The sequence below is a fragment of the Oryctolagus cuniculus genome, chromosome 16, assembly GCF_051225735.1.
Source record: "Oryctolagus cuniculus isolate XC-2025 breed Fujian yellow rabbit chromosome 16, ASM5122573v1, whole genome shotgun sequence".
NCBI classification, from domain to species: Eukaryota; Metazoa; Chordata; class Mammalia; order Lagomorpha; family Leporidae; genus Oryctolagus; species Oryctolagus cuniculus.
In genome coordinates, this window is record NC_142882.1 from 27,732,263 (window position 1) to 27,804,351 (window position 72,089).

A 72,089-nucleotide genomic window follows, 5' to 3' on the forward strand; every position below is an offset into this window, starting at 1 on the left:
GCCAGTTGGGGAATGAACCTATGGATGGGAGATTTCTGTCTCACCCTCATTCTCTGTAACTAAGCCTTACACATAAAATAAACCTTTTAAAGCAACAAATAAAAAGGGCCTGAGTTTGTGGGTGCCACCTGTTGCTTTCTCTCACTATGAAATGCCATATGCCATGTTATGAAGCAAAAATATCACCCCTGAAAGATACAGCCCCTTAGACTATCCAGCCTCCAGACTGTAAAAAATATTTTCCAATTGGAACTGTTGTATGCCACATCAGGCTATGCCACTGCACTTATGCCCAAATTCCATTTATCAGAGTAGATCTAAGTCCTTTATGCTCTGATTTCAGTCCACCTTTCTTGCTAATGCAAATGGGAAGGTAGTGAAAGATGGCCCAAGATCTGGTTTTCTGGGTTCCTAACACATGTGGGAGACCCAGATGTGGTTCCTGGCTCCTGGCATTGGTCTTGTCCAGCCCTGGCCTGGCTGTTGCAGCAATTTGGTGAGTCAAACAAGGTATGGAAGTTCTCTTTTCTCAATCCTCTCTCTCCACCCCTTTCTCTCTCTCTGCCTCTCCATCACATTGCCTTCAAGTAAATGAATACATAAATCTTGAAAATATTTACTTAACATTTTTTAACCCTAAAGCAAACATAACTCTATGTGTAGCCCTAACCTTAAGCCTAGCCCTAACCATAACCCTAACCATGGCTTTTAATCTAACCCTAGACCTAAGCCAAACTTCACAGAACCCTAATCCTAAAACTAGCCCCAACTCCTGCCATAAGCCTAATACTAACACCGACACTAAACATAAACCTAGCTCTAAATCTTACCCTAATCCCAATCCTAATAATAGCCTTAATAATAATGCTCATTCTAAACATTAACACCAATACTAGCTCTCATCCTAGTCCTAATACTAACCCTAACACTCATCCTATACCTAGCCCTAAACTTACTTCTAACCCTAAATGACAGAATTTGCATTCACATGAGCTGTCAGGGTTTATGTACACTTGAGTAACTGAAGTGGTTAGAGAAACAGAAAGAGAGCCCAAGCCCATTTGTGTTCGAATGGCGCCATCATTAGTCATCAATTCTGAAAACGCCCCATTTTCAAGCAAATTGTTGTTAAACTTCTAGGTGTCACTGTGGTGATACATATGGGAAGACTTGTGGGTTAGGATGAAAAAAACTGCAACTTAGCAAAAAAAATTCAGAAAACATCACTCAGTTATTGAAGTCTAATAGAGGCTTTGTGAGTAACTGCCACGGATTGGCCCTCCAGTCCTAGTGTAAAGTTTGTAACAGGAGGAAAACAGACAAAATACCGAAAATGTATCATTTGAAACATATTAAGTGGAAAAATCAAATATAGAAGGCAGATCAAATGAATTGTATTGTCTACAAATGAAGAAATGAGCTGAATGCCAACAGTGGCTGTGTTTTATGATGAAAGATAATATCTGAGTAGTACTTGTGAAAATAAACTGCACCCTCTCAGGAAGGCCTGGAAAAGTGATGCTCACAGTTAAGCATGTAGATGTAATGGCTAAAACACTCCACAGAAAAAGAAAACCTTGGATTTGATCCCAAGTCCAGCTCTAGATAACTCTTCAAAACAAAAAAGAGAAAATGGCATTTTACATTTTCCCCCATCAGAATAGCAGCAAAATATGCAATCATCGGAGCAGAGAGGAAGTGGAGGACTGAGAAACAGTGAGCGAACCTAAATCTGTTTGTGATTTAATGGTGCTGTGGCTTTGCACCTGACCTCAAAACTGTTCATTTTGCAGGTACCATGGCTCACTAGGCTAATCCTCTGCCTGTGGCGCTGATACTCCACGTTCTAGACTTGGTTGGGGTGCCAGTTCTGTGCTGGTTGCTCCTCTTCCAGTCCAGCTTTCTGCTGTGGCCTGGAAAGACAGTGCAGGATGGCTCAAATGCTTGGGACCTGCATCCACATGGGAGACCAGAAGGAAGCACCTGGCTCCTGGCTTCGGATTGGCCTTTTGGGGGTGAACCAATGGAAGGAAGACCTTTCTCTGTCTCTCTGACTCTGCCTGTCAAAAATAAAAATTTGAAAAAACTGTCCATTTTAAAATAACTTTGTCTTTTTATCTTCTTGTGGTGCATTGGCTTTGGGAAGTAGGTTGGCATGGGGACACAGGAAGTCACCTGGATCATCGGCCACCTTGTGGGCTGCCTTAGATGTGGGAACTGAAGGCACCAAGATCAGCAATGGGGTCCAGTTCTGAAGTTAGACGTGAGGACTCTGGGGGCTGGCTGAGGTATCTCAGCTTCCTAGCAGGTCCTGGAGGCTGGGGTGTCTCATCTTGCCAGGCTCTGCCAGATTTCCCCAGGTGCCAAAGTCTGTGCTACAGGACAGGATGCTGATGCCTTCCTGCCCCCCACTCCTGGCCTATTCCCACCGCTTGCCTCATTACAAGCAGTGCTGGTTTCTTTAATGGATTCACTATTATGTACATGGCAGTTTAATTTTCTGACTTTGTGTTGATTCTGAAACCAGATGCTATGGAATTACAGAGATTTATTATATTTACCCAGAATAACTGAAGTGCTGTTTGTAAAAATTCACCTGAGTATTTATTTTAAATACATAATTCAAGGTTTAGATGGTTTCATTTTTAGATGCTTACTTTTGGTAGCAACCACAATATTTTGACAAAAATATTTGTAGAAATTTCTTCCAACCATAAATTCATATAATATAAAATGGGTGTTGTGACTGATGTTATCATTTGCTGCTGACACTGTAAGTTCATGAAACCTGAGGAACTCAATAGCAAAATCTGCCAATTCAGTAAGAGATGGAGCTCACTTTTGCTTTTCATTCCTTTCCAGTAGATGTCTCCCAGACTTGTTTCCATTACAGAGAAGATTCCTTTTTTGCTATGTTTTATGTTTTTAGGTGGGAATGCTGCTTTCATTTTACCACCACAATGCTCTTGGCAAGGGCCTGTAATGGAAAGATTGAAGAAATGCTGAGATCCCTTTCCATGCCAGCTCAGTAAAGTAGAATAAACAGGAAATCAGATGTCATTTAAGGAATTTTTTCCCAAATGTACAAGGTTTTATATATATATATATATATATTTTATATTTATATATTACATATTATATAATATTCATTATATTATTATATTAATGCATTATATAATATATATGTTATTTATTTTATTATATATAATAAAAGAACAAGCACTTTCCAAAAACAAATACAGTGGTAACATTAAGTGGTTTGGAGTGCTAGTTTGTTGTGTTTTTTATCTCAGCATAACAATTATATTATTTTGTATGCATCAAATATTACATAAGAATGTAAAATGATCTTTAAAAAAGAGAAGTAAATACAAGAAAAGTAAGCATTACTAATATGCAGCAGTACATATTTATTCTTTTCAAATGGTTCAAAGCTTACAAAGCCCATTATTAATAGGATAACCACACATGTGAATTATGACTTAGCAATATAGAGCAAAAAGGAAATTACATATTTATATTAAAAATATACATGCAAATGCATAACAGTCTCTCAAGTGCTCAGCATACACTGCTTCAAAAGCAGGAGGCATGAAGCTGTAGAAGTTTGAATATGCACAACATACTGAAATCTCTCAACCATAAAAACTGTACCTAATTTGCCATAATAGTTTCTTTCTTCAAATATTTGGATCTGAACTCAAGCAAAGAAAATAATTGAACACCAATGATTTTAATACTATGAAAATATAAACAGGTTAACAGTTGCAAAAACCTTGAAAACTATGGAGTTTATGAGAATGAAAATAAAAAAGGCCATATCGGATCTATTTCATTGTGGCTCTATGGTTTTTTTTTTTTTTAATTTAAGATCTCTCTTCTTCCCCCTCCCTCTTTGTAACTCTGCCTTTCAATTAAATAAGTAAACCAATCTTTAGAAAAAGGATGGACAGAGATGACTGCACATACCCGAAGGAATAGATACACAAAGGGAGAACGTCAGATACATGTAGTCTCCAAGTGCAGGATTAGACTGATACTGAACAATCAGTGGTAGGATGACAGCTCCACTGCAGTTATTTTCAGATCAGTGGCAACCCTCATTTCCACAATCCAACTTGCAGAAGTCAGAATTTAGAATTCTTTTTTTCCCACTCAAGGATTACCTGAGCCACACGTACTGAAAAGGAACTAACAGGGAGGATCTTCAAGCACAAATAGTCATCATTCAATCTCAAACAAAGCCAGAGCTTTAAATGCTAAGGTTAGTCTGAAAGATATCAGCACTTTTAGCTTCTTAGGGAACACACCCTATATCTTTTTTAAGAAAGCTTTTATTTAATAAATATACATTTCATAGTTACAACTTTTGGAATATAGTAATTCATCCCCCATACCCACCCTCCCACCCCCAAGTCATCACATCTCTTACTGCCTCTCCCATCCCATTCATCATTAAGATTAATTTTTAATTATCTTTATATACTGAAGATCAACTCTATACTAAGTAAAGATTTTAACAGTTTGCACCTACACAGACACACAAAGTATAAAGTACTGTTTGAAGACAAGTTTTACCATTAACTCTCATAGAACAATTTATGAAAGACAGAGGTTCTACATGTGGAGCAAGGGCACAGTGACTCCTGTTGTTGATTGAACAACTGACACTCTTATTTATGATGTCAATGATCACCCGAGGCTCTTGTCATGAGCTGGCAAGGCTATGGAAGCCTTTTGAGCCCAAAAACTCTGTCAGTATTTAGATAGGGCCATAGTCAAAGTGGAAGTTCTCTCCTCCCTTCAGAGAAAAGTACATCCTTCTTTGGTGGCCCCTTCTTTACACTTCAATCTCACTCACAGAGATCCTTCATGTAGTTTATTTTTTTTGCCACAGTGTCTTGGCATTCAATGCCCAAAATGCTCTCATTGGATTTTCAGTAGCTCTATTTTTTTTAAATTTTATTTAATAAATATAATTTTCCAAATAGAGTTTATGGATTACAATGGCTTCCCCCCATAACTTCCCTCCCACTCGCACCCCTCCCATCTCCCACTCCCTCTCCCATTCCATTCACATCAAGAATCATTTTCAATTCTCTTTATATAAAGAAGATCAGCTTAGCATATATTAAGTAAAGATTTCAATAGTTTGCACCCACATAGAAACACAAAGTGAAAAATACCGTTTGAGTACTAGTTATAGCATTACTTCACATTGGACAACACATTAAGGACAGAGATACCACATGAGGAGTAAGTACACAGTGACTCCTGTTGTTGACTTAACAATTTGACATTCTTGTTTATGGCATCAGTAATCACCCTAGGCTCTAGTCATGAGTTGCCGAGGCTATGGAAGCCTTTTGAGTTCGCTGACTTAGATCTTATTAAGAAAAGGTCATAGTCAAAGTGGAAGTTCCCTCCTCCCTTCAGAGAAAGGTACCTCCTTCTTTGATGGCCGGTTCTTTCTACTGGGATCTCACTCACAGAGATCTTTCATTTGGGTCATTTTTTTTCCAGAGTCTCTTGGCTTTCCATGCCTAAAATACTCTCATGGGCTCTTCAGCCATATCCGAATACCTTAAGGGCTGATTCTGAGGCCAGAGTGCTGTTTAGGACATCTGCCATTCTATGAGTGTGCTGTGTATCCCGCTTCCCATGTTAGATCGTTCTCTCCCTTTTTTATTCTATTAGTATTCACAGATGCTAGTCTTGTTTGTGTGATCCCTTTGACTCTTACACCTATCAGTGTGATCAATTGTGAACTAAAATTGATCCCTTGGACTAGTGAGATGGCATTGGTACATGTCACCTTGACGGGATTGAGTTGAAATCCCCTGGCACATTTCTAACTCCACCATTTGGGGCAAGTTCGTTTGAGCATGTTCCAAACTGTACATCTGCTCCCTCTCTTGTTCCCACTCTTATATTTAACAGGAAATATTTTGCAGTTAAATTTCAACACCGAAGAATAAATGTGTGTTGATTACAGAGTTCAACCAATAGTATAACTAGAACAAAAATACTAAAAGGGATAAAATATTAAATTGTACATCAACAGTCACGAAAAGGACTGATCAAGTCACTGTTTGTCAAAGTGTCCATTTCACTTCAACAGGTTTCCTTTTTGGTGCTCGGTTAGTTGTCACTGATCAGGGAGAACATATGATATTTCCCCCTTTGGGACTGGCTTACTTCACTCAGCATAATGTTTTCCAGATTACTCCATCTTGTTGCAAATGACCAGGTTTCATTGTTTTTGACTGCTGTATAGTATTCTATAGAGTACATGTCCCATAATTTCTTTATCCAGTTTACAGTTGATGGGCATTTCAGTTGGTTTCAGGACTTAGCTGTTGTGAATTGAGTTGCAATAAACATTAAGGTTCAGGCTGCTTTTTTCTTTGCCAATTTCATTTCCTTTGGTAAATTCCAAGGAGTGGGATGGCTGGGTTGTATGGTAGGGTTATATTCAGGTTTCTGAGGAATCTCCAGACTGACTTCCATAGTGGCTTCACCAGTTTGCATTCGCACCAACAGTGGGTTACTGTCCCTTTTCCCCACATCCTCGGCAGCATCTGTTGTTGGTAGATTTCTGAATGTGAGCCATTCACTGGGGTGCGGTGAAACCTCATTGTGGTTTTGATTTGCATTTCCCTGATTGCTAGTGATCTTGAACATTTTTTCATGTGTCTGTAGGCCCTTTGGATTTCATCTTTTGAAAAATGTTGAGATTCTCGGCCCATCTCCTGAGTTGATTGTTTTCTTGTTGTGGAGTTCCTTGATCTCTTTGTAGATTCTGGTTATTAACCATTTATCTGTTGCATAGTTTGCAAATATTTTTTATCATTCTGTAGGTTGCATCTTCATTTTCCTGTTTCTTTTGAAGTACAGAAACTTCTCAATTTGATGCAACCCCAAATATTAAATTTGCCTTTGACTGCCTGTGCCTCCCAGGTCTTTTCCAAGAAGTTTTTGCCGGTGCCAATATCTTGAAGGGTTTCTCCAATGCTCTCTAATAATTTGATGGTGTCGGGTGTAGATTTAAGTCTTTAACCCATGTTGAGTGCATTTTTGTGTAAGGTGTAAGGTAGGGGTCTTGCTTCATGCTTCTGCACGTGGAAATCCAGTTTTCCCAGCACCATTTATTGAATAGACTGTCTTTGCTCCAGGAATTGGTTTTAGATCCTTGATTAAATATAAGTTGGCTGTAGATGTTTGGATTGATTTCTGGTGTTTCTATTCTGTTATATTGGTCTATCCATCTGTTTTTGTACCAGTCCCATGCTGTTTTGATGACAACTGCCCTGTAGCATGTCCTGAAATCTAGTATTGTGATGCCTCCGGCTTTGTTTTTGTTGTACAAGCTTGCTTTAGCTATTCAAGGTCTCTTGTGCCTCCACATGAATTTCAGCATCATTTCTCTAGATCTGAGAAGAATGTCTTTGGTATCCTGATTGGAATTGCATTGAATCTATAAATTGCTTTTGGGAGAATGCACATTTTGATGATGTTGATTCTTCCAATCCATGAGCATGGAAGATTTTTTCATTTTTTGGTATCCTCTTTTATTTCTTTCTTTAAGATTCGGTAATTCTCATAGTAGAGATCTTTAACATCCTTGGTTAAGTTTATTCCAAGGTATTTGATTGTTTTTGTAGCTATTGTGAATGGGATTGATCTTAGCAGTTCTTTCCCAGCCATGGCATTGCTTGTGTATACAAAGGCTGTTGATTTTTGTGCATTGATTTTATATCCTGCCACTTTGCCAAACTGCTCTATGAGTTCCAATAGTCTCTTAGTAGAGTTCTTTGGGTCCCCTAAATAAAGAACCATATCATCTGCAAAGAGGGATCATTTGACTTCTTCCTTCCCATTTTGTATCCCTTTAATTTCTTTTTCTTGCCAATTTCTTTCTCATACCTGCCCCTTAGGTAGTCTTCTCTACTTGAGTTAATGGCAGCTTCTGCAGTTGCTCTGCTGAGATCCACAGTGCAATTCTTGATTAATATCTCTTTCACAATTCCTCTCTTGTCTGTAAAGAAATCTTATCAACTTTACTTCAAAAATGGGTCCAGAGGCTAGAAATATCTACCTTTAATTCACCAACAGCTGCAGTCTATATTAGTAGGCTAATTGCTTTTCTTCATTTTTAATAAAATACTCAGTTAATTGATTTTAATGCAGGAGTCTGCTACAAGTGAATGATGAAAACTGTTTATGTGATCAGGATAAAAAAAATAAACTATGAATTCTTCATTTTCTTTTGCAAAAATGTTAGCAGTGATAACATTTGCTGGAAATAAAACAGGATTGTATCTTCCCTGGGGCATAGCAAGAAAATATTTCATTATATCAATGACCTTGAATGGTTTACAAGTAGATAATAATTAAGTTTGTTAAGGAACCATTTCAATACATGGTTGCTATGGAATTTTGACTGGTATGGATAAGTTCAGAGAATTTAAAGAATTTTTACTAAGAAAGGCAATAGAAAAACTGGTGATAATTGAGGAATGTGGAATTCTAAGAAGTTTTCTTTTAAAAATAAATCAACTACAATATGTTTTTACAGTGCTTTAAGTGATCTGGTAGAGAAGGCTGTGTTTATTCTATATACTTTTGTTTGTATGTGTAGGTAGTACAAATCTTGAAACATATTTTATAAATTTACTGTGACAAAATATAATGTATGCTAGCAAAATTGAGACTTTAAAATGTCAATATTGTTTACTGCCCTCGTCTATACTCTTGAAGAACAGTGGTTTTCTTACTTGATATCTAATGAATTCTTTACTTGGTGGTGTTTTAAAAGTATGTCATTGTAAAAATTAAAAGAAAAATCAAGAAAAGAAGGAAGAGGGAAGATGGGAGCAAGGGCGAGAGAGAGGGTTGGTGGGAAGTATTACTATGCTCCTAAATCAGTACATATGAAATGCATGGAATTTGTTCACCTTATGTAAATAAAAAATTAAAAAAATAATTCTGTTTAGAACTTCAGTTGCTTTATAGTTCATGGTTAGATGTGGTACATTATTAAATGGCTCAGAAATAGAATTAGTTTCATTTTTTAAATTTGGAAGGCATAGAGACAAAGATATAGGGATGTAATGAAAGAGCTAAATTCTTCATGTCCACTTGGGGTTGAGTCAACAGAAATGGCACTCAGTCAAGGTCTCCTAGGTTGGCAGCAAGAGCAGTTTTCTGTCTCCCAGGATCTGGATTATCAGGAAGCTTGAGTCAGGTTCTAGAGCCAGAAATGAAACTCAGGGACTCCTACATGGTATGCAAGCATTTTAACTGCTAGGTTACATACCTACTCCACAAATAAAATATTCTAGCATAACTGAACATTGAAATGCTGAACTGAAAGTTGACCTATCATAAATTTATGTGATAATAAACAGAAACACTCAGGATGCTGAATATAATTTATCCATTTCTTTCCCTCCCTAGGACTCCGAGAAAAGGATGACATGAGGCAGCTGTGGGAATCTCTTAGGTGTAGACACTTGAGAATTAACATTTTTATTGGAAAGACAATACTGGGTTATGCTGCAAATTTGGGCTTTAGGTTTCATAATTTATTTTCATGAAATTAATTTTATTTTCCATTTAGAGTTCTGATTGTTTCTTGTAGTAATAATTATTACTCTTTATGCAGAAGTGTAAGTTTACCTACTTAGAGCATTGAATGTAGTAAATTATCCAAAGGAGATAGCTGCTGTTGAGAGCACTGCATTTCTAGTAATAATTTCTATTACTGTATGAGTGTCTCTAGAACAGTTGCCACAGAATTGGTGTTCTTTTCCTTTTGAGAATTACCCTAACAGTTGCCTTGGAAACCCCAGGTCAATGAAGTGATCCTAACCATCCCCAAACTTAGAGAAAGGAAACTAGGACATTGACTTCATCCTGGAAGGTTTTTATTTGTGGTGAAGAAATGAGCAGAAGTCATCAGACACTTTGGTTATTAACATCTGTTTTGTTTAGATAATTCTGATTTCACAAGCTGGGAATTTGTAGAACTGTTGCATGTGCATGTATATATTTTGCTGCATCAAAATAGCTGCTATATGTTATTCAGATTTGATTTTTTATATTCTTAGAGTTATGCTGTAGGATTTATGTCTAGTAAAATCTGATTCTTTCCTCACTTCCATTTGGGATTGTCCTTTAATAAAGAAATAAGAATTTTAATTACTGTTTTTTGAAGGCCACTTCATATATATTTAAGTTTCATATCAGCTCTGCAAAGTAGGCATTTTATCTTTGCAGATGAGGAGACAGATGCTGAGGAGCAAGATAATTGGCTCAGTCTTGTGACAGACTAACATGTTGCAGGACCTGGGTTGGAACCAAGACTGGTTAGTTAAGCACATGTTGTCTCTACTACTCAAACCTGAATCACACATTTCCCCATATTTCTTCTTATTGTGCCTTGTCTTCATTTGAGTTTGGTTTACCAGTCTCTGGTCCTACAGAAGCTGGGGATGTTGAAGTAGGGCTTGGGATAGGGTACAGGCTTCAGTGCTGCTGACCAGGGAAGGGGCCAGCCAATGAATGATGATGGGTACAGTTCAGCTAGCTGGGAATTATGATGTCTGTTTGATGTCTGACATTACCAAGAGAACACCAGACCCTGGACAGATGCTTCATGAGGTACAGAGTATCCTTCAAGAATCATGTTGAAAAATGGATTTCTCTTCTTGTCTCATTGGAGTCAACCTAGCTGAATCCTTTAGCTGCCTTTTCTTCCTGGGGCATCTCAGTTACTTGTTAGTTACTTGGGAAGCTTGTTTCTGAATTTTGGAAAGCAAGAACTTTTTAGTGTGGATCATCACTCCTTCAGCTAAAATTGCCTTTTGCTGCTCCAGAGCCTGAACTCTTGCCCAATCTCTTTCCTTTCTCAAACTGCCAGCTACCTCCATGAAAAAAGGAAAAAATAGCTGCACCCTAGGTTTATTTTCTTGTGCGTTCCATGATGCTGTTATCTCTTTGTCCTAACATAGTAACCAGGTTATATAATAATCTAATAAATATTAATGGGCTAACACAAATATGTTAGAGGAAGATTTTTTTTTTTAACAGGGAACTCCATTCTGTCTGTCTTGATCTAACTCCTTGGTGACCTTAGCGATGAGAATTGTAATCTACAGGCTCTGTGAAGACACAAACTCCATGAAGTACGAGATTTCTCTTGTCTTTTTTTAGTGCCTGTTTGTTGAAGGAGGTAACAGTGACCGTTGAATGACAGAGTGGCTGCTTTTGGAGGTAGAAGCAAACAAGTATCCACAAAGCAGCATCTAAACAGGAGATGAAGTGATTTGCTCTTCACATTAGTTGGCAGGTGCATTCTCTTTTAGAGAGTGAAGATGGGCTGGAGCTGCAGCTCACTAGGCAAATCCTCCGTCTTGTGGCACCACCACACTGGGTTCTACTCCCGGTCGGGGTGCCAGATTCTGTCCTGGTTGCCCCTCTTCCAGGCCAGCTCTCTGCTGTGAGCCAGGAGTGCAGTGGAGGATGGCCTAAGTGCTTGGGCACTGCACCGCATGGGACACCAGGATAAGTACCTGGCTCCTGCCATCGGATCAGCTCGGTGCGCCAGCCACGGCACGCCAGCCATGGCACACTGGCCACGGCGGCCATTGGAGGGTGAACCAATGGCAAAGGAAGACCTTTCTCTCTGTCTCTCTCTCTCTCTCACTGTCCACTCTGACTGTCAATAAAAAAGAGAGAGAGAGTGAAGATGATACAGAATCCATGTTAGAGAGGGTAGTTTGTAGGGAGGGAGGTGAGGTTGGGAAAATGCTATTAGGGTGAAGCCTTTCTAATAATGTTCTCACAATTATGCATCCAATAAAAGCAATTTGAAAGATGAAATTTAGCCATTCCTTAGCATTATATGACAGTGTCATTGACACTATCATCATAAATGGCTATGATTTTTCTTTTTTTTTTTTTTTGACAGGCAGAGTGGACAGTGAGAGAGACAGAGAGAGAAAGGTCTTCCTTTTGCTGTTGGTTCACCCTCCAATGGCTGCCACAGCCAGCGCACTGCAGCTGGCACACCGTGCTGATCTGATGGCAGGAGCCAGGTACTTATCCTGGTCTCCCATGGGGTGCAGGGCCCAAGCACTCAGGCCATGCTCCACTGTACTCCCTGGCTACAGCAGAGAGGTGGCCTGGAAGAGAGGCAACCCAGACAGAATCCGGCGCCCTGATGGGGACTAGAACCCGGTGTGGTGGTGCTGCAACACAAAGGATTAGCCTAGTGAGCCATGGCACTGGCCAAATGGCTACGATTTTTCAACATGCTATATAATAGTGGTTTAAACTGTAGGGAAAATAAGAGGACTTGGTATACATACTCTAGAAAATAAACTATTGGTAATCTATCACAGATTATTATTTTTATTATAAAATTTAAAAATTTAAAAGCCATGCTTCTTTCCACTGTGGCTATCATGGACATGCCTTGGTTGTTCAATAAGTATTTGTTGAACACAATAATAAACAATTGAACAGATGAGTATAAAAAAGCCTATTGATGAATTTCTTGAGAAAAATAAATCAGGAATTGGATTAAAATAGAGGAGTAGAGAGGGAGCTTACTGTTGTAATCTAGGAGAAGATAGTATGAAAAAATGGAGAGTACAGTCTCAAGGAAGAGTTAGGGAAAAATGGCAGAGGAAACTCCACACAAATTAGAGGGACACTGTGGACCATATGCAGGGTGTGGACATGTACAACTCAGAAACCCAGCAGCCAAGAACCTCAACAGTAGCTCAGGAGGTGAGACCAGACTGGAGCAGCCCAAGCCACTGGTAATAAAGTTGCAGAAAGATCCTGGTGGGAATCCAGCTAGGAGCCCTAGGTGGGACAGTGTACATGCCAAACTAGGCTTGTTTCTTTCTCCATGACCACCCTGAAACTGGCATCCTGTAACAAGCTGATAGAGGGCAGGCACCATTTTGGACATATGTAACAGATGCACCAGTTTGTATCTGCACACCCAGCAACCAGCAGAGCAGAGAAACCTGAATTTGGTGGGAAGGACTAATAGGGGACTTGGTGCTCATGACTGTGGGAAGCTTGTGTGCTGGGACTGTGAAAACACTGAGGCTGCATGGGAGGGCTCAGGGTATGGCTGGTACTTTGGGCAGTCACTGTGGGAAGTTACACATACTCAGGGCTCACTGATTACCTGGTGAGGATCACTGAATATAGGTCCCCCACATATGTGCCAGGGGTCAGAATATATATAGAATCTACTGCTGCTTTCCCAGGAGCATTAACAACATGACTGGTTTGGAAGTATAGCAGACAGAATTCAAATCAGCACTCTTATAGAATGCTAGTATTGTATAGCTGACAGAATAAAAAACGGAGAGAACGATCCATCATGGGAAGCGAGATACACAGCAGACTCATAGAATGGCAGATGTCCTAAACAGCACTCTGGCCTCAGAATCAGCCCTTAAGGCATATGGATCTGGCTGAAATGCCCATGAGATTATTTCAGGCATGGAAAGCCAAGACACTCTGGGGGAAAAAAAAACCTAAATGAAAGATCTCCGCGAGTGTGATCCCAGTGGAAAGAACGGGTCATCAAAGAAGGAGGTACCTTTCTCTGAAGGGAGGAGAGAACTTCCACTTTGACCATGGCCTTGTCTAAATATGATCAGAGTCAGTGAACTCAGGGGGCTTCCATAGCCTAGGCAGCTCATGACAAGAGCCTAGGGTGATTACTGAGGCCATAAACAAGAGTGTCAATTTGTTAAGTCAACAACAGGAGTCACTGTGCACTTACTCCTCATGTAGGATCTTTGTCCTTAGTGTGCTGTACATTGAGATTTAATGCTATAACTAGTACTTAAACAGTATTTTTCACTTTATGTTTCTGTGTGGTAGCAAACTGTTGAAATCTATACTTAATGTATGCTAAACTGATCTTCTGTCTATAAAGAGAATCGAAAATGAATCTTGATGTGAATGGAAGCGGAGAGGGAGTGGGAAAGGGGAGGGTTGTGGGTGGGAGGGACGTTATGGGGGGGAGCTATTGTAATCCATATGCTGTACTTTGGAAATTTATATTCATTAAATAAAAGTTTAAAAAAAGAAATGTGCCAGGGGATTCCAATTCAATCCCATCAAGGTGGCATGCACCAATACTATCTCACTAGTCCAAGTGATCAATTTCAGTTCACAATTGATCACACTGATAGGTCTAAGAGTCAAAGGGATCACACAAAAAAGACTAGTGTCTGCTAATACTAAATGATAGAATCAAAAAGGTAAAGAATGATCCATCATGGGAAGTGGGATACACAGCAGACTCATAGAATGGCAGATGTCCTAAATAGCATTCTGGCCTCATAATCAGCCCTTAAGGCATTCGGATCTGGCTGGCCTCAGAATCAGCCCTTAAGGCATTCGAATCTGGCTGAAGAGCCCATGAGAGTGTTTCAGGAATGGAAACCCGAGACACTCTGGGGAAAAAAAAATGACCTAAATGAAAGATCTCTGTGAGTGAGATCCCAGTGGAAAGAATGGGGCCATCAAAGAAGGAGGTACCTTTCTCTGAAGGGAGGAGAGAACTTCCACTTTGACTATGACCCTGTCTGAATAAGATCGAAATTGGTGAACTCAAAAGGCTTCCATAGCCTTGGAAACTCATGACTAGAGCCTAGGGAGATTACTGATGCCATAAACAAGAGTGTCAATTTGTTAAGTGAACAACAGGAGTCACTGTGTACTTACTTCTTAGGTGGGATCTATCCTTAATGTGTTGTCCAATGTGAAGTAATGCTATAACTAGTACTCAAACAGTATTTTACACTTTGTGTTTCTGTGTGGGTGCAAACTGATGAAATTTTTACTTAACATATACTAAATTGATCTTCTGTATATAAAGATAATTGAAAATGAATCTTGATGTGAATGGAATGGGAGAGGGAGTGGGAGATGGGATCGGTGCGAGTGGGAGGGAAGTTATGGGGGGGAAGCCATTGTAATCCATAAACTGTATTTTGGAAATTTATATTTACTAAATAAAAAAGTGAAAAAAAGAAAAAAAAGAATGCTAGTATTGTAGGGGGTGGTTCAACCCATTATTAAACAACAACACCCTCTCACATCTTCTGTGGTGAACTATATCTAACATACTTACTATTTTAGAATTAAGGGTTGTTTTGTTGGCATCTTATGTGTTTCACTATAAAATTTCTTCATATATTATGGATACCATTAACTTATCAGGTATATTTTTCCTTTTCCTTTTTTTTGAAAGATTTGCTTATTTACTTGAAAGTCAGAGTTACACAGAGTGAGAAGGAGAGTCAGCGAGAGATAGGTCATCCATATGTTGGTTCACTCCCCAGTTGGCCGTAATGCCCGGAACTGTGCCGATCCAAAGCCAGGAGCCAGGCACTTCCTCCAGGTCTCCCATGAGGACTTAGGGGCCCAAGGACTCAAGCCATCTACTACTGTTTTCCCAGGCCATAGCAGAGAGCTGGATCAGAAGTGGAGCAGCTGGGACTCAAACTGGAGCACATATGAGATACTGCCACTCTAGGCAGAAGCTTTTTGATTTGATTTCTGTATTGATTTTGTTTCTTCTCATTTTACTAAACTCACTTATTGCTTCATTATGTTTTTGGTTTATGCCATCAGAATTTTTGTCTAGACCAATTCTTGTCAGTTGTTTTCTTTCTCAAACTACTCTCTTACTAATGATAGTAAATATTTTTATTTGTACCAATACGTTTTCTGTGATAACTTTTTGTCATTGTAGTGTGACAGTAGTCATAGATAAATAAATCCATGAGCATAGCTGTGTTCCAATAAAACTATCACTAAAACCTGAAGATGCCTACAAGTGAGAGTTTGAAGGTGGAGAATTCTCACCCCTATGTTGTGATCATATTTGTGAATAGACATCTTTCCTTCTTCCTTTCAATTTCACTACTTTTATTTATTTTTATTGCTAGAATCTTCACTACAAAGTTGAATAAAAGAGTGAAAACAAATTACTATCTTGTTCCTGATATTAACAGTAAAGTATTTTATTTTTTGTCATTAAATATGTTTTGGAGTTTTATTGTACATACTCTTTTTCATATTGATGGAGTATTATTGTATTTTCAATTTCCTGAGATTTTTTAAGTCAGGAGACCATGTTAAATTTGTCAAACACCCCTATCCACTGAAAAAGTATAGGGAATGAACCCCCCTATGCAGGCAGAAATAAACTAGAAAAGCTGCCTTAGGCCTCAGGAACAACAGGAAAGAGTGATACAAAATCAGGCCGACTTTATCTTTTCTTTTCAAAGATTTTATTTATTTATTGTACAGATTTATAGACAAAGAAAGAGACAGACAAGATCTTCCATCTGCTGGTCACTCCCCACATGGCTGGAGCTGGACCAATCCAAAGCCATGAGCTTCATTCCAAGTCTCTCACATGGGTGCAAGAGCCTAACACCTTGGGGCATCTTCCACTGCTTTCCCAGGCCAAAGCAGAGAGCTGGATCAGAAGTGTAGCAGCTGGGACTTGAACTGGAGCCCATATGGGATGATGGCACTGCAGGCAGAGGCTTAGGCCACTACACCACAGTGCCGACTCCCAGACTTTATCTTGAAACTTAACTTTACTTTGAAGTTATCCCATCTTACAGATGTTCATCTGCATGTTCAGGCTGTTGAAACAGGATGTGGTATTCAATGCTAGTGGCCCAAATGATTTGTGAGCTCATTTCCTTTTAGAAATTAAAATTTTTTGTATGATATATTATGCCCAGTTCAATTGTCCACAAAGACCACCAAGGAGCCTATACCGCTGTAAAACACATGAGAATTTTATTGCAGGTCTGGACCTGGGCTCTCAAATATCATTGATACCACGGGTCTGGTTGAAAGCCCCAACTCTTCAGTTAACAAGGTTTTTATAGGGTTTTCAGAGACAATCTATACATTATAGCACCATTCAGCAAATCATCTCATTCCACAGGAAATTCAAAGAACATCTCTTAAAATTGGTTAGTGCAGGGATTAAACATGACAATAGGTCTGATCTGATTTCAGCATCATTTAAACAATCATTTATTATTTTTCACTTTATGTTTCTGTGTGGGAGCAAACTGTTGAAATCTATACTTAATGTATGCTAAACTGATCTTCTGTCTATAAAGAGAATTGAAAATGAATCTTGATGTGAATGGAAGGGGAGAGGGAGTGGGAAAGGGGAGGGTTGTGGGTGGGAGGGATGTTATGGGGGGGAGCCATTGTAATCCATAAGCTGTACTTTGGAAATTTATATTCATTTAAAAAAGTTAAAATAAATAAATAAATGTACATGCACATAATTATAGCCCACCTGCCTATTTAAAAGAAATGTTAAAGGATTTAAAGGGAGACTTAGATTCCAATATAATAGTATTAGGGGACTTCATTATACCACTTTCAGCAATGAATAGATCAACCAGAAAGAAAATCAACAAGAAAACAGCAGACTTATTCAACACTATAGACCTAAGATATCTATATTTCTATACCTATAGATACCTACGGAACTTTTCATCCTATAGTTCCAGAATAGACTTTTCTCAGTAGTGCATGGAAATTTCTCTGCTTTTACTGTATCCCTTAAGTTTTGATATGTTGTGTTGTTATCTTCATTTGCTTCCCGAAAATTTTTTGAATTCTCTTTTGACTTCTTCTGTGACCCACTGTTCATTCTGGAACATGTTGTACAGTCTCCATGTGTTTTCATATGATCTAGAGATTCCTGAGTTGCTGATTTCCAGCTTCATTCTATTGTGTTCCAAGAAGATGCATGGTATGATTTTGATTTTTCTGAATTTGCTGAGGCTTGCTTTATGGCCTAGTATGTAGTAAATCCTAGAGAAAGTTCCATGCACTGCTGAGAAAAATGTGTGTGTATTCTGGAACTGTAGGATGAAAAGTTCTGTAGATATCTGTTAGGTTTATTTGGTCTATAATGTCGATTAAATCTACTGGTTCCTTGTTGATTTTCTTTCTGGTTGATCTGTCCATTGCTGAAAGCAGGGTATTAAAGTCCCCGAACACTATTGCAGTTTGATTACAATGTGTCATGGCAAGGATGTTTTCTGGTAATGTCTATTGAAAGTTCTGTGTGCTTCCTGTACTTGGATGTAAGTTTTCTGCTAGCATTTCACTAAAAATGCCTTCTAATCCTTTCTCTCTCCCCATGCCTGCAGGAACTCCTAGAATCAGAATGTTGCCTTTTTTATAGTATCCTGTAGATTCCCAATAATCTTTTTTAGATTTCTAATCTCCTCTAATTGTGTTTGGTTTGACTGTATACTTTCCTGTGCTCTGTCTACTAAGTCTGATATTCTCTCTTCTGCCTCACTGATTCTATTTTTAAGGCTCTCCACTGCTGCATTTTTTATTTGTTCTATTGAATTCTTCATTTCATTTTGATTTCTCCTTAATATCTCAGTTTCATGTCCTGTTGAATTCTTCCTTTCATCTTGATTCCTCCTTATCATTTCAATTTCATGGGAGAGATTTTCTTTCATGATCTTCATGGATTTCAGTAGTTTGTGCATTTGCTTTTGATTACTTCTATGTAATCATATGATCAAATTTTTGAGTTCTATTTCTTGCATTTCTTGTATCTCATCACCTTCATGATCCAGTATGGAAGTGTCATGTTCTTTTGGGAGTGTCATGATGTCTTCCTTATTTTTGTTTCTCATATTGTTGCATTTATTGTTTAGTGTTTTTGAGATACTCATCTTTTTTTTCTGCTGTGATGGTTTTTATCATTGTATTATCACTGTAGATAAATGGACGTTCTGCTTTCAGTGAATCTCTAGAGGCTTATAGTGGGTGTGGCCAGAGAGCTCTGTTCAGTTCTCAAGGGTAAAGGGTATGCCTAAGGTGACACATCCAGGTTTGGCACGGTAAATCTTTTTTTAATCAGAAGGGAGTTATATTCTGTTCAGCTGAGCTCTTCTCCTTGATGGAGCCCAGTGCCTGAGTACTAAATCAAGTGTGTATAATATTTACTCTGTGCCAAGGACCACATAAGGATCTGTGCTCCCCATTGGGACCTCTGTCCTTAATGAGTTGTACTATGAGAATTAATAGCAAATCTAGTCTTCAAACACCTGTTTAGCTGGGAGCCTAGAAATAGTGCTCAGGCAAGCAATATTGTGAAAAATTAGTTCTAAGTAATATGAAAGATAACCCAGACAAAACAGCAGTCCAGCAAATCATTCAACCTCACTGAAACTACCAGCAGACACACCCTTCATTTTCTATTAAATCTGTTTATAAGAAGACTTAATTTGATGAACACTTGTAAGAAGCCATGGGGACTTAAACAGGGATGAAGAGCTGTTTCTAATGGGTAGTAATGGAGGTGGAATGGATTACTTGCACAGCTATTATCTAGATAGGAAATAAAAGAGCTACTGCAACTAGATGCATCATAGCATTTGTAGCCCTCTTATTATGGGATAGTCATGCAACCTAGGAAAAGTGTTCCTCCTGAGGGTATCATGAGGAATTAACTGTAAATCAGGTTTATATAAATCAAGAAATGACATTGTCAATTGGAAGGGATAAAAACACACATTTTCAGTAAAAATGAGAGCCACCTGTAGGAGCAGGGAATAATACAACAATAAAAGGTTATAAAAAATTATAGTAAAGTTAAATTAATGCAAAAGTGCACTACAGGGGCCAGTGCTATGTCACAGCAGGTTATCGCCCTGACCTGAAGTACCGGCATCCCATATGGGTGCCAACTCAAGACCCGGCTGCTCCGCTTCCAATCTAGCTCTCTGCTATGGCCTGGGAAATAGTAGAAGGCCCAAGTGCTTGGGCCCCTGCACCTACATGGGAGATCCGGAGGAAGCTCCTGGCTTTGTATCAGCACAGTTCTGGCCGTTGTGGCCAATTGGAGAGTGAACCATTGGATGGAAGATCTCCCTCTCTCTCTGCCTCTGTTCTTTCTGTGACTTTCAAATAAATAATCTTTTTTTTTTAAAAAAAAAAAGTGTACTACATTTATGCTCCTGCTTCTCTGTTGCAATGGGTATCCCCTGGACAGACTTCATTCCATGTTCTTGTCTCAAGGCAATTAGGAATAGAATGAAGACATGTAGAAAAGGGGGATCATGAATGAAAAAGGCATTATGCACTCAGTAATACAGGAAAATTCAGATGAGTGTTGCAACTTATAGTGTTTGAGGTTGTCCCTTTAAAGAATGAGGGTGATGTGTGGGACAACATCTACTTGCATATTCAAATAGACCTTGGGTAGTGGAGTCTAATCCAGATGTGCACACAGATAAGTTGAAATTTCTCATGGGTATATAGGTCACCACAAACTCATTCCCTTGTGCTGCACACAACACATTATCCAGAGCTGGGGTACACTATTATGGCTGGAATATGTGTCACTTCATATGCCTATGATTTCCACTACAATAATGTGGGGAAAGAATCCTGGGTGGCCAACAAAGCAGCTATAAAAAAATAAATTTGTAATTGATGAAGATGGTATTCCAAATAACTGTTGCAATAACTGTTATTCAACTTTGAAATATTTATTAACAAAATTTACACAGGAGAGCACAGTTCAATTCATATACTTGATCCCACTCTCAATGAGAAACCAAAACTGCAGGATGTATAAGAGAAAAATATCTGAAATACGGTTAACCACTCTCTGTCACAATTCATCATGACAACTGCCCAATACCTACTAAGGTGTGATTCCACCAAAGAATTCTTCCAGACAAATTATATTTCAGGGACTTCTCTCTGTAATCTTGCTATATTTTGTGGAAGTTCACCTAATAATAAAGGTATTTCCCATTACAATACAGTCATAGGCTTTTTTCTTTCTGTGAGTTGTCAGGTAACCATTGAGAGATGATGTATGGTACATGACGTTCCTATGTGTGTATGTTTTCTCATTTCTGAGTCTCTTCTTGTGAATTGATTAATGGCAGAAGAATTTTTTCACATTCATTAAATTGACATTTTACTGTTTGAATTCTCTTGTTTGTTGATGTTTAATTTCTTGTTTTTTAAGATTTTTATTTATTTATTTGACAGGTAGAGTTACAGACAGTGAGAGAGACAGAAAGGTCTTCCTTCTGTTGGTTCACTCCTCAAATGGCTGCAATGGCCAGAGCTGCACTAATCCAAAGCCAGGAGCCAGGTGCTTCTTCCTGGTCTGCCATGTGGGTGCAGAGGCCCAAGCACTTGGGCCATCTTCTACTGCTTTCTCAGGCCACAGCATAGAGCTGGATTGGAAGAGGGGCAGCTGGGATAAGAACTGGTACCCATATGGGATGTCAGCATTGCAGGGGGAGGATTAACCTACTGCTCTACGGTGCCAGCCTGATGTCTAATTTCTGGCTATGGTTTGTTCCAATCTACTGCACTTGAAGGATATCACCTTTTTTGAGTTGCATATTTATTCAAGCCTGAATTCCATGAAAATATACTTCCACACTCATTACACTCCTAAGAAACCCCTTATGTGAATTCTCTGATGTATAATAATTGATTTCTGACAAATGGCTTTTTGTCACACTAATAATATTTCTGAACTTCTTCATTTTTTAATGAGTTACTTTATTTATTTGAAAGACAGTTACGGAGAGACAGAGAAGCACAAAGAGGTCTTCCATCCACTGGTTCACTCCCCAGATGGATGCAATGGCTGGAGCTACAGAGATCCAAAGCCAGGAGTTAGGAGCTTCTTCTGGGTTTCCCACCTGGGTGCAGGGCCATCTTCTACCGCTTTCCCAGGCCATAGCAGAGAGCTGGATCAGAAGAGGAGCAGTTGGGACTAGAACCAGTGCCCACATGGCATGCTGGCACTTCAGGCCAGGGCTTTAACCTACTGTGCCACAGCGCTGGTCCCAACCTTTCTTCCTTATGGGATTTCCAGAAAAAGGCTCTGTCACATGGTTATGCTGATTTTGGAAAAAGTCCTTCACATTCATTATATTTAAGTTTTCTCCTTCATTTGAACTGCATGTGTTATGAGGTATTCCTTCTGGAAAAAGTCTTTCTCACATTTATTACAAGATTTCCACCATGTACTAAATTCTCTGCTGTTATATTGTGTGATTTTGGCAGTTTCCAACACTCATTCCATTCATAAGGTTTCTCCCCGATGTGAATTCTGATGTTTTATGAGGTGTTACTTGAGGATAAAAGCTTTTCCATATGCATTATATCCAAAGTGTTTTCCCCCATATGAATTAGATGATGTGCAATGAGGGCTGAATTATGGGAAAAAGCTTTCCAAGTCATTATGTTCAAAAGGTTTCTCTTCATGTGAATTTTCTGATGCATTCTGAGATGTGACTTATTCCCAAGGAATTTTCTACAGTCATTGCATTCATGAAGTTTCTCCCTGGTGTGAAGTCTCTGGTGTGATATGAGCTATGATTTATAACATGATTTCTAAAGGCTTTTCCACACTCATTAGATTCATAAGGTTTCTGCCCTGTGTGAATTCTGTTTGATATGAGGTATAATTTATAGAAAAATGCTTTTCTGCAGTCATTACATTTATAAGATTATTTCCCTGGGTGAATCCTCTGATGCATTTGGAGTTGGAACCAAAAGTTTTTCCACAGTCATTATACTCATGAAGTTTCAACACTGTGTGCATTCTCTGGTGCATTATGAGGTTTGACATTTGTCCAAAGGGTTTTCCAGTCATTAAATTCCTAAGGTTTCTGCCCTGTGTGAATTCTCTGATGCACGATGAGGGTTGACTTATGGCTAAATGCTTTTCCACAGTTATTCCATTCATGAGTTTTCTACCCTGTGTTAATTCTCTGCTATGATATGAGGTTTGTCTTTTGTCCAAAGGCTTTTCCACAGTAATTACACTCATGAGGTTTCTCCCCTGTGTGAATTCTCTGATGTTTCCAAAGGACTGATTTTTATCAAGAGGCTTTCCCCTGGTCATTACATTCATGGGTCTCCCTTGTGTGAATTCTTTATTGTGATATGAGGTGTGACTTTCATAAAAGGTGTTGCCACAGTCATTACATTTATGAGGTTTCTGCCCTGTGTGAATTCACTGATGCATGATGAGGTCTGACTTTCGTCCAAAGGCTTTCCCATAGTCATTATATTCATATGGTTTCTCACCTGTGTGAATATGCTGGTGTATGATGAGGTGTGACTTTTGTCCAAAGGCTTTTCCACAGTCATTACATTCATGAGGTTTCTGCCCCATGTGAATTTGCTGGTGTTTGATGAGGGTTGACTTTCGTCCAAAGGCTTTTCCACAATCATTACATTTATGAGGTTTCTCCCCTGTGTGAATTCGCTGGTGCATGATGAGGGTTGACTTTTGCCCAAATGCTTTTCCACAGTCATTACATTTATGAGGTTTCTCCCCTGTGTGAATTCGCTGGTGTTTGATGAGGGTTGACTTTTGCCCAAAGGCTTTTCCACAGTCATTGCATTTATGAGGTTTCTGCCCTGTGTGAATTCGCTGGTGTATGATGAGGTGTGACTTTCGTCCAAAGGCTTTTCCACAGTAATTACATTTATGAGGTTTCTCCCCTGTGTGAATTCGCTGGTGTATGATGAGGTGTGACTTTCGTCCAAAGGCTTTTCCACAGTCATTACATTTATGAGGTTTCTCCCCTGTGTGAATTCGCTGGTGTATGATGAGGTGTGACTTTCGTCCAAAGGCTTTTCCACAGTCATTACATTTATGAGGTTTCTCCCCTGTGTGAATTCGCTGGTGTATGATGAGCTCTGACTTTTTCCCAAAGGCTTTTCCACAATCATTACATTTATGAGGTTTCTGCCCTGTGTGAATTCGCTGGTGTATGATGAGGGCTGACTTTCGTCCAAAGGCTTTTCCACAGTCATTACATTTATGAGGTTTCTGCCCTGTGTGAATTCGCTGGTGTATGATGAGCTCTGACTTTTTCCCAAAGGGTTTTCCACAGTCATTACATTTATGAGGTTTCTCTCCTGTGTGAGTTCTCTGGTGCACTATGAGGTTTGACTTTCGTCCAAAGGCTTTTCCACAGTCATTACATTTATGAGGTTTCTCCCCTGTGTGAATTCTCTGGTGCATTATGAGGTTTGACTTTCGTCCAAAGGCTTTTCCACAGTCATTACATTCATAGGGTCTCTCCCCTGTGTGAATTCTCTGGTGTACTATGAGGACTGACTTCCACAGGAAGCCTTTTCCACAATGAAGGCATTTGTAAAGTTTCTGCCCTCTGTGAATTCGCTGATGGTTTATGACTTGTGACTTTTGTGTAAAGGCTTTTCCACAGTCATTACATTCAAGAATTTTCTCTCCTGTGTGAATCTGCTGATGTTTCCTGAGGACTGACTTTTGTCCAAAAGCTTTTCCGCAATCATTACATTCATAAGGTGAATTAAAACTGAGTGATTTTCCACAAGGTTTACATGTGTAGAGGTTTTCCCTTGTATTTAATCTCTGATTTATTGCAGGATGTGACTGGTGAATGACAGGTTCAACATACCTAAGGTACTTATAAAGTTTCTCTCTTGTGTGGGTTTGTTGGTGCATATTGAGGCCAAAATTTTCATGTTTAGCTTTTTCTATTTGAGTTGCTTTTCCAAAAGTGACAGTTGATTTATTATAGTTTTCTGCCATATGAATCCTCTCAGATTTATAAAACATCTTTCTTGTGCAGACGTTTGCTTGTCCAGTGGGTCCAAATGGCTGCTTCATGATGTGAATATTGTCATGCTGACCAAGAGGCTCACAGAACTGGAGAGAATTTCCAGGTATCTTAGTGTTATCAAATTTCTCTCCAGCCTGTAGTTGATCAGGCCCACTGGGCGGATACACAGTGTGACATTTACTGCATTCCTCAGGCTTCAATCCTGTATAGGTTCCCTTTTTAATAATCAGTGTTGGAATATGGCTTGAATTTAAACTAAGTGTTTTTCTTAATTCAACTCTCTTGAGAGCTGATGTCTTATTATTTTTCATAAAATCCTGATTCAGATTTTTGTCATGACTTTCCTGGTTGATCCTAATCAGGTAATCCCTTTTCATGACCACTGAAATGAGAAAAAAGCAATCATGTTACTGAATCACATGTAACTATTTCTCCTGGCATACTCATGTAAAGGGAATGAAGTCACTTGTTATCCAAGTGGCATAATATTTTCACAAAATCAGTATGAGGTACTTATTTATGACCATTATATGGCTTTTCTCCTTAATACATTCATATATTAAATTGTACCGTGAGGTTTCCCAAAGTTGAAACATGATTCTTTTTACTATGAGAATTTTTCAAGGATGGTAGAATTTCATTTGTGCTATGATGTGTGTGATTCCTACATCTCAAAACAGTGTCAGTTTCAGCCCTGGCTACTCTGCTTTCAGTACAGCTCTCTACCCATGTAAACAGGGAGGAAGTAGATAATGGTTCATGTGCCTGGGAACCTGTGAGACACCAGGGAAGACTAGATGAATTCTAGAGTTTTGGCTTCAGACTAGTTAGACCTAAGTGTTGCAGGCATCTGGGAAGTGAGCTAAGAGAGGACCTCTTTCTCTCTCTTTCTCCTCTCACTATCACTCTGCCTTTCACAAAGATGAAATAACTATAAAGTATTCTAAAAAAATGGACAAATGTTTAATAAAAACATTCACCCACTACCTAGCAACCATTTTCCCTGTCCTTTTTCTCCAGTTTATTTTTATAAAAACTGTGTGTTTTGTGCTTCTCTGATATTTCAAATATAAACATGAAAAAGTTTTACTGATCACTTACTTGTAGGTGGAGAAGAGTGAAATGTTCCTGTACTTTCAGCAAGACAACATTTAAGGAGTATGATTGGAATCTATGATTGTCTTACATTCAGTCTTCCTAGGTAAACATCATTTGTGGGATTTTTCAAATGAAAAAATACTTTGTCTCTACTCTAGGACAGCTTCCCCAAATTCCCAAGGACACCCAACACCTTCAGCTTCTCAGAAGTACAACAGGTAGAGAAAGTCACAATATACCACTGTAGTTAAACACTTCCAATCAGTTTGAAGAAAGTGTTTCTGCAAACTGGAATGTGCTCATCTTCTTTAAAAGTGTTTTCTAGCTCATTCTGAAATCATCAGTGCTGGTGACCTCCTCTAAATTCTTTCTATAAACGTTCCTGTGTGATAATTTGAATTTCTGGAGGCTTTTGATCAATTGCCTCCTATTTTCACAGAAAGATTCATTTCCTATGTTTTTTTTTTTGATAGGCAGAGTGGACAGTGAGAGAGAGAGAGAGAGAGAGAGAGAGAGGTCTTCCTTTGCTGTTGGTTCACCCTCCAATGGCCGGCGTGGCCAGCGCATTGTGGCCAGTGCACCACACTGATCTGATGGCAGGAGCGAGGTGCTTCTCCTGGTCTCCCATGGGGTGCAGGGCCCAAGGACTTGGGCCATCCTCCACTGCACTCCCGGGCTACAGCAGAGAGCTGGCCTGGAAGAGGGACAACTGGGACAGAACCAGTGCCCCAAACAGGACTAGAACCTGGTGTGCCAGCACCGCAAGGTGGAGGATTAGCCTAGTGAGCCGCAGCGCCGGCCCCTATGCATTTCTTATTTTTTTGTTTGCTTATTTTTCAATGATACTAAAATAGGAGAGAAATCACACTTCAAACTCCACCCTTAAAGAAATCTGAGCCACTCAACATAAACCCACGAGGCTACTTGACCTTGGTCTCAAAATCTCATTACTTTCTTGGTTAGTCTAGGATCACTTATTTTCATGTTTTATATAAATTCATGCTTAGTTTATGATTTCTTTTTTCAAAGATTTACTTTATTTATTTGAAAGCTAGAATTATAGAGAGAGGTAGAGACAGAGAGAAGTGGTTCACTCCCTATATGGACACAACAACCAATACTGGGCCAAGATGAAGTTAGGAGCCAGGAGTGTCTTTCTTGTCTCCCACATGGGTACAGGGAACCAAGGACTTGGGCCAACCTCTACTCCTTTCTCATGTGCATTAGCAGAGAGCTGGATTAGAAGAGGACCAGCTGGGACTTGAACTGGCACCCATATGCAATGCTAGTGCTGCAGGCTGGAGCTTTAACACACTGCACCACAGTGTCATTCCTAGCTTCATAATTTCTGATGTCACAGCACAGAGGCTTACTCATGACCATCTTTTTTGAAAGATTTATTTATTTATTTGAAAGTCAGAGTTACACAGAGAGAGGAGAGGCAAAGAGAGAGTACGGTCTTCCATCCAATGGTTCACTCCCCAATTGGCCTCAATAGCCAGAATTGTGCTGATCTGAAGCCAGGAGCCAGTAGCTTCTTCTGGGTCTCCCTTGGGTGCAGGGGTCCAAGGACTTGGACCATCTTCTACTGCTTTCCCAGGTTATAGCAGAGAGCTGGATTGCAAGTGGAGCAACTGGGTCTTGAACTGGTGCCCATATGGGATGGCAGCACTTCAGTCCAGGGTGTTAACTCGTTGCACCACAGCACCAGCCCTGTGACCATATTTTAGCATTTACTTATTTACTTACTTGAGAGTCAGAGACACAGAATGAGAGATAAAGACTGAACAGAGGTTTGCCAGCTATAGGCTCACTCCTCAAATGTTTCCAACAAACTATAATTTTCTTATTTATTTGAGAGGCAAAGAGGAAAAAAAGGAAAGAAACTAAGAGAGAGAGAGTTCACATTTATTGATTCCGTCCTGAGAAAGTTCTATTCCTGGGCAAAATCATGAGTGGGTACTCAATTTGAGAAATGAGTTAGAAATATGTTTCTGGGGGCCAGCGTTGTAGCATAGCAGGTAAAGCCACCACCTGCAGTGCCAACATCACTTATGGGCACCAGTTCAAGTCCTAGCTGATGCACTTCCGATCCAGCACTCTGCTATGACCTGGGAAAGCAGTAGAAAATGGCCCACGTCCTTGGACCCCTGTACCCATGTGGGAGACCTGGAAGAAGCTCCTGGCTCCTGGCTTTGGATCAGTGCAGCTCCAGCCATGACAGCCAATTGGGAAGTGAACCAGTGGATGGAAAACCTCTCTCTCTCCCTCTCCTTCTTCTCTCTCTGACTTTCAAATAAATAAATAAATCTTTAAAAAAAACAGAAACATTAATCTTAAAAAAAAGTTTCTGAACATTGCCTAATTAACAACACCGAAGGAACTAATAAGTGCATGAAAGAAAAGGTATGAAAGTTTAGAGAAGGACAAGTTAGAATTTGGGGAATTCTCAAACCTAGATAACAGCCTTAGTAACATCAGAAAATGATTGGATTTTTTTTTTATTCAAAGAACATCTTCACTAAGAACAAAAGTTAGAAAGACACTGGTATCACTAAATACTCTAGAATGCCTGTGTCTGATGCACAACACCAGCTGTCATCAGGAGTAAGGCTTGAGAAAAATTCATGGAAAAAGCACCAGTCACCATCTGCACAATTTCTGCCTTGGTCTCCCTATCTCTTATGTGCAGACTGACCTGGAAGGCTCTGATTCAGGCATTCTTCCACTATCCATGGCTCTGCTCCTTGCTCCAACTTGAAGATCAAGTCAGGTTTGGTAATGCAGTGCCCTATTAATGGAAACATGTAAGACTTTGTGAAATCACTATCTTGGGTTATTTAAAGGACTACAGCTTGGTCCAGGAGCTATGCAACAAATGTTCCAATTTGAATCTTTTATTAGAGGGTAGATATTCAGATCATTCCTGGACTCAAATTCTACACCAGCCCAATATTAAACATTATAAAGTGTTCCCTTATTTGTCAAATAGCAAGAAAATGTTATCACTGGGTATGTGATGGGTGTTACTCACCCGAGGAGAACAGGCTGCTGTAGGTCTCCAGCATCACATCTCTGTACAGGATTTTCTGAGCATTGTTCATTTTCTGCCATTCCTCCCAAGTAAAGTACACAGCCAGGTCTTCAAATGCTATCATCACCTGTAATATTACACTTCCAGTCAACATATTAATTCTGTCACACAATAAACACCGACAGTTGTGTGTGGATACAAAGGAAAAAAGAAAGGATATGGTTTCTCATTAGACTTGTTGAGTGTTTAGAAATCCACACAGAAGTATTCAACAGATTCAAACCCATGATCTACAGGCTGTGAGAAATGCCTAAGCTGGAGGGAAACAGGAGGTTCAAATCACAAAGGCCACATCTGTCAAGGGGAATTGCACAGCAGGCTAACAGAGGGGCAATATTGACTCTTGAATGGGCAGGGTTAAGGAGAAGTATGTAGAAGCATTGAGAAAAAAAGGCAAGAAAACATCAGTGAAACTATGATGGGAATGAACAGAAGATAATTTCCAGAAAAATACCATGCCTATCATTTCCAATATGTCAGAGAAGAAATACATTAAAAGACAGGGCAGACATTAAGCTTAGTGTTTTTGGTGCCACCTCAGAGTGTCTATGTTTCATTTCCAATGCCAGCTGCAGTTTTTAGCTCACAGATAATGCAGACCTGGGGAAGCAGTTGTGATGTCACCAATGAAGGAGGCCTAGATTCCATTTCTTAATTCTGGCTTCAGTCCTGCCCCAACTATGTTTGGTATGGTTATCTAGGGAGTGAATTAATGTGTCAAAGCTCTCTATCTCTCAGTCCATCAACTTCTTTCTCTCTCAAGCTAATAAATATTTTTAAGTAAGAGAGAAAATACAGGTAAGACAAAGAATACAAATTAGCTTTTGCCCTAGTCTATGATTATTCTACTGATAAACAATTGAAATAACATTATACCTAATTAAAGTGAAAGCAATGGTGGCCAGCGCCATGGCTCACTAGGCTAATCCTCTGCCTTGCGGCACCAGCACACCGGGTTCTAGTCCCGGTCAAGGTGCCGGATTCTTTCCCGGTTACCCCTCTTCCAGGACAGCTCTCTGCTGTGGCCCGGGAGTGCAGTGGAGGATGGCCCAAGTCCTTGGGCCCTGCACCCCATGGGAGACCAGGAGAAGCACCTGGCTCCTGCCTTCGGATCAGCGTGGTGCACCGGCGGCAGTGCGCCAGCCATTGCGGCCATTAGAGGGTTAACCAATGGCAAAAGGAAGACCTTTCTCTCTGTCTCTCTCTCTCACTGTCCACTCTGCCTGTCAAAAAAAAAAAAAAGAGAGAGAAGGAAGCAATGGAATTACTTGCCCAAAACATTCAAATGATAAACATTTGAAATAACATTATACATAATTAAGGTGAAAGCAATGGAATTATTTTCCCAAAAAGAGAACCTGGGAATGTCTGCAGTACAATCTGCACTTGTGACTCACTGAGAAAAATGCTTAGAGATTTGTTTAAGAACCTGCAATAGTCACCAGAATTGTGATGCAGCAGCCTAAGCCTCCACCATCACTGCTGGCATCCCATGTAAACAGAGGATTTGAGTCCTGGCTGCTCCACTTCCAATCCAGTTCCCTGCTAATCTGACTGAAAGAGAAGTGAAAATGGCCTGAGTATGTGAACCCTTCCACCAATATGGGAGACCTAGATGGAGTTCCAGGCTTCTGGCTGTGGCCTGGTCCAGTCCCAGCCATTGCAGGCATTAGGGGAAGGAAACAGTAGATTGAAGATATCTCCTTTTGTCTCCCTGTCTCTCCTAATCTCTGTAAGTCTGCCTTTCAACTAAATAATCTTAAAAAATAAATGAGCCTCTAGTAGATTCTCTTCTCCACACATTCCTTATCCTATTCCCGAATCCAACTAAGCTTCTCAAAGGTATTAAGGACTCCATTACTCTAAAAATTCAAAAACAAACTTAACTGATTTGTGCTTTAGCACTCGGTAACTCTTCCTCTTGCAGAATGCTAAGTGTTAACTTCATAGATAGCACTAAAGCACTACCCAGTACATCATCTATATGTGACAATAAAGACTGATTCAGACAACATGACCCCAAAAATGTAGCATATTGTGCTTAGTTTCAACTCAATTCGTGTAACAAATATATATTTAGCTATAGCAACAGAAAAACAAGAGACCAAACTGCATTATTAAAGATGACGATAATGTTTCACAATCATGCCAAATTCATCATTCATTTCTGCATATTTCATGAGAAAAATTTTATGTCTATTTTTCTATTTTAAAAATTTTTAACGATTTATTTATTTCTTTGAAAGCCAGAGTTACACAGAGAGAGGAGAGGTGGGGGGGTCTTCCATCTGCTGGTTCAGTCCCCAATTGGCTGCAATGGCTGGAGCTGCACCAATCTGAAGCCAGGAACCAGGAGCTTCTTCTGGGTCTCCCACATGGGTGAAGGGGCACAAGGACCTGGGCCATCTTCCACTGCTTTCCCAGGCCATAGTAGAGAGCTGGAGCAGAAGTGGGGCAGCCGATCACAAACTTGTGCCCATATGGGATGCTGATACTTCAGACCAGGGCGTTAACCCACTGAGCCACAGAGCCAGCCCTGTATTTTTCCATTTTAATTAACTAGTATACTGGGACCAGCACTGTGGCATAGCAGGTAAAGCCACTACCTGCAGTGCTGGCATCCCATATTGGTGCCAGTTCAAGTCCCAGTGGCTTTGCTTCCAATCCAGCTCTCTGCTATGGTCTGGGAAATCAGTAGAAGATGAACTAAATCCTTGGGCCCCTGTACCCATGTGGGACACCCAGAAGAAGCTCTTCACTTCTAGCTTTGGATCAGTGCAACTCCAGCCATTGTGGCAAACTGGGGGGTGAACCAGTGGATGGAAGACTCTCTCTCTCCCTCTGCTTCTCTGTAACTCTGACTTTCAAATAAATAAAAAAATCTAAAAAAAAAAATAAACTAGCATTAAACACCTAAAATGAGTACTGACAAGCTGGGGAATAATTTGAAAAAAAAAAAACCACTTATAAGTGATATATTAATTTTCCTTCCTCCTAGAATCATGTGGAGGGCCTAGAATCATACCTGGGAGAGAAGGTGAATGGCAGGAGTTCAAAGAAAACTCGGGAGGCCAACGCTGTGGCATAACAGGTAAAGTTGCTGCCTGCAGTGCCAGCATTCCATATGGGGGCTGGTTCAAGTCCTTCCTGCTCAATGTACAATCTAGCTCCCTGCTATGTCCTGAGAAAGCAGTGGAACATGGTCCAAGTCCTTGGGCCACTACACCTGCATGGGAGACCCAGAAGCTCTTGGGTCTTGGCTTTGGATCAGCTCAGCTATGGCCTTTGCAGTAATTTGGAGGGTGAGACAGCAGATAGAAGGCTTTCTTTCTCTCTCTCTCTGCAACTCTTTCAATAAATAAATGAAACTTAAAAAAAACCCTCTGGGTTCCTTCTGCACTGAACAGTGGGAAAAAAAGAATATGATAGAATGAATAAAGAATAATAAATACATTAACCAAGAAAACATCAGCTTCACTGTGGAGGAATAAACATGCATATAGGAAAATGCACCCACCTATATTAAGTGGCAGAGATTAAACAGAAGGTATCATTGGTTTAATGAAAGCATTATCTACAAATTTTGTAAAATAATAATGTAAAAGTAAAGAGAAATATTCAGAGTGTTGAAATAAATGAGGTTATCATAGATAAACATTATGTTGTTATCAACGTTTATACTAAAGAAAGTTAACAAATGCACATACTGTATATTTAATGCAGTGCACTTTACCAGTAATGATTTTAAATAGAACCTTTCCCTGTATTCATCCCTTCACAAAACCCTGGATTGGGGCTGGAAATGTGACCTAGTGGGTAAAGCTGCCACCTGTAGCGCTGGCATCCCATATGGGCACTGGTTCAATTCCCAGCTGCTCCACTTCTGATCCAGCTTTCTGCTATGGCCTGGGAAAACAGTAGAAGATGGCCCAAGTCCTTGGGCCCCTGCACCCATGTGGGAGACCCAGAAGAAGTTCCTGGATCCTGGCTTTGGACTGGCACAACTCTGTCCATTGCAGCGAACTGGGAGTGAACCAGCAGATGGAAGACCTTTCTCTCTCTGCCTCTCCCTCTCTGTGTGTGAAACTCTTTCAAATAAATAAATAAATCTTTTTTTTTAAAAGACCCTGAATTTCACCATTTCACTTGATTTGCCCCATGAGATACCAGTAAATGTGAAAATGTGATAGAAATAGACAATTTGATAAAAAATTTATTTATTTGAAAGAGCTATACAGAGAGAAGGAGAGACAGAGAAAGAGATGGAGGGAGGGAGGGAGAAAGAGAGGTCTTTGAACCACAGGTTCACTCCTGAGATGGCAGCGAATGGCTGGAGCTGTGTAGATACAAAGATAGGAGCCAGGAGCTTCTTCAAGGACTCCCACATGGGAACAGGGGCCCAAGGACTTGGACCATCTTCTACTGTTTTCCCAGGCCATAGCAAAGAGCTGGATCGGAAGTGGAGCAGCCGAGTCTCGAACTGACACCCATATGGGATGCTGGCACTGCAGGTGGTGGCCTTACCTGCTATACCACAGAACCAGCACCAGAAATAGACAATTTGTAAAGTATTTGCCTTTTCAGATTTTCTTTTTCTGACAGTTGTTATCTTCTGAAAAACCCTGGGGCCTGCCTGTTGAAGAGATAGTATGTAGGCTGGCGTTGCAGCTCACTAGGCTAATCCTCCACTTGTGGCACCAGTACTCCAGGTTCTAGTCCCAGTTGGGGTGCTGGTTCTGTCCTGGTTGCTTCTCTTCCAGTCAAGCTCTCTGCTGTGGCCTGGGAAGGCAGTGGAGGATGACCCAAGTGCTTGGGCCCCTGCACACACATGGGAGATCAGGAGGAAGCATGTGGCCCTGGCTTTGTTTTGGCACAGCATGCTAGCCATAGCGGCCATTTAGGGGTGAACCAACAGAAGGAAGACCTTTCTCTCTCACTAACTCTGCCTGTCAAAAAAAAGATATGTAGCCAAGATTCACCACAAACCCAAGACACTTAAGTGAAGCCTCAATAAGTTCTCCAAGTGACTAAACCCTCATTTATGCTCCTGGAGTGATCACAGGAACTGCCCAGCTGAGTGCAGCCCATAACATGGAGTCAGAACTGCAAATCAGGGCCAGCACCATGGCTCAATATGCTAATCCTCTGCCTGAGGTGCTGGCACCCCAGGTTCTAGTCCCAGTTGGGGTCCCAGATTCTGTCCCAGTTGCTCCTCTTCCAGTCCAGCTCTCTGCTGTGGCCCAGGAGTGCAGTGTAGAATGGCCCAAGTCCTTGAGCCCTGAACCCGCATGGGAGACCAGGAGAAGCACTTGGTTCCTGGCTTCAGATCAGCGTGGTGCGCTGGCCACAGCACGCCTGCCACAGCGGCCAATGGGGAGTGAACCAACGGAAAAGGAAGACCTTTCTCTCTCTCTCTCTCTCTCTCTCTCTCTCTCTCTCTCCCACTGTCCACTCTGCCTGTCAAAAAATAAATAAAAGAACTGCAAATCAAATGGCTATTTGTTAAGCCATTGTGTTTTCTGATTTGTCTTACTTCAAATGCTGATACATATCAGTAAGTATGGCAGAAAGTTGAATTACATGCAAACTACAATGCATACAACTTCAAAATTTCATTTAGAAGTTGCATTAAAACAAGGCCAGCATTGTCACATAGCAAGTAAACCTGCTGTCTGCAATGCAAGCCCCTCATATGAGCACTGGTTCATGTTCTGGCTGTTCTGCTTTTGATCTAGCTTCCTGCTGATGGCCTGAGCAAAGCAATGAAAGATGATCCAAATACTTGGGCAAATGCTACCAATGTGGGAAATCCAGATGAAGATCTTGGTTCCTGGCCTCATTCTGTCCCAGCCCTGCTCAATGAGGCCATCTGTGACATGAAAAAGCAGAAGGAAGATCTCTCTGGGTCTCTCCTCTATATACAATATTTTCAAATAAATTTTTTAAAAGCTTAGAAAAAAGCTCCTATAAACACAATCTTTGCCTATCAGTTAGAACTTAGGAAAGCTGCTGACACTAAAAAAGAAAAAAAAAATTCCTGGGATTCATACAAATAAATTATCTGGAGATCATATGGTTGTGCTTCACATTTTGGCTTATATATGGTCATTGTGTTCTTTTAGTTTATATTTTAATAAGCTTAATAGTGCATGAAATCTAGCTTAATATAATTTTACTATTTCAGAAAGCAGGATAAATGTTCAGAGTAGTTTTCTGTAGCTGCATGTATACTGCATATTGTTCAAGAAGAAATTACTGAAAGGGGAAAAATTTTTATGATATGCTTTTTGTTTTTTTTAAAGATTTATTCATTTATTTATTTGAAAGTCAAAGTTACACAGAGAGAGGAGAGGCACAGAGAGAGAGAGAGAGAGAGGTCTCCCATCCAATGGCTCACTCCGCAAATGGCTGCAATGGCCAGAGCTGCACCAATCCAAAGCCAGGAGCTTCTTCCAGGTCTCCCACATGGGTGCAAGGACCCAAGTACTTCAGCCATCTTCTACTGCTTTCCCAGGCCATAGCAGAGAGCTGAATCAGAAGTGGAACAGCCAAGTCTTGAGTCCATGCCCATATGGGATGTGGGTGCTTCAGGACAGGGCATTATCCCACTGTGCCACAGCACCGGCCTCATGATATGCTTTTTGAAGTCACACACTCCAAACATAGCATTAGTAGCAAAAGGGAAGACATGCTCAGGAAAATTTTCTAAGGCAATACTATTTGAACTGGTGACAATTTCTGAAATGGATCTGAAAAATAAATGTTTTTTAATTAAGTGTCGCAAAGTGGAGAACATTAGACAGAAGTTAGGGTGCCAGGTATTTACAAATCATGTGACACTACACAAAGCACTTTTCTCCTGAAATACAATATGTTTCATCTTTTTTACAAAGATCCTGGCAAAACTTCCTTGAGCTACCAGGGAGGACTATTAGAATACAGGGGGAAGGAGTCCTCCAAGATGGTGGAATAGGGAGGGAGCACACTGATAATCCAGGAAAAGATAGTTTAATAAAAGTGGAGATACTGTAGTTTCAGGGAAGAGTTACAGGAAAAACTCAGAGGAAACTCTTCCAGAAGTAGTGGGACATGGTGAACCTATGTGGAGGACACAGGTGCCCACGGCTCAGGACCCCAGCTGCCAAGTCTATGCACCAGCTCTGGAAAGGAAGGTGAGGTGAAACCTCAGTAGCCTGAGACACTGGTGGGGAAGCAGCAGGAAGAGCCTAGAGGGAATGAGGCTTGAATCCCCATGGGGGAAAGTCCACCAGTCTAACTAGAGGAGAGAAAAAAATAAATAAAATAAAATAAAAGGGACCAGTATGGACACGATTCTTTTTATCACTCACCTTACAAAGGTGAGCAAGACAAAGAGCAGGCACCATTCTGGATATACATAAAAGCTATGCCACCTCAGGGCTGTGCCTGCCCTAAGCCAAACAGAAAAACCTGACTCTGGTGGGGAGAAATAACAGGAGGTTAGGACCTAGTGAATGTGTGGAGCTTATGAACTGAGACTGTGAAAAAAAAAAAAAAAACAAAGCTGAGGGTGTGTGAGAGAACTCATGGAGTGCCTGAGACGTGAGTACTCTCAGGAGACGCCACAAACTTGGTAAACTTGGCAACCTTATGAGAGATTGCAGGGAAATGTGAGCTTACACTGAGGACTGCAGAGATCCTTTGGGTTGTCCTTGTGACAGATCAGACGAATATTATACCCACAGGGGCCAGAGCTCAGACAATGACTGCCTTCAATTACACTCAGCTGTGTGGAATTACTTCCCTTCTGAATTAAAAAAAAGGAGAGAAAGGGAATATTTAGCATGCCTAACCTGGGTGTGTCACCATTAACCCTGAAGAACCGAACAGAGCTCTGTGGCCACACCCATCACAAGCCTCTAAGAATCCATCAAAAGCAGACAGTCCACTTAATCTAGAGTCAATGTATAAGAAAAAAACAACCACAGCAAAAAAAAAAAAAAAAAAAAAAGAGAGAGAGAGAGGGAAACCAAAGAATATCTTCACAATGCCAAGCAATGAATGTAGAAACTCAGGAATCAAGAAAAAAAGACATCATAACACCCCCAAATGAACAAGACACCCCAATTCAAGATTAGGAAGATGATGAGATAGAAGAAACACAAGATACGGATTCAAAAAATTTATGAAAACAACATTGAGAAGTTCTCAAAAACAAATTCTTGAACTACAGAAATCCTTAATGGACATTTTCTCTCTCATGAAAATGAAATCTTAAGGAGGAATCAAAGTGAAATGAAAAACTAGTAGAACATGAAACTGTGATAGTGATGAGAAATCATAATGAAATGAAGAATTCAATAGATCAAATGACAAACACATTAGAGAGCCTTAAAAGCAGAATGAGTGAAGCAGAAGAGAGAACATCGGACTTTGAAGACAGAGCACAAGAAAGTATACAGTCAATCCAAAGGAAAGAAGAGGAAATTAGAAATCTAAAAAATATTGTTGGGAATCTACAGGATACTATTAAAAAAAAAACATTTAGGTTCTAGGAGTTCCTGAAGGCATGGAGAGAGAGAAAGGATTAGAAGGCCTTTTCAGAGAGATACAAGCAGAAAACTTCCAGGGTTTGGAGAAGAACAGAGACATCCTAGCACAGGAAGCTCATAGAACTCCTAGTAAACATGACCAGAAGCGATCCGCATCACAACACGTTGTAATCAAACTCACCACAGTGAAATACAAAGAAAAGATTCTAAAATGTGCAAGAGAGAAATGTCAGATTACTCTCAGAGGATCTCCAATTAGACTCACAACAGACTTCTCATCAGAAACCCTACAGGATGGCAGGGAATGGCAAGATATAGCCCAGATACTAAGAGAGAAAAACTGCCAGCCCAGAATATTATATCCTTCAAAGCTCAAATTTGTGAATGAGGATGAAATAAAGTCCTTTCATAGCAAACAGAAATTGAAAGAAATTGTCACCACTCGTCCAGCCCTGCAAAAGATGTTTAAGATGTGTTACACACAGAAACACGGCCATCAGTATGAAAGAAGGTAAAGGAAGAAAACCTCACAGTAAAAGATCATAGGAAGTTCAAAGCACATATTAGAAAATATCTTTGGCAAATGGCAGGGCAAAGTTACTACTTATCAGTAGTCACATTGAACGTTAATGGCCTCAACTGTCCAGTTAAAAGACAGACTGGTTGAGTGGATTAAGGAACAAAAGCCATCTATTTGCTGCTTAAAGAAACACATCTTTCCAACAAAGATGGATGCAGATTAAAAGTGGAAGGTTTGAAAAAGATATTCCATGATAACAGAAATGAAAAAAGAGCTGGTGTAGCCATTGTAATATCAGATAAAATAAATGTTAACACAAAAACTGTTAAGAGAGACAAAGAGGGGCTTTATATAATGATAAGGGATCAATTCAACAGGAAGATGTAACTATTATAAATATGTATGCACCGTATTACAGGGCACTGGTTTATTTAAAAATTTGTTATGGGACTTAAAGGGAGACTTAGACCCCAATACAATAGTATGGGGGACTTCAATACTCCACTCTCAGAAATAGACAGATAAACTGTACAGAAGATCAAAAAGGAAACAGCAGACTTAATTGGCACTATAACCCAAATGGATCTAACAGATATCTACAGAACTTTTCATCTTACAGTTCCAGAATACACATTTTTCTCAGCACTGCATGGAACCTACTCTAGGACTGACCACATACTAGGCCATAAAGCAAGCCTCAGCAAATTCAAAAGAATTAGAATCATACCATGCAGCTTCTCAGACCATAGAGGAATGAAGTTGGAAATTAGCAACTCAGGAATCCCTAGAGCATATGCAAACACATGGAGATTGAACAACATGCTGCTGAATGAACAATGGGTCATAGAAGAAATCAAAAGAGAAATCAAAAACTTTCTGTAAGTAAATGAGGATAACAACACAACATACCAAAACTTATGGGATACAGCAAAAGCAGTGATAAGAGGAAAGTTTATAGCAATAGGTGCCTACATCAAGAAATTGGAAAGGCACTAAATAAATGAGCTTTCAATGCATCTCAAGGATCTAGAAAAACTGAAGCAAACCAGACCCAAAACTAGTAGAAGAGAAATCATTAAAATCAGAGAAGAAATCAACAGGATTGAATCAAGAAAAACATTCCAAAAAATCAGCCAAACGAGGAGGAGCTGGTTTTTTGAAAAAATAAACCAAAGTGACACCCCGTTGGCCCAACTACTAAAAATGAAGGGAAAAGACCCAAATCAATAAAATCAGAAATGAGAAAGGAAACGTAACAACAGACACCACAGAAATAAAAAGAATCATCAGAAATTACTACAAGGACCTGTATGCCAGCAAACAGGAAAATCTATCAGAAATGGATAGGTTCCTGGACACATCCAACCTACCTAAATTGAACCAGGAAGACATCAAAAACCTAAACAGACCCATAACTGAGACAGAAATTGAAACAGTAATAAAGGCCCTCCCAACAAAGAAAAGCCCAGGACCAGATGGATTCACTGCTGAATTCTACCAGACATTTAAAGAAGAACTAACTCCAATTCTTCTCAAACTACTCAGAACAATAGAAAAAGAGGGAATCCTCCCAAATTCTTTCTATGAAGCCAGCATCACCTTAATTCCTAAGCCGGAAAAAAAATGCAGCACTGAAAGACAATTACAGACCAATATCCCTGATCAACATAGACACAAAAATCCTCAATAAAATTTTGGCCAATAGAATGCAACAACACATCTGAAAGATCATCCACCCACACCAGGTGGGATTCAGCCCTGGTATGCAGGGATGATTCAGTGTTCGCAAATCAATCAGTGTGATACACCACATTAACAGATTGCAGAAGAAAAACCATATGATTATCTCAATAGATGCAGAGTAAGCACTCGATAAATACAATACCCTTTCATGATGAAAACTCCAAGCAAACTGGTTATATGAGGAAAATTCCTCAATACAATTAAAGCAATTTATGAAAAACCCATGGCCAACATCCTATTGAATGGGGAAAAGTTGAAAGCATTTCCACTGAGATCTGGCACCAGACAGGGATGCCCACGCTCACCACTGCTATTCAATATAGTTTGAAAGTTTTATCCGGAGCCATTAGGAAAGAAAAAGAAATTAAAGGGATACAAATTGGGAAGGAAGAACTCAAACTATCCCTCTTTGCAGATGATATGGTTCTTTAATAAGGGGATCCAAGGAACTCTACTGAGAGACTATTGGAACTCATAGAAGAGTTTGGCAAAGTAGCATGATATAAAATCAATGCACAAAATCAACAGCCTTTGTATATACAGGCAATGCCATGGCTGAGAATGAACTGGTAAGATCAATCCCATTCAAAATAGCTACAAAAACAATTAAATACCTTGGAATAAACTTAACGAAGGACGTTAAGGATCTCTACGATGAGAATTACAAAATCTTAAAGAAAGGAATAGAAGAGGATACCAAAAAATGGAAAAATCTTCCATGCTTATAGATTGGAAGAATCAATATCATCAAAATATCCATACTTCCAAAAGCAATTTATAGATTCAATGCAATACCAATCAAAATACTGAAGACAATCTTCTCAGATTTGGAAAAAATCATGCTGAAATTCATATGGAGACACAGGAGACCTCAAATAGCTAAAGCAAGCTTGTACAACAAAAACAAAGCCGGAGGCATCACAATACCAGATTTCAGGACCTGTCTTAATTATTACAAAAGTGGAAAATGTGTTTTGCTCAAAGCTTTTCCAACAGCTCCTCAGTCTAGTTTGCCTTCACTTTGAAAAGATACTTTTTCTAGGGTATACATGAGCATTTCATTGACTTTGCCATCAAACATAATTTTTGCAAAGAATTTAACTGTACCCAGCTTTTATCAGGAAAGCTGAATGAGACTATTTGACATGCCTTTGAAGAACATACAATAGTAATGCCTTTTAGTCCTTCCTGGGTTTTGGTGCAATGCATGCTTCCTTTAAAAAATTATTTGTCATGGATGCTACAAATCAGCCCAGCTTACATGGCCCCCCTTCCAGTGAAAAGTGCTAAAATCAGTCAAATTGAATTCTGTAGGCACTCTCATTAGTGCTCTCAGTGACTTCTTCACTTGTGGAGCTCATATGCCTTCTAAATTCTTTGGATCAGTTATGATATCCATTACTTCTCAAGGGCTGTGATGCAAGGAATAGCCTCTCTTGGAACCTTGCTATGTGCCAGTAAAATTAAATTAGATGGCTATTAACTGTGCTATACTGGAAAAACAGTCACCTACACACCTTGAGCCTGTGATTCTCCAAACCTTGTTGTCTAGTAGAATTTTGGCCATGGATATAGAAGAGTAAAACAAGAGAATGGCTACTATGGCCTCCTTAATATATGATGGACCCAAACTTGACATACTCCATTTGGCAAAGGGGATGGCTTCCAATGTCTACTGTCTACATCCAGATGCCAGGGTACTGCAGGAGGTCACTATTCTAACAATAAAATAGAAAAACCATTTAAGCTCAGCTGGACACCATTTTCCTGACTGTTGATCTCATTACTGTTAATCAGAATGCCTTCACTGGTGACAATCCAGAGACCCAAAGTAGTCACAGCCATTATCTGCTAACAAAAGCTTAAACCAAGAGTTATGGATTAATATCTATTATAACACAATTTCTCAGAACCCATCTAGTCCACGTGTTGAGAGTTGGAAGCTGTTATACTTGGCCCATCCATAAATAGGATGTTAATTGTGCCAGATGGGTTCTATATCCTTGTACTTCAAGGAAGATGTCATAGATATTGATGATCCAAACTTATCAAGCTCCCTGCTAATGTGTCTGGGAAAGCAGCAAAGGCTTGCCCAGATGCCTGGCCTCTGAACCCATGTGATATCTGGAAGAAGCTCCTATGTTACGAGATCAGCCTGGTCAAGCCCCAGTTATTGTAGCCATTCTCGAGGAGAACAAACCAGAGAGATCAGTCTCTCCCTTTCTCACTCTAACACTACCTTTCAAATATATAAATAAATCTTTTAAAATGTAATCATTTCAATAGATTCCTCAGTGCTCAGTCATGACGACTTTTACTGTCTTAAGGACATTTTCATTTCTTTTTTTATTTTATTTTTTAACTTTTGTATAATGAATATAAATTTCCAAAGGATTACAATGGCTTCCCCCCATATCTTCCCTCCCACCCGCAACCCTCCCATCCCCCGCTCCCTCTCCCCTTCCATTCACATCAAGATTCATTTTCAATTCTCTTTATATACAGAAGATCAGTTTAGCATATATTAAGTAAATACTTCAACAGTTTGCACCCAAATAGAAACACAAAGTGAAAAATACTGTTTGAGTACTAGTTATAGCATTAAATCTCAATGTACAGCACACTAAGGACAGAGATCCTACATGAGGAGTAAGTGCACGGTGACTCCTGTTGTTGACTTAACAATTTGACACTCTTGTTTATGGCATCAGTAATCACCCTAGGCTCTTGTCATGAGTTGCCAAGGCTATGGAAGCCTTTTGAGTTCACTGACTCTGATCATATTTAGACAAGATCATAGTCAAAGTGGAAGTTCTCTCCTCCCTTCAGAGAAAGGTACCTCCTTCTTTCATGACCTGTTCTTTCAACTGGGATCTCACTTGTGGAGATCTTTCATTTTTTTTTTGACAGACTGTTTTGGCTTTCCATGCCTGAAATACTCTCACAGGCTTTTCAGCCATATCTGAATGCCTTAAGGGCTGATTCTGAGGCCAGAGTGCTCTTTAGGACATCTGCCATTCTATGAGTCTGCTCTGTATCCCACTTCCCATGTTGGAATATTCTCGACTTTTTAATTCTATCAGCTAGTACAGACCTTTGACTCTTAATCCTATCATTAGTCATAAAAATTCTGCTCTAAGCAAGACACACATAAAGCCAAGCTCATCCCTTTCTCAACAAAAATTTAATGCTAACTGCATATTTAGGAGTGTACTATTGCATTTAATTACAGTACTTTTCTATATCTTATTTTTTCAGATTTTATTTATTTGAGAGGTCAAATTATAGACAGTGAGAGGAAGAGACAGAGATAAAAGTCTTCCATCTGCTGGTTCACTCCCCAAATGGCTCTCACATATGGAGCTGCACTGGTCTGAAACCAGGAGCCAGCAGCTTCTTCTCTGTTCCCCCTTGGGTAAAGGGGCCTAAGTACTTGAGCCATCTTCTACTATTTTCCCAGTCCATAGCTGAGAGCTGGATCAGAAGAGGAGCAGCTGGGGCTAGAACTGGTGCCCATATGGGGTGCCAGTGCCACAGTACCATCCCCTCTACATCTTATAAACACATCTTATCTGTAAGAATAAAACTGAAAAGTGAGTCAAGTATATCACAAATTATGTTAGAAATTGTCTCTAATTTAAAAAAAGGAAAACCCTAAAATAGAAATGGCTCATTTTGGCAATCTGCACAAATGACCTGTGTCCTATTACTTTATTCGTTGGAGTACTTTTCAAGATTTCTTCTGGCCTTCCTGCCTTCCCTTGTTCCTCATACCTTTTCTTTTTTTTTTAAATAGTTGTTTTTTTTTTTTAATTTTTTGACGTGCAGAGTGGACAGTGAGAGAGAGAGACAGAGAAAAAGGCCTTCCTTTTGCTGTTGGTTTACCCTCCAATGGCCTCCGCAGCCAGCATGCCACGCTGATCCGATGGCAGGAGCCAGGTGCTTCTCCTGGTCTCCCATGGGGTGCAGGGCCCAAGGACATGGGCCATCCTCCACTGCACTCCCAGGCCACAGCAGAAAGCTGTCCTGGAAGAGGGGCAACCAGAACAGAATCCGGCACCCCGTCTGGGACTAGAACCCAGTGTGCCAGCACCACAAGTTGGAGGATTAGCCTAGTGAGCCGCTGCGCCGGCCCCTCATACCCTTTCAATATCACTGCCTCTCTGTCCCTGCAGTTCTCTCCCTTTCAAACCAGTCTTGTAGACTGTCAATCATTATTGCAAAATGTTTTGTAGGAAGGGCCTGAATGGCCTTCTAATATCCCTTAAATATATATTTCCATAAAACAGGCAATAGAGGGGCTGGTACTGTGTCCTAGCAGGAAAAGCTGCTGCCTGCATTGCTGGCATCCCTTGTGGGTGCTGCTTTGAGTCTCGGCTGCTCCATTTCTGATCCAGCTCTCTTCTAAGGTCTGGGGAAGCAGTAGAAGATGACCCAAGTCCGTGGGCCCCTGAACCCATGTGGGATAACTGGAAGAGGCTCCCAGCTCTTGGCTTCAGTTTGGGGTAGCTCCAGCCATTGCAGCCATCTGGGGAGTAAACCAGAAGATGGAAGACCTTTCTCCCTCTCTCTCTGCCTTTGCATCTCTCTAACTCCAAGAAAATAAAACAAAATAAATAATAATAATAAATAAAAATAATTTTAAAAACAGACAGTAGAGCATAGTGGGAAAGCCATTGCCTGTGATGCTGGTATTCCATATTGTGCATGAGTTCTTGTCCCAGTTGCTCTATTTCTGATCCAGCTCCTTCATGTGCCTAGGAAAACCACAAAGGATGGTGCTTGTGCTCCTACTCCCACATGGGAAATGTGGAAGAAGATACTGGCTCCTGACTTTAATCCAGCTCCAACCCCAGCTGTTGTGGCCATTAGGGGTGTGAAATAGTGGATAAATTATTTACATCTCTCTCTCTAAATCTGCCTTTCAAATAAATAAATATTTTTATTTTTTTTAAAAATTTAACAAATGGCCCTAAATATTCTGACTCATCTTGACATGTAACAGGAGCCAAGAAATTTGCTGCTGACTTTATGCAGTGTCTCCTCAACCCATTCTATAAGAAAAAAATATTTATTTCTTTTGCTATCCAAACATTCAAATCCAAAAGAAATAATACTACCCAGTACAGCTCTGTTTAAGGCTGCTCCTACACTGAGGAAAAGTAAAGGAGCAAGGGGCCCAAACACTGTGTGGCAGGGTGACAGTCCCCTCTCCACTTTGCATCTGAGTTTCTGATTAGAGAGGGAGACAAAGGCAACTCCAGATACTGCAGTGGTACACAAACAGCCTCAATCACAGACATGCCTTGTGTGTGTGCAACAGAAGGAGAACACAGAGCACTATATAAGGGAGGAATACATTGAACACAAAAGGAAAAGATGTGAATGGGCATAGCTAAGAATTTCCCCACTCTGCTGATCATGATCTCAAAGATGTCCAGGCCAGAATTCCATTTCACTTTGGAAAACCCACTCCATAAATTTTTCTCCACCTAGGTGTATTCTTCTGTGAGGAATCTGTCTTCCTGTGAGAGATGGCACCACCACAAACTGAAAACCAGTCAAAAAGCAGAGTTATGGCTTTAATTCTCAGAGGTGAATGGACAACCACATCTATGAATTCTGCCTTAAAAAATAAGCTTCCTTCTGCTCTAGAAATCGGATATAGATTTGGGCTAAAATGAGAAACACAGAGACCAGTTGAGTCTGTTAGGTGAGAAGGAAGGAAGCTTGATTTCCAGTTGTTACTTTGTAGCATGTTAGTTTTGAGACGATTTCATATTCCACTTCTATTTGAAGAGATGGAAAGGTAGAATCAGTGCCAGCCTAACACATGGCAGCTTTAGCCACTGATGACATCACAGCTTGCTACCCAAAAGGGACAGCCAAAATAAACTCAACAAATGAGAACCAAAATAAAACAGAACAGTCTAACATAATACCAACATTTGTTCAGCAGGTATTACCAAGATCTTGACACACAAGTCATCAGAAGGATAAAGGGTGGGGCTGGCTTTGTGGCACAGTGGATTAAGCCACCACCAAATCAAATGCTGGGATCCAATATGTGTGTCCACCCTTTAAAAAAGATTGATTTATTTGAAAGTCAAAGTTTTGGGGGCTGGTGCTGTGGCACAGCTGGTTGAGGCCCTGGCCAGCATCCCATATGGTCACCGGTTTGGGTCTTGGCTGCTCCACTTCCAATCCAGCTGCCTGCTAATGTGCTTGGGAAAGTGGCACAGCATGGCCCAAGTCCTTGGCCCCCTATATCCACATGGGAGATCCAGAAGTAGCTACTGGCTCCTGGCTTCAGATTAGCTCAGATCTGGCCACTGCGGCCATTTGGGGAGTGAACCAGCAGACTGAAGACCTCTCTATTTGTCTCTATCTCTATCGGTAACTCTGTCAAATAAATAAAATCAATCTTAAAAAAATGTCAGAGTTATGGAGAGGAGGGAGAGTCAAATGGGATGGCATTGTGGATTAGCAGGTAAAGCTGCTGCCTGCAATGCTGGCATCCCATATAGGCACCAGTTCATGTCCTGGTTGCTCCACTTCTGATCCACTTCTCTGCTCGTGGCCCTGGAAAAGTAGAAGATGGTCCAATACCTGCGTTCTTGACACCCAAGTGGGAGACCTGAATGAAGCTCTTGGCACCTGGCTTGGGCCTGGCCCAGTTCTGGCCATTGCAGCCATCTAGGAAGTGGACCAGCAGATGGAAAATCTCTTTCTCATTCTCTCCCTTTCTCTATCTTTGCCTTGCAAATAAATGCTAAAGGAGAGAGAGATCTTCCATCTTAGATGGCTGCCATGGCCAGGGCTGAACCACACAGAAATCAGGAGCCAGGCACTTCATCTGGGTCTCTCACATGGCTTATAATGGCCCAAACACTTAAGTCATCCTTTGCTGCTTTTCTCAGGCCATCAGAAGGGAGCTAGGTTAGAAGTGGAGCAACTGGGACATGAACTGCTGCTCATCTGGGAAGCTGGCATTGCAGATGGTGGCTTTCCCCATTGTGCCACAATGTCAGCCTCATGAGTGCCAGCTTGAGTCACAGCTGTTCCACTTCTGGTCCAGCTCCCTGCTAATGCAACTGGGGAAGCAGAAACAGATGGCACAAGTACTTGGGTCCTTGCACCAACATGCAACACTTGGTTGGACTTCCAGGCGGGGCCAGCATTATTCATTTCAGTCTCTTGAATGAACCAGCAGATGCAAGATCCCCATCCTTCTGTCTCTGCCTCTTTCTCTGTAACTCTGCCTTTAAACTAAAAATTTTAAATCTTAATAAAATAAAGGTAAAGGGTGAAAGAGAAGCCATAGTAATGTAATAGAGCAAAGCTACAGTTGTGCTGTCCCTCAGCAGCCTTCTGCCTTAAGTGGGAAGTCTCCAGCTTACAGACACTGACATAAAAGACACATTCACAAGACATTTCTAAACAACAGATGAGAGGTTTACAAAGCATATTTGTTTTATGATAACTTTCATTCAATAGGTACACTGGGTTTAGATATAAGCCTTTTGTGCAGCCAAGTTAACCCAGGGTCTAAATCAAAGAGACATACTGAGGAAGATGTGCTGCCAGGGGAGAGAGCTGCATTGTCTCATTGCTCTTGTAGCATCATAAAGAGAATGAAAAGAGCTACTCATGTGCATGGTTATAAGGAGGACAGAAGCACAAGCATTTCAGAAGGGGGGAGCAAATTTCAAATATAGTTATTTTAAGAAAATGAAATGAAGTCAATTTCAGAATATAATGTGGAGTAGAAAAACACCATCAGTTCATCAGTTCTCACAGGGATCCAGGAAAACTGCCCTGCCTATCCATAGACCAAATGTTTCAAAACCCATTTTCTGATTAAATTCAGAAGATTACAGGAATCAGCACTCTGGGTGTTCAAATGCCAAATTAAGTTTTAGTTTCCACTATGGGCACATGTAGCCCAATCACTCAGAACATGAGAAAAACTTTTCCATATGAAGGAACATGAAATATTCAGGCACACAGAATAACTGTGCTTAGTGCTCCAAGTGAACCCCAGGATAAGCACCCAGAAAATCTGTTAGGTCTTGGGTCCAGTGCAGTGGTGTAGCATGTAAAATTTTATTTGTTTATTTAAAAGGCAGAATTACAGAGAGGCAGAGGCACAGAGAGTGGTCTTCCATGCACTGATTCATTCTGAAAATGGCTGTAATAGCCAGAGCTGGATCTATCTGAAGCCAGGAGCCAGAATCTTCTGTAAGATATCCCATGCAGGTGCAGAACCCAAGAACTTGAGCCATCTTCCACCACTTTCCCAAGCCACAGCAGAAAGCTGGTTCTCAAAAAAGCACCCATATGGGATGCCAGCACTATAGGTGGCAGCCTCACCTGCCATGCCACAGTGACAGCCCTCAAAATAAACCTATTTTAAAAAGCATTTTAAATGAGGGATGGGAGAGAGTTTCTTTATTCAAAGCAAGGATAACAAGATAATAACACACAGAAGAAGCTCCTGGCTCCTGGCTTTGGATCGGCACAGCTCCAACCACAGTAGCCAATTGGGGAGTGAACCAGCAGATGGAAGACTTCTCTCTCTCTACCTCTCCTTCTCTCTGTGTGTAACTCTGACTTTCAAGTAAAATAAATAAATCTTTAAAAAAATAACTACTAGTACTCATTAACTTCAAAAATATAGAAATTTAATGAAACTCAAAATATAACCAAAATAATCTACTACGAATTATAATCTTTGAGTCATATTAGAAAAAAATTAACCCCTCCCACACTTTGAAAAAAATGCACATGGGGCTGGTGTTGTAGGTTAAGCAGACCCTGGCAGTGCCAGCACCCCACATGGGCACTGGTTCAAGACCTGGCTGTTCCATTTCCAATATAGCTCCCTACTAATTCACCTAGGAAAGCAGAGGGTGATGGCCCAAGTGTTTGGGCCCCTGAAATCAAGTGTGAGAACCAGAAGAAGCTCCTAGCTCCTGGGTTCACCTGGCCCAGCCCAAGTCATTGTGGCCATCTGAGGAGTGAACCAACAGATGGAAGACCTCTCTTTCAATCTCTCTGTAAATCTGCCTTTCAAGTAAATAAAATGAATCTAAAAAAAATACCCTGTATACAATGTAGTATTTTGGTTATTCCCTCATACAAAAAAAGCTCAGATAAACTGTAGATGAATCCTCCTGGCTTGATGCAATTCAGAAGGATGATTGCCTTCTGCCACCCTGTGGTAGACATCAATGAAAGTTATTAATGGGAAGATGAATGGGCCAGTGCCATAGCTCCCTAGGCTAATCCTCCACCTGCAGCACTGGTACTCTGGGTTCTAATCCCAGATGGGCCACCAGTCCTGTCCTAGTTGCTCCTCTTCCAGTCCAGCTCTCTGCTGTGGCCCAGGAAGGCAATGGAGGATGGCCCAAGTGCTTGGGCCCTGCACCCACATGGGAGACCAGGAGGAAGCACCTGGCTCCTGGCTTCAGATCAGTGCAGCACTCCGGCTGTGGCGACCATTTGAGGGGTGAACCAATGGAAGGAAGACCTTTCTGTCTCTCTCTCTCACTGTCTAAATCTGCCTGTCAGAAAAAAAAAATGGGAAGATGAATGGATACCATCAGACTGCTTCCTCACATGGCACGTTTTCTTAAAGACATCACTGCTACATTAACAGATTATGTCTCTCATGTGAAACACATCTCTCCTAAAAATTTTAAAGAACTTGCCAGAAACTTAGAGCAGAGCAGGGAATGATGTGCTAAGAATAGTCAGTTAGCCTGAGTAGTCTAGGAATCCTGTTCTTGGCTGTTTTCAAGTTTGTATTAATGTACACACAACATAGTTGCTGAGAAAGTGTCTTACAGCTGTTTCCTGGGTGTGAAGCAACTCTTTTCAGCAGAAACACATAACTGCTTGTCCACTCACAAGCACTGTGATAGGGAGTACATGGGGGGAAAGGTCAAAAACACACTGGGTTTGACAGGAAGAATGCTGTTACCCTAACAACTTCTATCCAGGATTCCCTTTCTATTTTTACTTCCTATTTTTACTATGCTAAATGAGTTTCACAGATTATTAATTTTGTGACAACAGGACTCTAACAGAATCTATGAATCACTCAGTTAATCAAGTGAAAACTTCATTATACTGAAAGTCTATAGCAATAGCTTTTAGGGCCACATCTCTCTTTTTGTAAAGATGATTTATTTATTTGAGAGGTAGAATTACAGATAGTGAGACAGATAGACAGAGAGAAAGGTCTTCCTTCTGCTAGTTCACTCCCCAGTTGGCTAAAATGGCCAGAAGAACTGCACTGATCTAAAGCCAAGAGCCAGGAGCTTCTTCTGGGTCTCCCACATGGGTGCAGAGGCCAAAGCCCTTGGGTCATCTTATACTGCCTTCCCAGGCCACAGCAGAGAGCTGGATCAGAGGAGGAGCAGCTGGTACTTGACCAGTGCCCATATAGGATGCTGGTACCACAGGCAGAGGATTAACTTGCTGAATCACAGTGCCAGCCCAAAGCCACATATTTTACTGTACTGTGTGTGCATCTCTTGGAAGGAAGGGGCATATTTTCTCTTTTCTTCCTTACTCCTCCTCACATTAACACCTTGTACAAAGGCTTACACAGACCACAGTCATTATGAAAATCTATCACTAATATCCTCCCATGTTGAAAATGTCATGTGGTTAAACACAGAACCCAGAACAAGAAAAGTCATTGGAAGCTGGTGTTCTGGCTGAGCGGGTAAAACCATAAGGGTGCTGGTTCGAGACCTGGCTGCTCCACTTCTGATCCAGCTCTCTGCTATGGCCTGGGAAAACAGTGGAAGATGACCCAAGTGCTTGGTCCCCTGCATCTGTGTAGGAGACCTGGAAGAAGTTCCTGGCTCCTGACTTCAGATCCATGCAGTTCTGGCCATTGTGAACATCTGGGGAGTGAACCAGCAGATGGGAGACCGCTCTCTCTCTCTCTGTGCCTTTGCCTCTCTGTAACTCTGCCTTTCAAATAAATAAATGTTTTCTTTTTAAAAAGTAATTGGCCCTCTTAATTAGAACTGTATGGACTGTAAGATAACCAGCTTGGTGGAGCATTGAGTGACTGTAAAGAACCAGAAGAGAAAAATTGCACTTTTCTGTATTTATGTTTTCATAGCTTTTCACTTTATGAAAATCCATATTAAAGTAGCTCATTATTAACACATACGGTAGACTTACATTAATTTCAGTTCACGCCAGTGCCGCAGCTCAATAGGCTAATCCTCCACCTAGGGCACTGGCACACCAGGTTCTAGTCCCGGTCAGAGTGCCGGTTTCTGTCCTGGTTGCCCCTATTCCAGGCCAGCTCTCTGCTGTGGCCAGGGAGTGCAGTGGAGGATGGCCCAAGTGCTTGGGCCCTGCACCCCATGGGAGACCAGGAGAAACACCTGGCTCCTGCCTTTGGATCAGCGTGGTGCACTGGCCTCAGCACACCCGCCGCGGTGGCCATTGGAGGGTGAACCAATGGCAAAGGAAGACCTTTCTCTCTCTCTCTCCTACTGTCCACTCTGCCTGAAAAAAAAAATTCAGTTCACTTCTCACTTTGCAAAGAGATTAGCAGCAGATAGTATTAGTTGACATCCCTAATAACATAAGAAAGAAGGGGTGAAGACAGAAATTGAAAAGCAGGAAAATAAATCAGCTATGTTTCCATGGCCTCAAGCTCCAGATTGAAAAAGGGTCTGTTAATTAAACACACAGGAGAGATCAATGCACAAAGCTACTGCACAAGCTTCACATTGCCGCTGGGAAATACATCCAAACACAAGGTGCCCCAGCTGTCAGATGTGTCCACGGGGTCCAGCATGGGGGCCATGAGCCAGATCCTACTCTGATCTTCTCTCTCCACCTCTCTGCTGCCTCAGGCTCCCAGCTGAAGGCCACCGAGCCCGCCCAGCTGAAACTACCATGGGATATAACAGGAGGCCCAGCCAGAAAACATTCTTTGACCCACCCAAAGTGAGAACTGGGCTTATTTAAATATAGGGAATGGGACCCCTTCCTTCACCTTGCTCTCAACTGCCCTGCTTGTGCCATTACTCGTCCTGTGCACTTTAAGGAGAATTTGAGTGAGGCAACCTGTGGGACTGGCCGAGCATTTGGAGACTGGGAAGCGGTGGTGGGAGACACAACACCTGGACCCAGCCTTGAATCTGCTGGAGAAGCTCCCAGAATCACTGAGTAGCTAGTGATCAATGTCTGGGAGCCGACATCCACCATCACACCCACCCCTCTCCCACACATGCATAGATGCCCCTTCCTATTCTCCATACTTGCGGTGGAAAATCTTAGGAGCACGTCCCCTTTCTTCAGGACACCTGGAGAGCAAAGTGGAGAGTGTGGGACAGGAGAAGTCACTGGAATTTGGGACCCACGGGTGGCAGATGCAGAAGCACAGAAGCAGCGGGTGGTAGGTCTGGGGTGTGTGCTCCCCAAATGCCTGCAATTGCACTTGCAGAGCAAGACGCCCCAGTGAATGTGGGAGAAAGAGCAAAGCAGCCTCTCAAGGAACACTCTGATCAGTAAATGAACTTCATCTGTTCCCAACCCTGAGCCACAAGGAAAGGCACGCGCATGCGCACATTCTCCCACATTCACGCGCACAGGCATTCAGAGAGGAAAACGTTAGAGCACCGGGTGACTCTGGGAAATGGAGTCCAGGCCAGGGCATTCCTAGATAGACTTACTGGCCCTCTCCTAGGGCTTCAGTGTGGGGTGGGTGGAGACAGGCTGGGAACCAGAGGGCGTTTGCTTTTGTTTACATCCCTCCTTCCCTTCCTTCCCACCCCAAATCTCAAGGGTCAGGTGCTGTTCTTCCTTTCTTGAACAAAATCTTAAGAACTGACAGCCACTGCTGCTGAGTCCCAAATGCCAGTTCCCTCACACACGCTGTTTCCCTCAGAAAAATCCCCCTGCTGGTTTATTCCTGGGCAGCTTCTCTCAAGTAATAAATGACAATTATTTCAATGTAACTCTTAGCACAGGTGTAGACAGCATAGTTTAACATATAGATTTGAGAATGCAATTTTTATTTGTGTTTTGTTGATGTTTGTTGTTCTTTTCAAAGCATTTCACACCACCCTCTCATTCACCAAGTACAAAAAAAAAAAAAAAAACCAGGAGAGCTGGATACAGGACTAACATTGCCAAGTATCTTCTAGGGGCCAGATTAACAGAGTAAATACCTTACTTTTTATCATTTATACCTTACGTCAATTCTGGAGACAGTATTATCAATTTACAAAGAGAAAGCTGAGGTGGAAAGAGTTCAGAATTGAATTTGCCCACGGAAATATGGTTAAAAAGTCTAGGTTAAAGGCCAACCAACGTTAAATATAGGCATTCGGATCTGGCTGGAAAGCCCATGAAATTATTTTAGGCATGAAAAGTCAAGAGACTCTCAAAAAAAAAAAAACCATAAATGAAAGATCTCTGTGAGTGAGATCCCAGTGGAAAGAATGGGCCATCAAAGAAGGGTAACTTTCTGTGAAGGGAGGAGAGAATGTCCACTTTGACTATGACCTTATCTAAATAAGATTGAAGTCAGCGAACTCAAAAGGCTTCCATAGCCTTGGCAACTCATGACTAGAGCCTAGGGAGATTTCTGACGCCATAAACAAGAGTGTCAATTTGTTAAGTCAACAACAGGATTCACTGTGCACTTACTCCTCATGTAGGATCTCTATCCTTAATGTGTTGTACAAGGTGAATTAATGCTATAACTAGTACTCAAACAGTATTTTTCACTTTGTGTTTCGGTGTGGGTGCAAACTGTTGAAATCTTTACTTAATATATACTAAGTTAATCTTCTGTATATAAAGATGATTGAAAATGAATTTTGATACGAATGGAATGGGAGAGGGAGTGGGATATGGGAGGGTTGTGGGTGAGAGGAAAGTTATGGGGGGGGACTATTAACATCCAAAACCTGTACTTTGGAAACTTATATTTATTAAATAAAATTTAAAAAAAAGAAATATTTTGGGACCAGCACTGTGGCATAGTGGGCTAAGCCTCTGCCTTCAGCACCAACATTCTATATGGGTTCAGGTTCAAGTCCCTGCTGCTCCACTTCCAATCCAGCTTTCTGATCTAGCCTGGGAAAGCAGTAGAAGATGGCCCAAATGCTTGGGGCTCTGCATCCACACTGGAGACCCAGAACTTCCTGGCTCCTGACTTTGGATCAGCTTAACTATGGCCATTGCAGCCATTTGGGGGAGTGAACCAGTGGATGGAAGACTTCTCTCTCTCTCTCTACCTCTGCCTCTCTGTAACTCCACCTTTCAAATAAAAAAATAAATCTTTAAAAGGAAATATTTCTTTAATTTGGGGCTCAGCTTCTAAACCCCAGATTTCTCATCTCTAAAATAAAAAGTGAAGGAGAGGAAGAGTATCTACAATGCTAATCTTCACTGTAGAGAAACACATATGACTATAACTTATCTAAAAAAGAAAGGAGATTCAAAGTTGCTGTTGCTGTATGGTTAATTTTCTCATGTTTAACATCAAGATAGCATATAAATATTATGCATTCTTAGGTATAGGTGTGGTATCTGATTTTTAAAATTTAAGTAGGAATGTAATGGAAGCAGGATGACATGGAGTCCTGTTTCTGATTACGTTTGGCAATTATAATCCATGGGATTAGAATTGCTGGATCAGGAATGTTTAAATGTATCCATTCATTTCACACTAATGTTTATCATGTCAGGCAATATTATTTGTGTAGACTGCTTTTTCTTGCCAGATTGAAAATTCAGGAGGGCAAGAAACATGTTTGCTTTGACATTAAAACTCAGCATCTTGATAGAGTCATTCTTTTAGTTGAATGAATAAATGAGGCTATAAAAATTAAACAAATACAATTTCTGATCCCAAGAACTACCTAGTTGAAGAGACAATGAAATAGATATCTATTTGATAACTGCCACAATTAGATGACTGTATAATTTGTTGCTCAGAGATAAATTTGATCATAAAAGAGACATATTAATAATGACACAGGGTTGAAATGTATAAACAGAAACCATCCATGGCCAAGCAGGTTAAATGTTCACCCCAGCTTTGTAAGGCATTCCATTAATTACTTAGTAAGCATTTACTGAGCATTCTTTTGTGTGGTGTGTTGAAAGAACTACCAGCCACATGGTTTTCCTAGTTATTGGAGTAAGAGAACCTGAGCAATCAGAAAAAGGTTTGGATGAACTAAGAGGATTTACACAAAGGTAAGGAAAACAAAAAGCAGAGAGTTCAATTAAAAAGTATATCAAAGGTAATTTAGTAGGATCTAAACCAAGGTATGGTGGTAGTGGGAATGAAGAAGAAGCAACAGATTACAGGGAGATCTAAAATGCAGAAAGAACAGGATTTCAATGGTAGATGAAGGCAGGAGGGAACTCATGTGTAAGTCTTCATTTAGATTTTATTATTTAATAGGCAAGGAGTTCTCAGTACATTAACGTTCATCAGTAATAAAAGGATACCTCCAACCGACTTATAAACTGCCCCTAAATCCAGGACACAGTCTCATGGGTAGCTACAATCTATAAGCCTTATGTTGATCATCATGCCAAATATTTTTAACTGCTACAATATACAATGGTCCTTCTTATGATGCAGTAACTTAGAAACTAGAAGACATAATCAGGGTCTATAAGAACAATCTAAATAAAAAAGTTAAATTCAGGAGCTGGCACTGTGGCACAGCAAGTTAACACCCTGGCCTAAAGTGCTGGCATCCCATACAGGCACCTGTTTGAGACCTGGATGCTCCACTCTTTTTTTTTTAACAGACAGAGTGGACAGTGAGAGAGAGAGATACAGAGAGAAAGGTCTTCCTTTACCATTGGTTAACCCTCCAATGGCCACTGCAGCCGGTGCACTGTGGCCAGCGCATCGCACTGATCCGAAGCCAGGAGCCAGGTGCTTCTCCTGGTCTCCCATGTGGCTGCAGGGCCCAAGGACTTGGGCCATCCTACACTGCATTCCCGGGCCACAGCAGAGAGCTGGCCTGGAAGAGGGGCAACTGGGACAGAATCTGGTGCCCTGGCCAGGAGGAAAGGGCTCCAACAACAATGCTGTAGAGCTCTGTGGCTCCTAAATGAATGTAATATGCAGGCAGGCATCTCCTTAATTTCTGCCATGCTCTGAGTTGTTCTAGGACCATAGAACTGAGCACAGAAATCAGAGCTTTCAAGTCCAACATCCACAATTCACTTAGTGATAGTGGAGTACTGTAGCTTTGTTTCATGAGGACAACTAAACCTCACACACTTGATATGCCATTCTGTTAGGATCCACTGGAACTGGAGAGTGTATGGGGTCAGAGGGAGTAGAGGAGCATGGTGTGTGGGTCTCATGGTGGTGGCAGCTGTGCAGAGGGAGGGGTGGAGGAGGAGGAGAAGAGCAAGAGCCCCTAGCACTGTGGGAATGAGGAGCAGAGGGTGAATGGAGACAGGATGACTTGTATGCATTATGCCTGGTACTCTCCTGGGTATAATTGATGCAACATGAATAACATGAGTATCATGATTACTCTAAAGGCAATTTGAGTCCTGGTGGACAGATGACAAGGACATAGATAATTAAAAACAATGTGACAAAAGTTGTAGGCGCACAATACAATCTCCTACATCATTTTTGGATGCCATGCCTATCAGGCAGGAACCATCAGGTTAAGGTCAGATTTCAGGGCTGGCATTGTGGTGTGGAGGGCAAAGCCACCCCCAGCAGTGTGAGCATCCCATATGGGCACCAGTTCAATTCCCAGCTGCTCCACTCCTGATCCAGCTCTCTGCTATGGTCTGGGAAAGCAGATGGCACAAGTCCTTGGGCCCCTGAACTCTCATGGGAAGACCTGGAGGAATCTCCTGGCTCCTGGCTTCTGAGCAGGGCAGCTCCTGCCTTTGTGGCCAAGGGGGAGTGAAACAGGGTATGGAAGACCTCTTTCTCTCTCTGCCCCTCCTTCTATTTCTGTGTAATTCTGAATTTCAAATAAATAAATCAATCTTTTTTTAAAAAAGAGTCAGATCTCAGAGGAAGCAGAGCCTAGAAATGACAGCATTGTATGAAATGAAAACAGACAGATGGTAGGTAGAAGCTTGGTAACCGAAGCTGGGATCTTGACTGGGAGGCTGTCAAACCACTCATCAACCTGGACAAGGCTGGGATCTCCTAACATCTATCCTAGTGCCCATGCCTTGGCAGAGAGGCATAACCAAGAAAGAGAAAATCACCTCTGACTTTGGCTGAGAGGACTATGGGAGCTCCCCACATTTGAAGCCAGAATCTTTTTAACCCTGAGATTCCCTCTTTCATAGGAAGGCTTTTCTGGCCTTGTCTTCTTAGCATAAACCTCTCATGCCACCAGTCTTCCCATAGACCCACATCACAGGGCACATGATAATGAATGGCTGAATGAACAGAATCTTGAGGTATCATGTAAATGGAAGACTCATGAATCTATTCTCAGCTTATAGGTATACTTGAAGGTGAGAAAACTGAGGCAGGGGATGTTGGTCAGGCTCAACCACAGAGTCCTCCTTACAAAGCAAAAAAGAAAGAAAGAAAGAAAGAAAGAAAGAAAGAAAGAAAGAAAGAAAGAAAGAAAGAAAGAAAGAAAGAAAGAGAAAGAAAGAGGAGAAAGAAGAAAGGAAGGAAGGAAGGAAGGAAGGAAGGAAGGAAGGAAGGAAGGAAAGCAGGAAGGAAGGAAGAAAGGAAGGAAGGAAGGAAGGAAGGAAGGAAGGAAGGAAGGGAGGAAGGAAGGGAGGGAGGGAGGGAAAAAGAAAACAAAGAAAATCCTATGCACACTTCAGAAGTGCCCAGCCACCCACCTCCTGAGTACATGCTCCTGGAACAATGACAAATCCCTGAAGACCAGAATTGGACAGGCACTATCTTGACAGTGTAGAAAGCATTTGGGGAGGAAAAGCCCTGCCCCACTAGAGCCCATTGGTCAAAGGATACAGCAGAAGACTCAGAGGCTTGCTGCATCACACATCTGCCCACAGAGTAGGATGATCACAGAAGGCCTGAAGACGTTTTGTGAGCTGTGGCTTTGTGGTACTGCCTGCAGCTGTTGACACATCAGGGATGACTGGTGGCAGTGGTTTGAACTAATCCTGTCTCGGCCTAACCAGCACTGCAGTATGCATGGAGCGAGTCTGCTCCTGGAGTGCCTGATGAGGCCAAGGGATGTGTGTAGACCTACAGTCAGAGGAAGTATGAAGCACTGGCCTCAAGGTTGGAAAGTTGCCATAGCAACAATATTTTCAGGGGATGATGTGGTAGGGTTAGCCCTGCAAGGCAGGGTGGTCTCCTAACTACCTGTCCTTCCCCTAATGTTCCTCTGAACTTAGATGAGCCTGAGTCGAATGCAACAACCTGGGTGGGTGATGCTGAGAGACCACCAGATGAAATTCTGGTTAATGTATGCAGGTTGTGGGTCATAATGACAACCGTATATGCAACACTGGGTGCTGTCCCCTGATTCACCTACATGCCTGATATGAATGAGGGTCTGACAGAGGGAGAGTGGGCCATGGGATTTTCAAGAAGGACCTGTGAGCAAGTGAAGCAGGCTGATTTCTTACCTGGGGCTACTAGAGAAGGGGAAGGGAGGTTTGCAAGCTAGAAAATGAGCAAAGAGATAGGAAATACTACATCTCCTTAGCCCCTTCCACAAGATGCACATTCAAGGTTAGCAATTGCCCACCTCTTAAATCTGAATTGGTGCTAGTAATGGTGTAGGAACTTGTGAATAAAGGGCCCAATGTGGCTAATATTCTGCTGGTCTTTCCTAAAATGACCCAACAAATAATATTTTCTTAAAACAAATATAGGCATGCATATAGCTTGAGACTTGACTGAGAGTTCTTGCAAAATATAAGTACTCTTTGCTGACTTGAAGGATGCTAAATGTGTGGCTCCATATTGGGGGTTTGGAGTTCTGTCATTAGAGCTGGATTTTGCCATTGGTGGTGCACATCGTTTTCTCTACTAGGTCTCTGACAACTCCTATGGCATTTACCCTTGCTAGACATTTCCTCAGATGCCCAGCTGAAAGGCAGCCAAACGTGAATCCCATTATTGATAGGCTTACATCTGTGGTCTCTTTGTGTGAGACTCTCATTTGTTAGGCTGGAAGTGTGAAAGCGCCACTCAACAAGAAGCACCGGAGACAGACCTGATGAGCATGTCTGTTTATTAGCAATCAGGCACAGATTTGTATAGGGTAAGAGGGGAAGAAAAAAGCCTGGGGTGGTAACAGTAATTCTATAGGGCAGAAGGGGCAGCATGCCAAAAGGCTTCTAACTAATCGACTTATAGGTCACATAGGACATATAGGCTCCTGGGCTCCTTTGTGCAACCAGCCCACATCTGGCCGTTGCTTATCAGTTCTCTGTTTATGAACCACAAAAGCACAGCCACAAGGCTTCCAACAGGAAGTGGGGAATGGAGGAAATGGGCCTGGAGCTCCTGCAACTTGCCAGCAGCCAGGCTGTGGGGTCCCTCCCAGCAAGCATGGTGCACCATGCCCTCTCAACTTTCTGCATGGGGCAGGGCAGGCAGTCCCATGGGATCACCCACAGAAATCTATCTTAACTGCAAAAGATTGTGATTGGCTACATTTTTATTATAGAATTTATATCAGAAATTTTCCATCAAAGTATCCTTTATTCGGATGTATCATACACAGTGATGGAGGAAGAAAAAATCTTACATCCATGTTGACCTCTCACCTACACAACAAGCAGACTCCTGTTTCTTTGTCTTGCTAATACAGCCTCTTCCCCCCACCCCCGCCTTGACCATCCTTGCTCTGCCTCAACTTTTGGACACAACAATATATGAAAGCTCCTGCTATCAGCCTGAGATCTCCTTCACTCTTCCCAAGCTGTCTCCCTCTATCTCAGCAGCTCGGCCTCAGAATCCAGCCTCATTCCAAACCCCTCCCAGCTCACACTGTGACCTCAAAGGACCTTTAAATCTAGCCCAAGCACTTCTCTATCTCAGAAGCTCTGCTTTAGCTCAGACCTCCAAGCTCCTTCCCACTACTTTGTACTATATAAAGCACTAGTCTGTAAGACAGGGGGTTCTCTCTTTGCTGTGTGCTTGCTGGGAACTCTCTGCCATGCATTCACCTTGGAGTGAATAAACCTTCTGAATAAACCTGGACTGCCTGTGGCTTCATGCTCTGTCTCCTCTTTCTTGGCACAAAGTTTGTATTGTTTTGTGGACTTGTGTAATGGAGATGAAGTATATTACCTCAATCCCTGACCATTTAAAAACCAATTTATAAACAAGGACATGGAATGTGGCTCCACTAAAGTGTATCTGTGATCTTAGAAAGTCTTTTGGCTGCTTTTATTGGAAGGTGAGTGTCAGGAAGTGAACTGATAGAAAGCGATTGATGAGATTTCCTTTGAATTCTGTGGTGCTTCCCTGAAACTTGGAACTCTTTGGTGATTTAAGCCCTGCAAATTAAAAGCTCATTAACAATTCTTGCTCAAAGATGCTAAAAATAATCAGCTACCTAGATCATGGACCTTGGATAAATGTTCTCTCTCCAACTTGAAGCTTTAAAAGAGGACTTAAAATGTCTTAAGATTGATGTTTTCAGGAATAAAATACAAAGAACTACCCTTTTTTCTTTGACTTAGCTGAACTTAGCTGTGAGAAGGAAGGGGAGTGTGGAACCCAGTGACTACTGATATTGGGAGGCCTGACCTATTAATGGCTACTCCCATGATTTCCTAAAGCTTTTATATGTGAGTTAAATCAAGTGAGAAAATATAGTGTGCAAGCAAAAGGACTCTGAAAATCAATATGTTGCCCATGATAGAGACGAGGGTACATGAGGAGTCTTCAAAAATTTCATTAAAAATGTGTGTCAGAGAAAAACTAGGTATCAATTTTTTAATTGTAATAAAATTAACTTACCTTTTAATTCCATTTTCTTTTTTTAAAAAAGATTTTATTTATTTACAGACATTGAGAAGGAGAGACAGAGAGAAAGTCCTTCCCTCCATTGGTTCACTCCCAAAATGGCTAGAACAGCCAGAGCTGCACCAATCTGAAGCCAGGAACCAGGTGTTTCTTTCTGGTCTCCCATATGGGTGCAGGGGCTCAAGCACTTGGGCCATCTTCTATTGCTTTCCCAGGCCACAGCAGAGAGCTAGATTCAAAGAGGAGCAGCCAGGACTAGAACTGGCGGCACCCATATGGGATGCAGACACTGCAGGTGGAGGATTAACCCACTGCACCACTGCACTGGCCCTTTAATTCCATTCATCTTGTGTATTCTTAAGAGTCTCCTTGGATATAGTTTGCCCTATGTGTAGTCTAGAGCACTCTAGGGAGGAATACGGGAGACACTGATCCCTCTGCAGCTACATGATGTGTTGATTGAGCTTATAAATTCAGAGTATGGGAACTCAAGGGTAGCCCATTGGAAATAGCCTGTTAGGACATAATAGTAATAGTGGTTAACCAGTATTTAATGAGTCATTATATGCCAGCCATGACTATTAGTATTCTAAATGTGTTGTCCCATTTCATTTTAGCTTAAGCACTAGATATAACTATTGTTATCATTTTCCAGATGAAGAGGAACAGAGATTACCCAAGATGCTATTGCTAAGCATGACAAAGTCAGCATTCAAACCTGGAAGCATTTCTTAATGACGATGGTTAATTTTTGTTTCGATTTGTCAGTCTAATTGATTGTATATACTATATATATACTGTCTACAGATTCCAAAAGGTTTTCCTTTAAAAAGATTTATTTATTGGGCCAGCGCTGTGGCTCACTAGGATAATCCTCCACCTTGCAGTGCTGGCACACTGGGTTCTAGTCCCCATCATGGCGCCAGATTCTGTCCCGGTTGCCCCTCTTCCAGGCCTGCTTTCTGCTATGGCCAGGGAGTGCAGTGGAGGATGGCCCAAGTGTTTCAGCCCTGCACCCCATGGGAAACCAGGATAAGTACCTTGCTCCTACCATCGGATCAGCGTGGTGCGCTGGCCACAGCGTGCTGGCCGTGGCGGCCATTGGAGGGTGAACCAATGGCAAAAGGAAGACCTTTTACTCTGTCTCTCCCTCTCACTGTCAACTCTGCCTGTCAAAAATTTAAAAAGATTTATTTATTTTATTTGAAAGGCAGAGAGAGAGAGAGAGAGAGAGAGAGAGAGAACTTCCATCCACGGGTTTACTCCCCCTATGGCCGCAATGGCCAGAGGTGGGCTGATCCAAAGCCAGGGGTTTCTTCTGGATCTCCCACTTGGATTCAGAGATTCAAGAACTTGGATCACCCTGCACTGTTTTTCCAGTCACATCAGCAGGGATCTGGATCATAAATTGAGCATCTGGGACTCCCACCGGAGCCCATAGGGTTGCCAGAGCTGCTGGCAATAGCTTTACTTGCTATGCCATAGCACTAGCCTAAGGTTAAGACTTTCCAAAGGCCTTATATATGACCTAAGTTGATGAGAGTAGAGAAGAGTTTGAGGCACTAAGGGACTTTGCATCACACCTTGAATGAGAAATCTGAGAATATTAGTGTCTCCCATCTCAGCTAACCTTCAAAAGAGGGTGATGTAAAGAGTTAATTCACTTTCTGTTTTCCAAAGGGATGTGGCCCTTTTGTCTCTCCTAGGGATTCAAGAGTGAAACACAAGGCAACCTTTGCTTACCCAGGCAAAGGGATTTTGGCTGTATTTTTAGAGAGCTATAACATAGTGGGATAAACAAGTGCTGTGCTTCTGTAGGACCCAGAAACAATTTAACATAGCTTTCAGCCTTACCACTACTGAATCACCGTGAGCTCTCACTAGAAATTCAGGTACTTTGAAGACCTACATTAGCACATAGCTTTATCAAGATGTAGGTGAGTGTGGCTCATTCAATGAGAAAGAAGAAAGCTGGAAAAAAAAAGTGGCACTTGGCATTGTCCATTCCATGCATGTGGTAGTGGGCTGTTTGCCTTTGAAACATTCTGTGGACTTCACTGGGTGTTATCTCCTCTACCTTGGATGGGAGTAGCCAGGTGCCAGCTGGCAGCCATTCAGAGACAAGCCTTTGTGTTTGTTGGAATGAGGCCACTTCTGCTTTCAGTAGTGAGGCTTTTATTTAAAGACTAAAGTAGTGAGAAATTTAGGAGCTGGACTTAAAAAGAGGAAAGATAAACTTTCTGCCTTACCTTTATTTGTTTCTATTTTAGGAAACTTGCATTATTTGTAACTAAAACTTTAGTTAGGCCTCTGAGGATTAGACATCATGGAAATTTCAAACAAAAATGTAAAGAGAAAATAACTTTTTTCACACATTCAGAAAACTTTTCTAGACTTTTATCAATGTTCCTGTTACTACTGCGTTTGTGTTTTCTTTTCCTTGTTGCATTTAAAAAGTCCTACAGTCATTCAGGGCCTCTAGGGGAGTGTGTGTCTGGAGCTGGCAAAAGAAAAGTCCTAAGACTGTGTTTACTTGACATCTTTAGGCCTTCTTCGGTCTCCCAAAGTGCTATCTTATAGTATAGGGGGTTGAGAAATTGCCAGAATGTCCTGAGCAAACTCTGCTCTGGTGGACATTGCTTTCACATTTGGAGAAGGGAAGACGCTGTGTGTGCAGGCCTGCAGCACAAAGAACCAGGTTTCCTGAAACAGAGACTGGGAATGAAGGGACAAGGACGCAAAGAATGGAGCCAAGACAAGTCCTGAACAAGGCTCATTGATTCAACAAATCCAGTAGTATTTAAACATGACCAGTTGTTTACAAGAAAGAGCACAAAAGATTTACATATCTAAAAGCCTTTTAAGGTTATAAAGAGTTCCAGATAAGGTTCTTAATTATTGCTTACACTTAGGTGATAAATGCAGGTTTCAGGTGTGACTGATTATCTATATCATCTCTTGTGAGAGGTATAGCAGTGAGATAAGGTTCTTCCTGCCTCTTCCCGGAATCTCCTTAGTCTAATTGTCTGTGCCAGGAAGTCTCCATCCATATGGTTAAGTGTAAACAAAGGGAGCGACTGCCTGTGGCTGCCCACATTTCCCCCCTTTTTTATTTTGTGAGGCATTGTTCCTGTCTTAGGTTGCCCGAGTCTCTTCCGTCCTTACCTATCATTGGACACCCCAGACATTCTCTGAGGCTCCTGTCTTAGGTTGGTACAAGGAGACCGAGTCTTACCCGTCATTGGAATTCAATGCCATCCTTTCTGGCTCGGGGGTGAAGCTGTGTATGCAACGTTAAAATCTCAGACCAAACGGCAAAAAATGACACAGAAAGGCATTGGAATATACAGGGGAGCCACAGACAAAAAGGCAGAAGCTGCAACAAAGGACCCAGCAACATCAAAAGCCAGTGGGTCCATTGAGAGTCACCAAAAGAAAAGGGATTAGTTAGAAACATATGCTGAAGTTCACCTTGTAGCTGCCGTACCAGATATTTTATGTAAGGAACATTATTTGAGATATTAAAGCAGCAACCTCCAGGAATCAAGTCACAGCTTATACGATCTTTCAGTAGTAAGTAGTTAATGGCAGCTAAATGTAGCCAGAAATTGCTACTTTCGACAGAGAAGGAGGAATTGACCATAAGAGTTACTTTAACAGTTTTTGACCAATACAGCAATGAGGCCTCTTTTCCAGAATTGACAAAGGTATACCAGAGTCTGTCAATGTGACCAGTTTTGATATGCTAAAATCAGTATTCTCCCTTTTTGATTGATCAGTCACATTAAGCCATTGGTTTTCAACTATATCCCTCCCTATATGGAACAAGGGTTGATTGTTCCTTACCCATTGTACAAACCCTGCTATTTTAATTAAGTACATGAACAAGTTAGAATTACCGGCAAACCAACAGAGGTGGTAATGTAGGTTTGGCTTGATGTGAGCCGGCAAGCTTCATTCATCTTCAGGGGGATCCAGATCAGCAATGTTATCATAATGAAGATCAAGGGGCTGCTTCGTGACATTGTCTGTTTGCCACACCAGTCACTCAGGTAACCATCGTACTCCATTGTCTTTTTGCGAGAATATAGAAACATGTCCACGTCCCCATATTAAAACAGGGTCAGGTCCATACCATTGAGCAGTTAGAGGGTCTTTCCACTTCCCATAGACTTGTTGTCTTTTGGTTTCAGAATACCAGTGATGATCAGCTGCAGATTTCCCTTGATCATCCAGTATTAAAAATTTTAAGATGAAAAGAGCATGTGATAGCCATTTTTGTGGGGAATGGGCCATGGTCCTGTATTCCCCCTTTTTTATTTTTTGTAAATAATTTTTTAATGTGGCATGTGCACGTTCCACAACACCTTGTCCCTGGGGATAAGGAATCCCGGTGATATGAGAGATGTGGAAGTTACCACAGAAGTGCTTAAAAGAGTTGGAAGTATACGCTGGGCCATTATCAGTTTTTATCTGTATAGGGGTTCCTAGAACAGCAAAGGCCTGAAGGCAATGAGAGATGACATGTTTGGCAGCCTCGCTGGATTGTGGGGTGGCAAAAATAAAACCTGAACATGTATCTAAAGAGACATGTATGTATTTTAGTCTACCAAATTCAGGAAAATGGGTAACATCCATCTGCCAAAGCTGATTAGGCATAAAACCTCTAGGATTTACACCATAATGAGGGACCAGGAGAAATGTGACACAGGAAGGGCAGGATTTTACAATTTGCCTTGCCTGTTCCCGGGTGATTCCATATCTTAATCGTAAGGTCTGGGTATTGAGGTGATGCAAATCATGACCACGGGATGCTTCTTCTATGGAACAGACACATAAAATACTATCAGCAAGTCTATTACCATCATGTAAGGGACCAGGTAGGTCAGAGTGTGCACGAACGTGGCCAATGTAGAATGGCTGCACCCGTTCACGGATTAAGGATTGGATATGAGTAAATAGTGGGGTAGCCCAAGAAACAGAAGAAAATACAGAACACGTTTCCAATAGTGGTACAGAATAGAAAACATATTTACTATCAGTATAAATATTAACGGGAGCATGCGCTGCAATCTGCAATGCCATGACAACAGCAGCCAATTCTACCAGTTGTGGAGAAGAAAAGGGAGTAGAGAAGGAAATGGTACACTTGTCATATACAACAGCGGCCTTTCCTTGTTTAGATCCATCAGTGAAAACGAGAGAAGCTGAAAGCAGGGGTTGAAGCTAGTGACCTTAGGAAAAATGCAAGCATGAGATTGAAATAATTGTACAAGCTTGTTAACAGGGTAAGAATTTGAGGTCTGGCCAGAGTAATGAGCCAGGGCCAGTGGCCAATCATCGGTAAAGGAAAGAAGCCAAGAAACCTGTTGACCGGTATAAGGAAGACATATAACATTGGGCTCAGATCCAAAAATTTTCCTGGACTCTAATCGTCCCTTAGAGATCAATTCAGCAACAGCCAAATAATAAGGAACAATTGATTTTTTAGGAGAACTATTTAAGTGAATCCAAAGCAGGGGAGCACCCTGCCAGAACAAACCCATAGGTAAATAAGCAGTTGCTAATACTAAGTAATACAAGGGCTTACTGTAATCAAAGTAAGGAAATTTCTCTGTAAAACATCTTGAACCTTTCGTAAAGCTATTCGTGCCTCAGGAGTGAGTTCCCTGGGGGAAGTAGGGTCAGGATCCCCCTTTAAGATATCAAAAAGTGGCTTTAAATCTCCAGTTGTTCAATGTAGGGTAGGCCGAATCCAATTTATATCTCCTAATAATTTCTGAAAATCATTTAAGGTTTTTAGGGTGTCTAATCGTAGAGTCACCTTTTGTGGGACAATTTTTCTAGGATAAAGTTGAAAACCAAGATAGTGATATGGATAATGCAATTGCACTTTATCGGGTGCAACTTGTAAACCGTACCTACATAATTGTTCCTTCATAATTGATAAACACAGGTGTACTTTGGATTCTTTGAGTCCAGCAAGCAATATATCATCCATGCAATGAATTATATAAAGAGAAGGGAATTGAGTTCGGACACTAGAAATCGCTGAAGTGACAAACTGTTGACACAGGGTGGGGCTGTTGGCCATACCTTGGGGGAGGACTCGCCAGTGATACCTTCTCATAGGTTCTTTGAAATTAACGGAGGGCACGCTGAAGGCAAATTGGCAACAATTGGCAGGATGGAGGGGGATAGTATAAAAACAATCTTTTAAATCAATGACAGCAATATATGAATTCTTTGGAATGGCTGAAGGGTTTGGTAACCCAGGCTGCAAAGACCCCATAAGTTGCATAGTAGCATTAACTTTTCAGAGATGCTGCAGGAGTCTCCATCTCCCTGATTTTTTTCTGATCAGAAAGATGGGGCTATTCCAGGGGGAGGTGGACAAGATGATATATTCCGCCCACAGTTGTTCCTCAACCAGGGCTTGAGCAGCTACTATTTTTCCCTGTGTTAAAGGCCACTGCTCCACCCACACGGGTTCATCAGTCAACCAATGAATTTTGTCAGCATGGGTGACAGGCTGAGCAGTGGCCACTAAGGGTTTTTTATTTTTGAAAGTTGGCTATCAGGACTATTTATTACAGACACCTCACAAGTAGGTCCAAGGGGTTTTATCTCATTAGGGCTACACAGGATTGCACCTAATTGGGATAGGATATCTCATCCCCATAGATTGGTAGGCAAGCCCTTTAAAATATAAGGTTTAAAAATTCCGGTATGGCCAGCATCATCCTCCCATTTGATAAACTCAGCATTCTGCTCTAAGTCCTGACTCTGTCCTATCCGTCTCAACTGAGTCATAGATGGATGTTTTTTCCAGTTTAACGGCCAATTGTTGGAGGCAAAAACTGATACATCAGCTCCTGTGTCTAATAACCCTTTAAAATTTTTTCCATTTAATTTCAATGCAATAATGGGGCGATCTTTTGTGATAGGTTCTAGCCAGAAAACATCTGAGGACCCAAAACCTTTGTTGCCCCTACAGGTAGCCATGTAGTTAGAATTATAGCTTAATGGAAGCAAAATCAATTGTGCGATCCGCTGTCCTGGGGAAAGTGTTATTACAACATTATTAGCTTGGGCCATGATTTTTATCTCCCCTGAATAATCATTGTCAATGACACCAGGAAAAACCTGTAAACCTTTCATTGTTAAGCTACCGCGTCCCAAGAGTAATGCAAACATGCCGGGTGGTGGAGGCCCAAAAACTCCCGCAGGGAGGACCTGGTCCCATATCCGGGGTTAATATTGTGTGTGTAGAGACGCTGAGGTCCAATCCGGCATTCCCTGGGGTTGCTCTCCAGAGGGACAGAGGCTGACTGGCAATTTGGATCAAGGAGTGAATATTCCTGGAAAATCCTCCTCTTTCCAGACCAGCAGTAACAGCAAATAGAAAAAGAGAGAGGGGGGAGAAAGTCAGGGGCAGAAACACAGGGAAGCCCCAATGGCTGAGCTGTCATCTTTCTGGCTTGCAGATGCTCAGACGAGAGCCACCACAGGCCTTAGGACCCAGTGGGCAGCAGCAGCAGAGCACTGTCACTCAGGAAAACCCACAGATGGCATCCTGGGATCTACACACAGCTGACTTTGGTCTCCACACATGCTGGGAAAAATGCAGTTGAGCCAAGCAAAAAAAAAAAAAAACTGCAAAACCTTCAGCTACAATATTCCCTGGGAAGATGAGTTTTGCAAGGCCAAGTCGCCCAGAACAGGTGAGGGTCTCTGGGGAAGAAGCACCGTGCATGGTGGGCCTGATTCAGAGCCCAGTTTCCAGCCGTGTGGTTCCCCCACCAATATATCTTCTCTTCATCTCCCCAGACAAGGCCCAGACACAGAGGAATCCCTGCATCATGCTCATCTGCACAAGGAACATCTGTACATGTGAGTCAGTGTGCAAACACACGGATACCTCCAATACTGTGGCACAGACACACACATCTTCCTGTGTCTCTTTTCAGAAACAGCTTCTATGTGAGCCAACAGCCCCTGGAACTGACCAGAGTTAGAACAGACTTCTTTCCCTTTCCCTTGTAAAATTAAGACTTTACAGTTTCAATGCTACCAACAGCATTTCCAAATATCTATGGAGGAGCTGACTCCATGGCACAGAGGGTTATGCCACTGCCTCCAATGCTGGCATCCCCTATGAACACTACTCAAGACCTACTTGCTCTGCTTCTGATCCAGCTCCCTGCTCACACACCTGGGAAAGCAGCAGAAGATGGCTCCAGTATTTGGGTCCTTTCCACCCACATGGGAGACCCAGATAGAGTTCTGGACCCCTCTGTCTCTCTGTCTCTCTCTCCTTCTCTGTGTCACTCGGCCTTTCCAATAAATAAAATAAATCTCTATAATGTACATTGAGTGAGAGATGAGAGAAAGGTTATTGCATTAACAGCCAGGATAATATAAGCTGATTACTGGAGTTCAAGGACAAGGCTTCCTTCTCCAGCCCACAGCAGATGTCAGTAGCTGCTAGTAACGGGGAGATGAATGGACACCATCAGACACCATCAGCTTCCCCACAGGGCGCCTTTCCTAGAGACATCACTGCTAAATCACCAGAGCATGTATCTCATATTAAAAACTTCTCTTCCAGATGCTAAGTACCTTGCCTGTTGCCCTCCAGCGGTGCTTAGTATTATCTGTGGAGGACAGCCTGCCAACAGGACAGCTCTAGGAATCCTGTTCCTGGCTGTTTCCCTGGGAGATGAATGATCACAGGATGTGGGTGCTCAGAACGCCGGCTTGAAACAGTGCCTCCCAACAGCAATACACAGCTTCTGGTCCATCAGAGGCTGCATAGCAGGATGCAGCCTGGGGACAAGCAAACCCCACACTGGGGCTGAGAGGAGGCACCCAGCAACCTTCACACCCACTGCCTAGAGTCCCTTCTGCTCCTCCCTCCTAGGCAGCCTCATTATGGGCAATCAGGTTCATCAACCGGGAATCGGGTGACAGCACTAATCTAACAGAACAGGGACTCACTCAAGACTGGTTACTCTGCTGACAATTCCACTATGCGGAAGATAAGTGCCGTATTTTCCTAGGCCACATCTCTTTCCCCACTGCGTGGGCATCTCTGCAGGGGAAAGCAGGTGCTTATTTCTGGTCCCTTTCTGTCTTACCCCTCCTCACACATGTACAGAGGCCTCCACAGACCAGACCTTGTGCAAGTTAGTAGTTAGTGCGCTCCCAATGCTAAAAATGTCTTGGGCTTTGGCACCAAACAGAAAATAGTAAAACTCGGCGTCCCCCTTACTTCCAGCAGCAGGGACTGTAGGACATCAGCGGGGAGCAGCACTGTGGGGACTGTGAAGAACAGGGGGTAAAGTCAGCGGAGTCCCCATAGCCCCAGCTGCCCCGAGTTCCCACGGGACCCCACCTTGCGGGCTGTGTGCGTGTGGAGTGGGGGCAGCAGGACTGAGCCATCCACTGCAGCCCTGGGCTCCCTGCTGGGGGCCACCCAGCCCTGCTCCATGGGAACCGCTGCAAAATGACCTGGTAAATCTGAGGTCGCATGGGCACCTAAAGAGGAAGCTAGCACTTAACAACTCCAGTTCCAGGCAGTCACCTGCCTGCGTGCACCCAGACCACTGACCCAGCTCTGCACTGCGGCATTTCTCAGAAAGTCTAGCTCCAAAGCCTCTACCTGGTTGTATGTGTTGTTGTTATTATTTTTGTTTTTGTATTTTTTTTGCCTTTAGCCAGTTTTTTCTTCCCAACAGGAGGCGTCCCTGTGGGTACTTAGAACAATATAAAAATGAACTCTCCCACCCCACCCCTCCGATTGTGGCCCAATTAAAAAAAAAGAAGCGAGACTTTTAAAAACATGGTACAACTCCTGAAAACCAGCATCCAGCTCGCTTAAGACTCTACCTTCACTTGGCACAATAAAGCTTCTGCCTTTTTTGCTACCTTTTCCCGGCCGTTTATTGCTACACTGAGCGGAAGAAATGAACCCACCGATCTGTTCCAGTAACACTGAACAACCCACACACACCCTTCGCGACTGGGACCACCACCTTGGACCCCGTAAATAAAAGGCATTAAGGAAACTCGAGAAAAGGGGAGACGCGGGACCCCCAGAGCATGGGGAAACGCGGGACAGCCTGGGTCCCTCCAACCTTGCCATTGCCCGATGGCACCCAGCGAGCCAGGACCCCCAGCCGTCAGCACCCCTGGCACCCAACCCCTCTGCATGGTCTCCGTATCTGCTGTGAGAATTCCGGGGACCCTGGCGGCTCCCTTCAGGACACGCAGGGAAGCAAGGGGACGCGCGGGAACGGTAGTGGCGATGGCTACAGACCAACAACAGCGGGAGGAGAAGCAGCGGGCGCGGCCCGGGTGTTGTGCTTGCAAACTGCCTGGGACCGCAGGTGCAGAGTAACAGACTTCGCTGAGTGCCAGTGAAGTCACTGCCCTGCCTCCCAGCGCTGGCTCCTGTCAGTGAATGAACTTCCGCAGTCCTGGGCTTTGGATGCACCGGTGCGCACACGCGCTCCGACATGCACACACGCACGCAGGCGCTCGAGTGCGCATGACGTCAGGGCAGGAGGAACTCTGGAAAATGGAGTCCAGGACCAAGGCTTGCCTGCAGACCAGACTCGCTGGCCATCCTCAAGGGCTTGACAGTCTCCAGCAGGTGGAGACAGAATGGGAACTAAGAGCCTTTGCTTTTGTTTACATCTCTCCACTTTTCCCCTCCAAAATCTCAAAGATGGGTTGCTGCCCTTATTCCTTTCTTCAACCAACATCTCTTTTAAATTTTTCTTATAAAACTTTTATTTCAAAAGTACAACTTTAGGATTATAGCGGTTTTTGTCCCCATAACCACCCTCCCACCTGCAAACCATCCCATCTCCTACTCCTTTCCCATCCCATTCTTCATTAAGATTCATTTTTAATTATCTTTATATGCAGAAGATCAACTTAGTATATACTAAGTAAAGATTTCAACAGTTTGCACCCACACAGACACACAAAGGGTAAAGTACTGTTTGAAGACTAGTTTTACCATTAATTCACATAGTACAACACATTACGGACAGAGATCCTACGTGAGGAGAAAGTGCACATTGACTCCCGTTGTTGATTTAGCAATGGACATTCTTATTTATGACGTCAGTAATCACCTGATGCTCTTGTCACGTGCTGCCAAGGCCACGGAAGCCTCTTGAGTTCACAAACTCCGACCTTATTTAGACAAGGCCAGAAGCAAAGTGGACATTCTCTCCTCCTTTCAGAGAAACTGAACCAACATCCTTAAGAGTGACACCCAGTGAAGCTGACCCCAATTTCAGGATGCTTTATAAACTCTGCCTTCTTCCAAAAAGTACCTTACCTGCTGCTTACCTGGAAGATTTCTCTGAGTTTTTACCTGTAACAGTCAAATAGTAAA

The 72,089-nt window shown here is 41.8% G+C and overlaps 1 protein-coding gene across 3 annotated transcripts; it reads right to left on the bottom strand.

Annotated features, from left to right (window-relative positions):
* Window positions 1-2,869: 2,869 nt before the first annotated feature.
* On the bottom strand, window positions 2,870-52,449 carry LOC149121642 (uncharacterized). Of its 3 annotated transcripts, none has more exons than XR_016222269.1 (4): window positions 52,002-52,352; window positions 28,849-28,975; window positions 28,513-28,605; window positions 2,870-2,977 (listed from the first exon to the last, which is right to left on the bottom strand). XR_016222269.1 is itself a non-coding variant. In XM_089315069.1 (4 exons), exons 2-4 carry the CDS (start codon window positions 28,970-28,972, stop codon window positions 23,114-23,116), a joined length of 2,202 nt encoding a protein of 733 aa, XP_089171195.1. In that variant the 5' UTR covers window positions 28,973-28,975; window positions 52,002-52,449; the 3' UTR covers window positions 21,620-23,113. The 3 variants fall into 3 exon arrangements, 1 of the variants encoding a protein (XP_089171195.1); XM_089315069.1 differs by lacking the exon at window positions 2,870-2,977 and adding an exon at window positions 21,620-25,098 and having other exon boundaries at window positions 52,002-52,449; XR_016222268.1 differs by lacking the exon at window positions 2,870-2,977 and adding an exon at window positions 27,241-27,527.
* Between the last annotated feature and the right edge of the window lie 19,640 nt (window positions 52,450-72,089).

Excerpts from the sequence above, each read along its gene's own strand:
- LOC149121642 (XM_089315069.1), bottom strand. The coding sequence starts at position 28,972 with ATGATAGCATTTGAAGACCTGGCTGTGTACTTTACTTGGGAGGAATGG. Across the intron at positions 28,606-28,848 it reads CAGCAGCCTGTTCTCCTCGG|GGCACTGCATTACCAAACCT; the intron begins GTGAGTAACACC and ends TTCCATTAATAG. Across the intron at positions 25,099-28,512 it reads CCTGAATCAGAGCCTTCCAG|TGGTCATGAAAAGGGATTAC; the intron begins GTCAGTCTGCAC and ends TTCTCATTTCAG.